Below are 69,589 nucleotides of genomic sequence, written 5' to 3'. Positions count from 1 at the left end.
AGCCAATCATGCTATGACACACAAACCTACAGCACTGCATCCTAATCTTCTTGTTTAGCATTGTAACTACTTTGATTTCTTCCTAGATCTTGAACTCGAAAACTCTAAACTTTCCTCCACTTCAACTTTTCTCCCCGTGTCGCTGCTATAAACTAGAAGTCCGCATTCTCACTTCTAGCACCTAAGTTTGGGAGCCCTTTCCTAGGTCTCAGATCAAATCCTGTGTTTAATTCTAAGCTTTGCTGACAAGACCAAAGGTCTGAGATTTCTCTGCATTTGGGTTTCCAACAACACTGATGCTGTTAGTTGCAGAGTGCCCAGGATGCGTCTTGCAAGTCAACTGTGGCAGGAACAAGGCGGCTGCTTGTGGCCTCTGACAGCCCATTGCCCGGGGCTTGCCAGCGCCCCAGCCCCTCAGGGTCTGCCCCAGCCCGGCCAAGCCGCCCGGCAGCAGCGCCGCAGCCCCACAGCAGCTCCAGAGCAGCCCTATCCAGAGGCACCTGGGAGCCCTCAGCAAGGCAGCCAGCAGCACATGGGCAGGAGGACACGGCTGGCGCTTCCTGCCTGGCACAGGGCTTGTGACCATCTCCAGGCACCGCTCTGGCAGGGATCCCCGCAGCTCCGGCCCCTGCCCAGCCGCTCTCTGGGCAGCACAAAGGCTTCAGCAGAACCACCAAAGGCCAAGGGGCTTCTGGCCATTTCACCTGGCCCACTGCACGCCTGGGCAGCTGGCTGAGCGCAAGCACCCATTTCCCCCTCCTCCCCTATGCCCTACGGCCACTGGGCAGCAAAAGAAAAATGCTGGGAGTCTGGTCTGTGTATGTTAACATAGTCTATATTTACATGGTAAAAGAAAAAAAAAAAAAAACCAATGAAAAAAAATTCTTGAAGAAAAACAAAATAAAACCTGACTCAGGTGGCCCCAGCAAAAAGAGCTTCTGGGATCAGCTCTCCACAGAGCTCTGGCAGGGCAGGCAGCCGAGCTGTGACAGACGGGGCCATGTCTTCCATGCCCTGCGCAGGTGATTTTGGAGCCACTGGAACCTGGAGATGGGAGCCCGCTCTCCTGACCTGAGGATGCACAGCGTTTGAATTGCCAGGCTTCCGACGGCGAGGCTGACGTCATTCGTTTTGTCTTCCAGGGCTGCGAGAGAGAGGAACAGAGGCACGGTCAGAAGCTGGAGCTGCAGGGAGCCGAGGAAGAGCCCCCTGCAAGTGCCATGCCAAGCCGGCTCTTGCCATGGCCAGGAGGGAGCAAAGGGAGCAAGGGGATCAGCCCGAAGCTGCTGGCCACGAATGGCCCACGTGGCCCTGAAATCTCCGTGCGCTCTGCCCACGGGAGCAGAGCCCTCCGCAGCCGGGGCAGGGCTTGCAGCTCCCCCCGGCAGCCCCCGCTGTCAGCCCGCTACCCTCACTCACCAGTGCAGATCCGCTGCAGCTCTTGCTGCTGCCCCCTCAGGTGCCGCCCGGCCATGCCTGTGAACACAGAGTCTGTCACGGCCCCAGCGGCACAGCTCCCTGCCAGCGGCGCTGCCGGCGCTGTGGCCACACGGGCTGCTGGCCCGGCAGCGCTCAGCTCAGCCCATGCAGCGCGCTGTCGCCCCAGGGCACGGCTGTCAGAGGGCGGCAGCAGCAATGCCCAGGCCAGGCGGGGCTCCACGGCGCCGGGCCCGGCTGCCGCTGCCGGGGCAACAGGCGGGGCTGGGGCCGAGCTGCGGCGGGCTGGGGAGGGAGCCCGGGCTCGTAACTCACCCATGAACCTGATGGCCGCCTTTCGCAGGGGCTCCTGTGGGCTCTCCAGGTAGCGCAGGGCCCGGCGCAGGTGCTCGGCCGCTCTGCTGCTATCCTCTGCCAGCTGGAGCGAGCGGCAGGAGGGAAGGGTTGGCGCGGGCTCAGCCCCTGGGCCGGGCGCTGCCTGCGCCCCGCCCCGGCCTCCCCTGCCCGCACAGCCCCGAGGCGCGGCCAGCAGCCGCTGGCGCCGGGCTCCCGAGGGGAGGGGGAGGGGGCCGGCTGCTGCCCGGGGAGCCGCGGTGCCGCCCCTGCCCTGCAGCCCCGCCGGGACGGGCTTTCATGGGCACCCGGCTCGGGCCCACGGGAGCCTGGAGAAGAGCCCGCGCGGCCTCTGGCTGCAGCAGCGCGCAGGAGCACAGCTGCCCGGCCCGCACACTGAGCACCGCCCTCAGGGGCCTTCTCCTGGCTGAGTTGGGGATTCCAGGCCGTCCTTACCAGGCACTTGCTGAACTTCCACAGTTTCTGCTCCTTCAGCAGCTTTTTCAGATCCCTCCTCTTCATGAACTTGACCGCATAAAGCAGCGTTTCCCGAGAAGCCTGGAGAGCAGCAGAGACGCGGAGATGGCCCCGCAGCCCAGGGCACGGGACCCGCCTCGCCCTGCCATGGCCTGCAGGAGGCTGCGGTCCAGCAGGCGCAGGGCAGGAGGCAGCCGAGCCCCCTGCCGGGCGGACAGCAGCAGCCCAGGAGTCCTCACCTCTGCCACATGCTGATTCTCATCATTGCAGTGGAAGAAGAGTGGAAGCAGGCTCTGTTGCACAGGGCTTTCCAAAGGTTTTTCTCTCTCTTCCAAATACTCCATCATGTCTCGGAAGAGTTTTATGGAGAGCAGCTGTACCTGGCTATTATCCTAGATGAAAAAAAAAAGAAAAAACACTTCAGCATTGGCTCCTCCAGGGCGCCCTGGGCACAGGGCTGGAAATGCACAGGGCACACAGTTTCCAGGCAGCAGCCAGTGGCTGTAGCTGGGGGCACGGAGCCTTACGTGCTCAAAGAGTGGCAGGAGTGCCTCAGCCAGCTGCATGGCAATGGGGGTTGACAGCAGAATGTGTTTGTGCAGGAGTATAAAGCTGAGTGTGATGAGTGTCATCCCAGCTATCTCTGCATCATTGTCCCCCAGTAGGTGCATGAGGCTTTTGGTCAAGCTCCACATTCTTTCGGCCTGTGTGGAACACAAGTCTGTGAAGTCCCACCCTACTGCCACAGGGCCCAGAGGCCAAAGGACTGTCCTGAAGCACTGGGGCAGCTGAAGCAGGAGGCAGGAGAGCTGGGAGCAGCTGCCCCAGTGGCCAAAGCCCAGGTCAGGCCAAGTGACTGCGTTCCCAGCGCAGCTTCAGCCACTGCCCCCTTCTCACCATTGAGGGATCATCAATGAGCTCGAGAAGGGCCCTGAGCGCCAGGCGACGCCTCTCCCTGCACTCGCTCTGCAGGTACCTTGAAGAGACCTTCACAACACTGTCGCCACATTCACTAGAATCCAGGCACACGAGGACCTGAAAGGCACAGGCCAGTGACGGGGGAGCCGGCCGGCAGGAGCCCACAGCCGCACAGGGCTGGGCCCAGGACGCAGCAGCAGCAGCAGCAGCACAGGGTGCGGGCACCGTCCCAGGCGGCTGCTGCCACGAGAGGGCAGAGAGCTGGGAGGCTGCTCAGCAAGGCAGCGCTGGACGCCCGGCTCACCTCCACAAGGAATGCCAGGGTGGGCAGATCCCAGTGTGGCTCCTGTGTGCTGAGCAGCCAGAGGAGGTGGAGTGCAATACTGGAACACAACCGATGACAAGCATGGCGCATCTCCCTAGGAGGGCAAAAAAGGGACCAGGAAGCTGAGCAAATCTCCCCAAGGACAGGCTTACAGAGCCTGGTGGTCTTTTACCACCACCCTGCAAGGGCACCTGGGCCCTTTAGGAGGTGTCTCCTCCTGTGCTCTCTCCCTTCCCAGCCTTTTCCAGTCTGCTTGGCCGTCCCTCAGTCTGTCGTTAGCCGTCCCTCAGTGTGTCCCAGGGCCTTGGGGAATGTGTGGGACAGCTCGGGCACAGAGCACAAATGGCAGGATCAATGGAGAGAAAGAGAGTCTCACCTGGCCAGTAGACCCACAGCATAGTGGCGGGTGTCAGCACAGAGCAGCGTGTCCCAGCCACGCTTGCGTTCCACTGACACCACCACATCCTTGTACTGCTTTTGGCAGAGCAGGGACTTCAGAGTCTGCACTGCAAACCTGTGTGCACAGCAAAGCCCGGGTCACACTGGCAGCACTGGCTCCTTTGCAGGCCACGTGTCAAGGACAGGAGGAGTGGGATGGAGCACCTGTTGGGGCTGGTGGCAAGACCGTGCTCTTCCAGGCAATCCTTCCAGAAGGTTTGGACTTCCTCTGGCATCTCTTCTGTGCTGGAGAACACTTGGAAGAGCAGATGAACAAAAAGGCGGGGGAAATATGGCCTCACTACACGTGGGACAGGGGACTCCTGGAGGATCTTCCACATCACCACGGTTGCCTGCAAAGGACAAAGCCCCCCGAGACAGCGCTCAGTGCCGAGGTGTCCGTGTGGCAGGGCCCGAACGTGGCAGGGAGAGGCCCGGAGAGAGGCAGGGGGAGCGCGGGGCCTGGTGGGCCTGAAGCTGCCCCTGGGCCAGGTTTCCGGCCAGGGCCTGAGGCAGGCAGATGCAGTGGGGGAAGGAGGATGGAGAGCTGCTGGAGAGGCGGCCTTGGGGCCAGCAAAGGCCAGTTGCGGAAACTCACAGCCAGGGCAAAGACAGCCGTTTTGTCCCCATCCGAGGTGCACGTGCTGTACTCTGGCCAGCTCCCTAGCACATCCAGGAGGATCAGCTGCACTGGCTCGGCAGTCCTGGACGAGCACATGATGGTCTTCCACATGGAGATGGCAGCTCTGCGGGGTTAGAGCTCTGTCTCATGGGGGGTCCCAGACACAGCATCGTGGCCTGGGCATCCCTAGGGGCCCGGGCTGACTGCCGGCTCTGCCTCTGCCCACTGGCCCTTGCTGGCAGCAGCCAGGCAGCCCAGCTCTGTGAGGACAGGCCCTGAGGGGCAGCAAGGCAGCAGGGCAGCAGGCTCAGGGGCTGACATGCCAGGGCTGAGAAAGGCAGCAGCCAGAGGGTTCTGGAACTCTCTGTTGCTCAGACACCTGGGCCAGGCGGTAGAGGGTGATGGGCTTGGGAGGCCTGAGGCCTCTGGGCAGGTGGGCCCCATACCTGTCACAGGACGGGGCAACACGCAGGAGCGTCACGACTGCGTCAGCTGGGTGTGCTTTGGTGAGTTTCAGCAGGGCCTTGTCCAGCCTGTGCTCGGCAGAATCGTTGGCCAGGAGCCATCGGTGAATGTACCTCACCATGGCAGGCACCTGCAGGAGGCACGGGGAGACTTGGAACGCTGCCAGAGAGAGCAATGTCCCCAGGCTCCCCAGAGAAATGCACTGCCATGGCCTCAAAGGCTCTGAGGGACCAGCAGGCGTGGCTGGGGAAGCCACGTAACTCATGGGGGAATTGAAGCCTGGCCCCAGGCTGCTTACTTGTTCTGGCCTGGCAACACCCTTCTCCAGGAGCAAATCCAGCAGGGCGGCACTGGTCTCATGCTTGAGGAGCTCGGAGTGAGCTCTGAGCCCAGTGCCCATGGTGCGGGTCTCCTCCTGCCGAATGCTCCGGATGAAGTTGCAAACGAGCTGTAGGAGAAGGGCAAGAAGCCGGGGATGTTGCATGGAGTGCTGCACACACGGTGCTGGGCTGAGCAGGGACAGCAGGCCCAGCCCAGGTGCAGGTGGCTGCAGGTACCTGCGCTGTTCTGTGGAAGCGGCCACGGCTGGATTCCTGCTCTTGTGTGCGCTCCGCAGCTTCATCTGGCAAAGATGGAGCACAGCCAGAGATGAGGGGCTGCGGGAGAGGCCGGAGAACACAGCCCAGGCCTGCGCTCCCCAGGCAGGCAGAGCCCTGGGATGCCCCAGGGGGATGGAGTGAGGCCGCTGTGGGGTGTTCTGCGCGGCCCCTCTTCCCGCCTGTCCGTGGGCATTTTCCCAGGGGATGGCATGGCATGGCATGGCATGGCATGGCATGGCATGGCATGGCATGGCATGGCATGGCATGGCATGGCATGGGGCCAAGTTGGCTGCAGGCTCCAGCCCTGCAGCCCAGCTGTGCCACTCACCCTGCTGTGGTGGATGGAAGGGCACCACCTCTTCAGTCTCCTGTGCTGGGGCTGCTCCAGGTCCTTCTTCCTCCTCCTCCTCCTCCACCCAGGCCATCTTGGGAACTCTCGGGGGTCTCTGCTCCATGTCTGTGACAGGAGCTACTTGCAGGAGAGACGCCTTGGGAAAGCTCTGGGGCACCAAGTGCCACGCTCTGCCCTTGAGGGCAGCTGCAGAATAGAAGCCTCGGAAGGCCACGGGCCACCGAGTCCTGTGCTCTGGCCTCGAGCTCAGCTGCAGGAACAAGGCTGCAGAAAAGCTCCTGGTCAGACGGCAACGAGTGCGCTGTGTGGGGGCTCCTGACAGCACTGCTCTGTCCCGTTGTGCCCCGTTGCCTGTTCCCAGCACCCGGGCAAGCTTCTATTTCCCACGTGTCACAAAGGGACCTTGGTGACCGGGTTCCGTTCCATGGCACGGTGACCGTGCTGCAGCGTGCCACCCAGGGGCCTTGCACACACTGCCTTCTGCCCTGGGGCTGGCCCCGGGCCAGCCAAAGTGGCCCAGCTTGGAAGGAATCCCTGGCCCCAGGTGTCTAAGACAGCCTGACAGGATCTTTAGGAAGGGCTCAGACCATAAGCAAAGGCCGCCCTGCTCTGCGGGCTCAGGCCTATCCCCATATCTTTCCCTGAGAGCATTTGAATTTCTAAATGAGAATCATTTGAAGGGAGGGCATTTACATTTTCCATTTCAGAGAAGACTTCTGCCTTCCTTAGCAGACACCTGTCTCTTCAAACCAAGACAATTGTTTGTCATCTTGCAGATGCGCAGTTGCTGGGCAGCCCCGTTTTACTCCAGGGACCTGGAGAACCATTCCCAACAACTGGGAAAATCCTCGGTGGTCCATCCACCCATAGATGAGGTCTCCAAATTTGCCCCAAAAGTGGGTCCAGCTTTTATAGGCCAAAAAGAGCAAGTCCAATTGACTGGATGATATTTTTAGCCCAGATAGCCCTTCAGCTGATGACACACTTCACAATCAGCAGGGGACACAGCTAGGCCAAAGCCCAGACCTCTGCTGGGAGGCTTTCCATTCAAACACCCTTCAAACAAGCCTCCATGCAAGTCAGTTGGGAAAGTTTCTTCAAATGATCCATTTCTGGCACCTAACTACACAGGGTTATGTGAAAGATTCTAAAGCAGCCGCTCTGGAGTCAAAGAGGCAGCCCTAAGAGTCCTTGTCATCTATTTGTAGCTAAATCACACTTTGGGGGATTGGAAGGGGTTTGGAACAAGCTGGAGAGTGGACCTCTGAGTTTTTTAGATGATGCCATTGCTTTTTTTTCTCTTCTACATAGGCAGGAAGGTTGAGTTGGGCTCACATCTCCACCGCATGGCTCACAGGGCCGCAAGACTTGTAGTTACAAGAGCTTTGAAGGATTTCTTGGCCAAGAAGACACGGCCAACAAGGATATTTATGTTTTGGACCCAATCTTCAAGATTTCATCTTACGGACTCATGCTCTCGGGCTCTCTAGCTGCTCAGAGTGACCCTGAGATAAGTTAAAAAGTCTCTTGTCCCAGCCCGGTGGTTGAAGAAGGAGTCAGAGCTCTTAATTTCTCAGTCTCAAGGTTGTTTATTGTATCTTATCTATAAAATTCTTTCTCCTGTCCTGCCAACGTCTGCTCAGCAAGACAGTCTAAGGCACTCTGCCTCCCCTGGGGTGGTGTTATCTTTTTATACTAAAAACTACCTGTACAATATTTACAATCACTTTCCAATCTCTACCATCTATGTTAGACAGTGAGCTTCTACTCTAGACAATTCTCAAAGTGCCAACATCAACCAGAAGATGGAGGCCAAGAAGAAGAAGGAGAAAGGCTGGACATGCCCAGATTCCTCCATCTTGCCCCCTGAAGCCCCATTCTAAAAACCCTCAAAATCTATTTTTCCACTCTGGGATAAATTCACTATCATTCTACTTCATTTTTTGTGGCTGGTCATTCTTCATACGAGGTTGGTGATTGTTTTTTCCAAGTGCTAAATCAAGGGCACGGGGGTCTTGGGCTCTGTGCCAAGGTCTCTGAGCCCTCTGACAGGCTCTCGAGTCCTGCAGGGCAGCCAGAGGAATTTCCTGGGTCCCCACATCATGCTAACAGTGTAAGCTTCCTTAGCCAATCATGCTATGACACACAAACCTACAGCACTGCATCCTAATCTTCTTGTTTAGCATTGTAGCTACTTTGATTTCTTCCTAGATCTTGAACTCAAAAACTCTAAACTTTCCTCCACTTCAACTTTTCTCCCCGTGTCGCTGCTATAAACTAGAAGTCCGCATTCTCACTTCTAGCACCTAAGTTTGGGAGCCCTTTCCTAGGTCTCAGATCAAATCCTGTGTTTAATTCTAAGCTTTGCTGACAAGACCAAAGGTCTGAGATTTCTCTGCATTTGGGTTTCCAACAACACTGATGCTGTTAGTTGCAGAGTGCCCAGGATGCGTCTTGCAAGTCAACTGTGGCAGGAACAAGGCGGCTGCTTGTGGCCTCTGACAGCCCATTGCCCGGGGCTTGCCAGCGCCCCAGCCCCTCAGGGGCTGCCCCAGCCCGGCCAAGGCGCCCGGCAGCAGCGCCGCAGCCCCACAGCAGCTCCAGAGCAGCCCCATCCAGAGGCACCTGGGAGCCCTCAGCAAGGCAGCCAGCAGCACATGGGCAGGAGGACACGGCTGGCGCTTCCTGCCTGGCACAGGGCTTGTGACCATCTCCAGGCACCGCTCTGGCAGGGATCCCCGCAGCTCCGGCCCCTGCCCAGCCGCTCTCTGGGCAGCACAAAGGCTTCAGCAGAACCACCAAAGGCCAAGGGGCTTCTGGCCATTTCACCTGGCCCACTGCACGCCTGGGCAGCTGGCTGAGCGCAAGCACCCATTTCCCCCTCCTCCCCTATGCCCTACGGACCCTGGGCAGCAAAAGAAAAATGCTGGGAGTCTGGTCTGTGTATGTTAACGTAGTCTATATTTACATGGTAAAAGAAAAAAAAAAAAAAAACAATGAAAAAAAATTCTTGAAGAAAAACAAAATAAAACCTGACTCAGGTGGCCCCAGCAAAAAGAGCTTCTGGGATCAGCTCTCCACAGAGCTCTGGCAGGGCAGGCAGCCGAGCTGTGACAGACGGGGCCATGTCTTCCATGCCCTGCGCAGGTGATTTTGGAGCCACTGGAACCTGGAGATGGGAGCCCGCTCTCCTGACCTGAGGATGCACAGCGTTTGAATTGCCAGGCTTCCGACGGCGAGGCTGACGTCATTCGTTTTGTCTTCCAGGGCTGCGAGAGAGAGGAACAGAGGCACGGTCAGAAGCTGGAGCTGCAGGGAGCCGAGGAAGAGCCCCCTGCAAGTGCCATGCCAAGCCGGCTCTTGCCATGGCCAGGAGGGAGCAAAGGGAGCAAGGGGATCAGCCCGAAGCTGCTGGCCACGAATGGCCCACGTGGCCCTGAAATCTCCGTGCGCTCTGCCCACGGGAGCAGAGCCCTCCGCAGCCGGGGCAGGGCTTGCAGCTCCCCCCGGCAGCCCCCGCTGTCAGCCCGCTGCCCTCACTCACCAGTGCAGATCCGCTGCAGCTCTTGCTGCTGCCCCCTCAGGTGCCGCCCGGCCATGCCTGTGAACACAGAGTCTGTCACGGCCCCAGCGGCACAGCTCCCTGCCAGCGGCGCTGCCGGCGCTGTGGCCACACGGGCTGCTGGCCCGGCAGCGCTCAGCTCAGCCCATGCAGCGCGCTGTCGCCCCAGGGCACGGCTGTCAGAGGGCGGCAGCAGCAATGCCCAGGCCAGGCGGGGCTCCACGGCGCCGGGCCCGGCTGCCGCTGCCGGGGCAACAGGCGGGGCTGGGGCCGAGCTGCGGCGGGCTGGGGAGGGAGCCCGGGCTCGTAACTCACCCATGAACCTGATGGCCGCCTCTCGCAGGGGCTCCTGTGGGCTCTCCAGGTAGCGCAGGGCCCGGCGCAGGTGCTCGGCCGCTCTGCTGCTGTCCTCTGCCAGCTGGAGCGAGCGGCAGGAGGGAAGGGTTGGCGCGGGCTCAGCCCCTGGGCCGGGCGCTGCCTGCGCCCCGCCCCGGCCTCCCCTGCCCGCACAGCCCCGAGGCACGGCCAGCAGCCGCTGGCGCCGGGCTCCCGAGGGGAGGGGGAGGGGGCCGGCTGCTGCCCGGGGAGCCGCGGTGCCGCCCCTGCCCCGCAGCCCCGCCGGGCCGGGCTTTCATGGGCACCCGGCTCAGGCCCACGGGAGCCTGGAGAAGAGCCCGCGCGGCCTCTGGCTGCAGCAGCGCGCAGGAGCACAGCTGCCCGGCCCGCACACTGAGCACCGCCCTCAGGGGCCTTCTCCTGGCTGAGTTGGGGATTCCAGGCCGTCCTTACCAGGCACTTGCTGAACTTCCACAGTTTCTGCTCCTTCAGCAGCTTTTTCAGATCCCTCCTCTTCATGAACTTGACCGCATAAAGCAGCGTTTCCCGAGAAGCCTGGAGAGCAGCAGAGACGCGGAGATGGCCCCGCAGCCCAGGGCACGGGACCCGCCTCGCCCTGCCATGGCCTGCAGGAGGCTGCGGTCCAGCAGGCGCAGGGCAGGAGGCAGCCGAGCCCCCTGCCGGGCGGACAGCAGCAGCCCAGGAGTCCTCACCTCTGCCACATGCTGATTCTCATCATTGCAGTGGAAGAAGAGTGGAAGCAGGCTCTGTTGCACAGGGCTTTCCAAAGGTTTTTCTCTCTCTTCCAAATACTCCATCATGTCTCGGAAGAGTTTTATGGAGAGCAGCTGTACCTGGCTATTATCCTAGATGAAAAAAAAAAGAAAAAACACTTCAGCATTGGCTCCTCCAGGGCGCCCTGGGCACAGGGCTGGAAATGCACAGGGCACACAGTTTCCAGGCAGCAGCCAGTGGCTGTAGCTGGGGGCACGGAGCCTTACGTGCTCAAAGAGTGGCAGGAGTGCCTCAGCCAGCTGCATGGCAATGGGGGTTGACAGCAGAATGTGTTTGTGCAGGAGTATAAAGCTGAGTGTGATGAGTGTCATCCCAGCTATCTCTGCATCATTGTCCCCCAGTAGGTGCATGAGGCTTTTGGTCAAGCTCCACATTCTTTCGGCCTGTGTGGAACACAAGTCTGTGAAGTCCCACCCTACTGCCACAGGGCCCAGAGGCCAAAGGACTGTCCTGAAGCACTGGGGCAGCTGAAGCAGGAGGCAGGAGAGCTGGGAGCAGCTGCCCCAGTGGCCAAAGCCCAGGTCAGGCCAAGTGACTGCGTTCCCAGCGCAGCTTCAGCCACTGCCCCCTTCTCACCATTGAGGGATCATCAATGAGCTCGAGAAGGGCCCTGAGCGCCAGGCGACGCCTCTCCCTGCACTCGCTCTGCAGGTACCTTGAAGAGACCTTCACAACACTGTCGCCACATTCACTAGAATCCAGGCACACGAGGACCTGAAAGGCACAGGCCAGTGACGGGGGAGCCGGCCGGCAGGAGCCCACAGCCGCACAGGGCTGGGCCCAGGACGCAGCAGCAGCAGCAGCAGCACAGGGTGCGGGCACCGTCCCAGGCGGCTGCTGCCACGAGAGGGCAGAGAGCTGGGAGGCTGCTCAGCAAGGCAGCGCTGGACACCCGGCTCACCTCCACAAGGAATGCCAGGGTGGGCAGATCCCAGTGTGGCTCCTGTGTGCTGAGCAGCCAGAGGAGGTGGAGTGCAATACTGGAACACAACCGATGACAAGCATGGCGCATCTCCCTAGGAGGGCAAAAAAGGGACCAGGAAGCTGAGCAAATCTCCCCAAGGACAGGCTTACAGAGCCTGGTGGTCTTTTACCACCACCCTGCAAGGGCACCTGGGCCCTTTAGGAGGTGTCTCCTCCTGTGCTCTCTCCCTTCCCAGCCTTTTCCAGTCTGCTTGGCCGTCCCTCAGTCTGTCGTTAGCCGTCCCTCAGTGTGTCCCAGGGCCTTGGGGAATGTGTGGGACAGCTCGGGCACAGAGCACAAATGGCAGGATCAATGGAGAGAAAGAGAGTCTCACCTGGCCAGTAGACCCACAGCATAGTGGCGGGTGTCAGCACAGAGCAGCGTGTCCCAGCCACGCTTGCGTTCCACTGACACCACCACATCCTTGTACTGCTTTTGGCAGAGCAGGGACTTCAGAGTCTGCACTGCAAACCTGTGTGCACAGCAAAGCCCGGGTCACACTGGCAGCACTGGCTCCTTTGCAGGCCACGTGTCAAGGACAGGAGGAGTGGGATGGAGCACCTGTTGGGGCTGGTGGCAAGACCGTGCTCTTCCAGGCAATCCTTCCAGAAGGTTTGGACTTCCTCTGGCATCTCTTCTGTGCTGGAGAACACTTGGAAGAGCAGATGAACAAAAAGGCGGGGGAAATATGGCCTCACTACACGTGGGACAGGGGACTCCTGGAGGATCTTCCACATCACCACGGTTGCCTGCAAAGGACAAAGCCCCCCGAGACAGCGCTCAGTGCCGAGGTGTCCGTGTGGCAGGGCCCGAACGTGGCAGGGAGAGGCCCGGAGAGAGGCAGGGGGAGCGCGGGGCCTGGTGGGCCTGAAGCTGCCCCTGGGCCAGGTTTCCGGCCAGGGCCTGAGGCAGGCAGATGCAGTGGGGGAAGGAGGATGGAGAGCTGCTGGAGAGGCGGCCTTGGGGCCAGCAAAGGCCAGTTGCGGAAACTCACAGCCAGGGCAAAGACAGCCGTTTTGTCCCCATCCGAGGTGCACGTGCTGTACTCTGGCCAGCTCCCTAGCACATCCAGGAGGATCAGCTGCACTGGCTCGGCAGTCCTGGACGAGCACATGATGGTCTTCCACATGGAGATGGCAGCTCTGCGGGGTTAGAGCTCTGTCTCATGGGGGGTCCCAGACACAGCATCGTGGCCTGGGCATCCCTAGGGGCCCGGGCTGACTGCCGGCTCTGCCTCTGCCCACTGGCCCTTGCTGGCAGCAGCCAGGCAGCCCAGCTCTGTGAGGACAGGCCCTGAGGGGCAGCAAGGCAGCAGGGCAGCAGGCTCAGGGGCTGACATGCCAGGGCTGAGAAAGGCAGCAGCCAGAGGGTTCTGGAACTCTCTGTTGCTCAGACACCTGGGCCAGGCGGTAGAGGGTGATGGGCTTGGGAGGCCTGAGGCCTCTGGGCAGGTGGGCCCCATACCTGTCACAGGACGGGGCAACACGCAGGAGCGTCACGACTGCGTCAGCTGGGTGTGCTTTGGTGAGTTTCAGCAGGGCCTTGTCCAGCCTGTGCTCGGCAGAATCGTTGGCCAGGAGCCATCGGTGAATGTACCTCACCATGGCAGGCACCTGCAGGAGGCACGGGGAGACTTGGAACGCTGCCAGAGAGAGCAATGTCCCCAGGCTCCCCAGAGAAATGCACTGCCATGGCCTCAAAGGCTCTGAGGGACCAGCAGGCGTGGCTGGGGAAGCCACGTAACTCATGGGGGAATTGAAGCCTGGCCCCAGGCTGCTTACTTGTTCTGGCCTGGCAACACCCTTCTCCAGGAGCAAATCCAGCAGGGCGGCACTGGTCTCATGCTTGAGGAGCTCGGAGTGAGCTCTGAGCCCAGTGCCCATGGTGCGGGTCTCCTCCTGCCGAATGCTCCGGATGAAGTTGCAAACGAGCTGTAGGAGAAGGGCAAGAAGCCGGGGATGTTGCATGGAGTGCTGCACACACGGTGCTGGGCTGAGCAGGGACAGCAGGCCCAGCCCAGGTGCAGGTGGCTGCAGGTACCTGCGCTGTTCTGTGGAAGCGGCCACGGCTGGATTCCTGCTCTTGTGTGCGCTCCGCAGCTTCATCTGGCAAAGAGGGAGCACAGCCAGAGATGAGGGGCTGCGGGAGAGGCCGGAGAACACAGCCCAGGCCTGCGCTCCCCAGGCAGGCAGAGCCCTGGGATGCCCCAGGGGGATGGAGTGAGGCCGCTGTGGGGTGTTCTGCGCGGCCCCTCTTCCCGCCTGTCCGTGGGCATTTTCCCAGGGGATGGCATGGCATGGCATGGCATGGCATGGCATGGCATGGCATGGCATGGCATGGCATGGCATGGGGCCAAGTTGGCTGCAGGCTCCAGCCCTGCAGCCCAGCTGTGCCACTCACCCTGCTGTGGTGGATGGAAGGGCACCACGTCTTCAGTCTCCTGTGCTGGGGCTGCTCCAGGTCCTTCTTCCTCCTCCTCCTCCTCCACCCAGGCCATCTTGGGAACTCTCGGGGGTCTCTGCTCCATGTCTGTGACAGGAGCTACTTGCAGGAGAGACGCCTTGGGAAAGCTCTGGGGCACCAAGTGCCACGCTCTGCCCTTGAGGGCAGCTGCAGAATAGAAGCCTCGGAAGGCCACGGGTCACCGAGTCCTGTGCTCTGGCCTCGAGCTCAGCTGCAGGAACAAGGCTGCAGAAAAGCTCCTGGTCAGACGGCAACGAGTGCGCTGTGTGGGGGCTCCTCACAGCACTGCTCTGTCCCGTTGTGCCCCGTTGCCTGTTCCCAGCACCCGGGCAAGCTTCTATTTCCCACGTGTCACAAAGGGACCTTGGTGACCGGGTTCCGTTCCATGGCACGGTGACCGTGCTGCAGCGTGCCACCCAGGGGCCTTGCACACACTGCCTTCTGCCCTGGGGCTGGCCCCGGGCCAGCCAAAGTGGCCCAGCTTGGAAGGAATCCCTGGCCCCAGGTGTCTAAGACAGCCTGACAGGATCTTTAGGAAGGGCTCAGACCATAAGCAAAGGCCGCCCTGCTCTGCGGGCTCAGGCCTATCCCCATATCTTTCCCTGAGAGCATTTGAATTTCTAAATGAGAATCATTTGAAGGGAGGGCATTTACATTTTCCATTTCAGAGAAGACTTCTGCCTTCCTTAGCAGACACCTGTCTCTTCAAACCAAGACAATTGTTTGTCATCTTGCAGATGCGCAGTTGCTGGGCAGCCCCGTTTTACTCCAGGGACCTGGAGAACCATTCCCAACAACTGGGAAAATCCTCGGTGGTCCATCCACCCATAGATGAGGTCTCCAAATTTGCCCCAAAAGTGGGTCCAGCTTTTATAGGCCAAAAAGAGCAAGTCCAATTGACTGGATGATATTTTTAGCCCAGATAGCCCTTCAGCTGATGACACACTTCACAATCAGCAGGGGACACAGCTAGGCCAAAGCCCAGACCTCTGCTGGGAGGCTTTCCATTCAAACACCCTTCAAACAAGCCTCCATGCAAGTCAGTTGGGAAAGTTTCTTCAAATGATCCATTTCTGGCACCTAACTACACAGGGTTATGTGAAAGATTCTAAAGCAGCCGCTCTGGAGTCAAAGAGGCAGCCCTAAGAGTCCTTGTCATCTATTTGTAGCTAAATCACACTTTGGGGGATTGGAAGGGGTTTGGAACAAGCTGGAGAGTGGACCTCTGAGTTTTTTAGATGATGCCATTGCTTTTTTTTCTCTTCTACATAGGCAGGAAGGTTGAGTTGGGCTCACATCTCCACCGCATGGCTCACAGGGCCGCAAGACTTGTAGTTACAAGAGCTTTGAAGGATTTCTTGGCCAAGAAGACACGGCCAACAAGGATATTTATGTTTTGGACCCAATCTTCAAGATTTCATCTTACGGACTCATGCTCTCGGGCTCTCTAGCTGGTCAGAGTGACCCTGAGATAAGTTAAAAAGTCTCTTGTCCCAGCCCGGTGGTTGAAGAAGGAGTCAGAGCTCTTAATTTCTCAGTCTCAAGGTTGTTTATTGTATCTTATCTATAAAATTCTTTCTCCTGTCCTGCCAACGTCTGCTCAGCAAGACAGTCTAAGGCACTCTGCCTCCCCTGGGGTGGTGTTATCTTTTTATACTAAAAACTACCTGTACAATATTTACAATCACTTTCCAATCTCTACCATCTATGTTAGACAGTGAGCTTCTACTCTAGACAATTCTCAAAGTGCCAACATCAACCAGAAGATGGAGGCCAAGAAGAAGAAGGAGAAAGGCTGGACATGCCCAGATTCCTCCATCTTGCCCCCTGAAGCCCCATTCTAAAAACCCTCAAAATCTATTTTTCCACTCTGGGATAAATTCACTATCATTCTACTTCATTTTTTGTGGCTGGTCATTCTTCATACAAGGTTGGTGATTGTTTTTTCCAAGTGCTAAATCAAGGGCACGGGGGTCTTGGGCTCTGTGCCAAGGTCTCTGAGCCCTCTGACAGGCTCTCGAGTCCTGCAGGGCAGCCAGAGGAATTTCCTGGGTCCCCACATCATGCTAACAGTGTAAGCTTCCTTAGCCAATCATGCTATGACACACAAACCTACAGCACTGCATCCTAATCTTCTTGTTTAGCATTGTAACTACTTTGATTTCTTCCTAGATCTTGAACTCGAAAACTCTAAACTTTCCTCCACTTCAACTTTTCTCCCCGTGTCGCTGCTATAAACTAGAAGTCCGCATTCTCACTTCTAGCACCTAAGTTTGGGAGCCCTTTCCTAGGTCTCAGATCAAATCCTGTGTTTAATTCTAAGCTTTGCTGACAAGACCAAAGGTCTGAGATTTCTCTGCATTTGGGTTTCCAACAACACTGATGCTGTTAGTTGCAGAGTGCCCAGGATGCGTCTTGCAAGTCAACTGTGGCAGGAACAAGGCGGCTGCTTGTGGCCTCTGACAGCCCATTGCCCGGGGCTTGCCAGCGCCCCAGCCCCTCAGGGGCTGCCCCAGCCCGGCCAAGCCGCCCGGCAGCAGCGCCGCAGCCCCACAGCAGCTCCAGAGCAGCCCCATCCAGAGGCACCTGGGAGCCCTCAGCAAGGCAGCCAGCAGCACATGGGCAGGAGGACACGGCTGGCGCTTCCTGCCTGGCACAGGGCTTGTGACCATCTCCAGGCACCGCTCTGGCAGGGATCCCCGCAGCTCCGGCCCCTGCCCAGCCGCTCTCTGGGCAGCACAAAGGCTTCAGCAGAACCACCAAAGGCCAAGGGGCTTCTGGCCATTTCACCTGGCCCACTGCACGCCTGGGCAGCTGGCTGAGCGCAAGCACCCATTTCCCCCTCCTCCCCTATGCCCTACGGACCCTGGGCAGCAAAAGAAAAATGCTGGCAGTCTGGTCTGTGTATGTTAACGTAGTCTATATTTACATGGTAAAAGAAAAAAAAAAAAAAACCAATGAAAAAAAATTCTTGAAGAAAAACAAAATAAAACCTGACTCAGGTGGCCCCAGCAAAAAGAGCTTCTGGGATCAGCTCTCCACAGAGCTCTGGCAGGGCAGGCAGCCGAGCTGTGACAGACGGGGCCATGTCTTCCATGCCCTGCGCAGGTGATTTTGGAGCCACTGGAACCTGGAGATGGGAGCCCGCTCTCCTGACCTGAGGATGCACAGCGTTTGAATTGCCAGGCTTCCGACGGCGAGGCTGACGTCATTCGTTTTGTCTTCCAGGGCTGCGAGAGAGAGGAACAGAGGCACGGTCAGAAGCTGGAGCTGCAGGGAGCCGAGGAAGAGCCCCCTGCAAGTGCCATGCCAAGCCGGCTCTTGCCATGGCCAGGAGGGAGCAAAGGGAGCAAGGGGATCAGCCCGAAGCTGCTGGCCACGAATGGCCCACGTGGCCCTGAAATCTCCGTGCGCTCTGCCCACGGGAGCAGAGCCCTCCGCAGCCGGGGCAGGGCTTGCAGCTCCCCCCGGCAGCCCCCGCTGTCAGCCCGCTACCCTCACTCACCAGTGCAGATCCGCTGCAGCTCTTGCTGCTGCCCCCTCAGGTGCCGCCCGGCCATGCCTGTGAACACAGAGTCTGTCACGGCCCCAGCGGCACAGCTCCCTGCCAGCGGCGCTGCCGGCGCTGTGGCCACACGGGCTGCTGGCCCGGCAGCGCTCAGCTCAGCCCATGCAGCGCGCTGTCGCCCCAGGGCACGGCTGTCAGAGGGCGGCAGCAGCAATGCCCAGGCCAGGCGGGGCTCCACGGCGCCGGGCCCGGCTGCCGCTGCCGGGGCAACAGGCGGGGCTGGGGCCGAGCTGCGGCGGGCTGGGGAGGGAGCCCGGGCTCGTAACTCACCCATGAACCTGATGGCCGCCTTTCGCAGGGGCTCCTGTCGGCTCTCCAGGTAGCGCAGGGCCCGGCGCAGGTGCTCGGCCGCTCTGCTGCTATCCTCTGCCAGCTGGAGCGAGCGGCAGGAGGGAAGGGTTGGCGCGGGCTCAGCCCCTGGGCCGGGCGCTGCCTGCGCCCCGCCCTGGCCTCCCCTGCCCGCACAGCCCCGAGGCGCGGCCAGCAGCCGCTGGCGCCGGGCTCCCGAGGGGAGGGGGAGGGGGCCGGCTGCTGCCCGGGGAGCCGCGGTGCCGCCCCTGCCCCGCAGCCCCGCCGGGCCGGGCTTTCATGGGCACCCGGCTCGGGCCCACGGGAGCCTGGAGAAGAGCCCGCGCGGCCTCTGGCTGCAGCAGCGCGCAGGAGCACAGCTGCCCGGCCCGCACACTGAGCACCGCCCTCAGGGGCCTTCTCCTGGCTGAGTTGGGGATTCCAGGCCGTCCTTACCAGGCACTTGCTGAACTTCCACAGTTTCTGCTCCTTCAGCAGCTTTTTCAGATCCCTCCTCTTCATGAACTTGACCGCATAAAGCAGCGTTTCCCGAGAAGCCTGGAGAGCAGCAGAGACGCGGAGATGGCCCCGCAGCCCAGGGCATGGGACCCGCCTCGCCCTGCCATGGCCTGCAGGAGGCTGCGGTCCAGCAGGCGCAGGGCAGGAGGCAGCCGAGCCCCCTGCCGGGCGGACAGCAGCAGCCCAGGAGTCCTCACCTCTGCCACATGCTGATTCTCATCATTGCAGTGGAAGAAGAGTGGAAGCAGGCTCTGTTGCACAGGGCTTTCCAAAGGTTTTTCTCTCTCTTCCAAATACTCCATCATGTCTCGGAAGAGTTTTATGGAGAGCAGCTGTACCTGGCTATTATCCTAGATGAAAAAAAAAAGAAAAAACACTTCAGCATTGGCTCCTCCAGGGCGCCCTGGGCACAGGGCTGGAAATGCACAGGGCACACAGTTTCCAGGCAGCAGCCAGTGGCTGTAGCTGGGGGCACGGAGCCTTACGTGCTCAAAGAGTGGCAGGAGTGCCTCAGCCAGCTGCATGGCAATGGGGGTTGACAGCAGAATGTGTTTGTGCAGGAGTATAAAGCTGAGTGTGATGAGTGTCATCCCAGCTATCTCTGCATCATTGTCCCCCAGTAGGTGCATGAGGCTTTTGGTCAAGCTCCACATTCTTTCGGCCTGTGTGGAACACAAGTCTGTGAAGTCCCACCCTACTGCCACAGGGCCCAGAGGCCAAAGGACTGTCCTGAAGCACTGGGGCAGCTGAAGCAGGAGGCAGGAGAGCTGGGAGCAGCTGCCCCAGTGGCCAAAGCCCAGGTCAGGCCAAGTGACTGCGTTCCCAGCGCAGCTTCAGCCACTGCCCCCTTCTCACCATTGAGGGATCATCAATGAGCTCGAGAAGGGCCCTGAGCGCCAGGCGACGCCTCTCCCTGCACTCGCTCTGCAGGTACCTTGAAGAGACCTTCACAACACTGTCGCCACATTCACTAGAATCCAGGCACACGAGGACCTGAAAGGCACAGGCCAGTGACGGGGGAGCCGGCCGGCAGGAGCCCACAGCCGCACAGGGCTGGGCCCAGGACGCAGCAGCAGCAGCAGCAGCACAGGGTGCGGGCACCGTCCCAGGCGGCTGCTGCCACGAGAGGGCAGAGAGCTGGGAGGCTGCTCAGCAAGGCAGCGCTGGACACCCGGCTCACCTCCACAAGGAATGCCAGGGTGGGCAGATCCCAGTGTGGCTCCTGTGTGCTGAGCAGCCAGAGGAGGTGGAGTGCAATACTGGAACACAACCGATGACAAGCATGGCGCATCTCCCTAGGAGGGCAAAAAAGGGACCAGGAAGCTGAGCAAATCTCCCCAAGGACAGGCTTACAGAGCCTGGTGGTCTTTTACCACCACCCTGCAAGGGCACCTGGGCCCTTTAGGAGGTGTCTCCTCCTGTGCTCTCTCCCTTCCCAGCCTTTTCCAGTCTGCTTGGCCGTCCCTCAGTCTGTCGTTAGCCGTCCCTCAGTGTGTCCCAGGGCCTTGGGGAATGTGTGGGACAGCTCGGGCACAGAGCACAAATGGCAGGATCAATGGAGAGAAAGAGAGTCTCACCTGGCCAGTAGACCCACAGCATAGTGGCGGGTGTCAGCACAGAGCAGCGTGTCCCAGCCACGCTTGCGTTCCACTGACACCACCACATCCTTGTACTGCTTTTGGCAGAGCAGGGACTTCAGAGTCTGCACTGCAAACCTGTGTGCACAGCAAAGCCCGGGTCACACTGGCAGCACTGGCTCCTTTGCAGGCCACGTGTCAAGGACAGGAGGAGTGGGATGGAGCACCTGTTGGGGCTGGTGGCAAGACCGTGCTCTTCCAGGCAATCCTTCCAGAAGGTTTGGACTTCCTCTGGCATCTCTTCTGTGCTGGAGAACACTTGGAAGAGCAGATGAACAAAAAGGCGGGGGAAATATGGCCTCACTACACGTGGGACAGGGACTCCTGGAGGATCTTCCACATCACCACGGTTGCCTGCAAAGGACAAAGCCCCCCGAGACAGCGCTCAGTGCCGAGGTGTCCGTGTGGCAGGGCCCGAACGTGGCAGGGAGAGGCCCGGAGAGAGGCAGGGGGAGCGCGGGGCCTGGTGGGCCTGAAGCTGCCCCTGGGCCAGGTTTCCGGACAGGGCCTGAGGCAGGCAGAGGCAGTGGGGGAAGGAGGATGGAGAGCTGCTGGAGAGGCGGCCTTGGGGCCAGCAAAGGCCAGTTGCGGAAACTCACAGCCAGGGCAAAGACAGCCGTTTTGTCCCCATCCGAGGTGCACGTGCTGTACTCTGGCCAGCTCCCTAGCACATCCAGGAGGATCAGCTGCACTGGCTCGGCAGTCCTGGACGAGCACATGATGGTCTTCCACATGGAGATGGCAGCTCTGCGGGGTTAGAGCTCTGTCTCATGGGGGGTCCCAGACACAGCATCGTGGCCTGGGCATCCCTAGGGGCCCGGGCTGACTGCCGGCTCTGCCTCTGCCCACTGGCCCTTGCTGGCAGCAGCCAGGCAGCCCAGCTCTGTGAGGACAGGCCCTGAGGGGCAGCAAGGCAGCAAGGCAGCAGGCTCAGGGGCTGACATGCCAGGGCTGAGAAAGGCAGCAGCCAGAGGGTTCTGGAACTCTCTGTTGCTCAGACACCTGGGCCAGGCAGTAGAGGGTGATGGGCTTGGGAGGCCTGAGGCCTCTGGGCAGGTGGGCCCCATACCTGTCACAGGACGGGGCAACACGCAGGAGCGTCACGACTGCGTCAGCTGGGTGTGCTTTGATGAGTTTCAGCAGGGCCTTGTCCAGCCTGTGCTCGGCAGAATCGTTGGCCAGGAGCCATCGGTGAATGTACCTCACCATGGCAGGCACCTGCAGGAGGCACGGGGAGACTTGGAACGCTGCCAGAGAGAGCAATGTCCCCAGGCTCCCCAGAGAAATGCACTGCCATGGCCTCAAAGGCTCTGAGGGACCAGCAGGCGTGGCTGGGGAAGCCACGTAACTCATGGGGGAATTGAAGCCTGGCCCCAGGCTGCTTACTTGTTCTGGCCTGGCAACACCCTTCTCCAGGAGCAAATCCAGCAGGGCGGCACTGGTCTCATGCTTGAGGAGCTCGGAGTGAGCTCTGAGCCCAGTGCCCATGGTGCGGGTCTCCTCCTGCCGAATGCTCCGGATGAAGTTGCAAACGAGCTGTAGGAGAAGGGCAAGAAGCCGGGGATGTTGCATGGAGTGCTGCACACACGGTGCTGGGCTGAGCAGGGACAGCAGGCCCAGCCCAGGTGCAGGTGGCTGCAGGTACCTGCGCTGTTCTGTGGAAGCGGCCACGGCTGGATTCCTGCTCTTGTGTGCGCTCCGCAGCTTCATCTGGCAAAGATGGAGCACAGCCAGAGATGAGGGGCTGCGGGAGAGGCCGGAGAACACAGCCCAGGCCTGCGCTCCCCAGGCAGGCAGAGCCCTGGGATGCCCCAGGGGGATGGAGTGAGGCCGCTGTGGGGTGTTCTGCGCGGCCCCTCTTCCCGCCTGTCCGTGGGCATTTTCCCAGGGGATGGCATGGCATGGCATGGCATGGCATGGCATGGCATGGCATGGCATGGCATGGCATGGCATGGCATGGCATGGGGCCAAGTTGGCTGCAGGCTCCAGCCCTGCAGCCCAGCTGTGCCACTCACCCTGCTGTGGTGGATGGAAGGGCACCACGTCTTCAGTCTCCTGTGCTGGGGCTGCTCCAGGTCCTTCTTCCTCCTCCTCCTCCTCCACCCAGGCCATCTTGGGAACTCTCGGGGGTCTCTGCTCCATGTCTGTGACAGGAGCTACTTGCAGGAGAGACGCCTTGGGAAAGCTCTGGGGCACCAAGTGCCACGCTCTGCCCTTGAGGGCAGCTGCAGAATAGAAGCCTCGGAAGGCCACGGGTCACCGAGTCCTGTGCTCTGGCCTCGAGCTCAGCTGCAGGAACAAGGCTGCAGAAAAGCTCCTGGTCAGACGGCAACGAGTGCGCTGTGTGGGGGCTCCTCACAGCACTGCTCTGTCCCGTTGTGCCCCGTTGCCTGTTCCCAGCACCCGGGCAAGCTTCTATTTCCCACGTGTCACAAAGGGACCTTGGTGACCGGGTTCCGTTCCATGGCACGGTGACCGTGCTGCAGCGTGCCACCCAGGGGCCTTGCACACACTGCCTTCTGCCCTGGGGCTGGCCCCGGGCCAGCCAAAGTGGCCCAGCTTGGAAGGAATCCCTGGCCCCAGGTGTCTAAGACAGCCTGACAGGATCTTTAGGAAGGGCTCAGACCATAAGCAAAGGCCGCCCTGCTCTGCGGGCTCAGGCCTATCCCCATATCTTTCCCTGAGAGCATTTGAATTTCTAAATGAGAATCATTTGAAGGGAGGGCATTTACATTTTCCATTTCAGAGAAGACTTCTGCCTTCCTTAGCAGACACCTGTCTCTTCAAACCAAGACAATTGTTTGTCATCTTGCAGATGCGCAGTTGCTGGGCAGCCCCGTTTTACTCCAGGGACCTGGAGAACCATTCCCAACAACTGGGAAAATCCTCGGTGGTCCATCCACCCATAGATGAGGTCTCCAAATTTGCCCCAAAAGTGGGTCCAGCTTTTATAGGCCAAAAAGAGCAAGTCCAATTGACTGGATGATATTTTTAGCCCAGATAGCCCTTCAGCTGATGACACACTTCACAATCAGCAGGGGACACAGCTAGGCCAAAGCCCAGACCTCTGCTGGGAGGCTTTCCATTCAAACACCCTTCAAACAAGCCTCCATGCAAGTCAGTTGGGAAAGTTTCTTCAAATGATCCATTTCTGGCACCTAACTACACAGGGTTATGTGAAAGATTCTAAAGCAGCCGCTCTGGAGTCAAAGAGGCAGCCCTAAGAGTCCTTGTCATCTATTTGTAGCTAAATCACACTTTGGGGGATTGGAAGGGGTTTGGAACAAGCTGGAGAGTGGACCTCTGAGTTTTTTAGATGATGCCATTGCTTTTTTTTCTCTTCTACATAGGCAGGAAGGTTGAGTTGGGCTCACATCTCCACCGCATGGCTCACAGGGCCGCAAGACTTGTAGTTACAAGAGCTTTGAAGGATTTCTTGGCCAAGAAGACACGGCCAACAAGGATATTTATGTTTTGGACCCAATCTTCAAGATTTCATCTTACGGACTCATGCTCTCGGGCTCTCTAGCTGGTCAGAGTGACCCTGAGATAAGTTAAAAAGTCTCTTGTCCCAGCCCGGTGGTTGAAGAAGGAGTCAGAGCTCTTAATTTCTCAGTCTCAAGGTTGTTTATTGTATCTTATCTATAAAATTCTTTCTCCTGTCCTGCCAACGTCTGCTCAGCAAGACAGTCTAAGGCACTCTGCCTCCCCTGGGGTGGTGTTATCTTTTTATACTAAAAACTACCTGTACAATATTTACAATCACTTTCCAATCTCTACCATCTATGTTAGACAGTGAGCTTCTACTCTAGACAATTCTCAAAGTGCCAACATCAACCAGAAGATGGAGGCCAAGAAGAAGAAGGAGAAAGGCTGGACATGCCCAGATTCCTCCATCTTGCCCCCTGAAGCCCCATTCTAAAAACCCTCAAAATCTATTTTTCCACTCTGGGATAAATTCACTATCATTCTACTTCATTTTTTGTGGCTGGTCATTCTTCATACAAGGTTGGTGATTGTTTTTTCCAAGTGCTAAATCAAGGGCACGGGGGTCTTGGGCTCTGTGCCAAGGTCTCTGAGCCCTCTGACAGGCTCTCGAGTCCTGCAGGGCAGCCAGAGGAATTTCCTGGGTCCCCACATCATGCTAACAGTGTAAGCTTCCTTAGCCAATCATGCTATGACACACAAACCTACAGCACTGCATCCTAATCTTCTTGTTTAGCATTGTAACTACTTTGATTTCTTCCTAGATCTTGAACTCGAAAACTCTAAACTTTCCTCCACTTCAACTTTTCTCCCCGTGTCGCTGCTATAAACTAGAAGTCCGCATTCTCACTTCTAGCACCTAAGTTTGGGAGCCCTTTCCTAGGTCTCAGATCAAATCCTGTGTTTAATTCTAAGCTTTGCTGACAAGACCAAAGGTCTGAGATTTCTCTGCATTTGGGTTTCCAACAACACTGATGCTGTTAGTTGCAGAGTGCCCAGGATGCGTCTTGCAAGTCAACTGTGGCAGGAACAAGGCGGCTGCTTGTGGCCTCTGACAGCCCATTGCCCGGGGCTTGCCAGCGCCCCAGCCCCTCAGGGGCTGCCCCAGCCCGGCCAAGCCGCCCGGCAGCAGCGCCGCAGCCCCACAGCAGCTCCAGAGCAGCCCCATCCAGAGGCACCTGGGAGCCCTCAGCAAGGCAGCCAGCAGCACATGGGCAGGAGGACACGGCTGGCGCTTCCTGCCTGGCACAGGGCTTGTGACCATCTCCAGGCACCGCTCTGGCAGGGATCCCCGCAGCTCCGGCCCCTGCCCAGCCGCTCTCTGGGCAGCACAAAGGCTTCAGCAGAACCACCAAAGGCCAAGGGGCTTCTGGCCATTTCACCTGGCCCACTGCACGCCTGGGCAGCTGGCTGAGCGCAAGCACCCATTTCCCCCTCCTCCCCTATGCCCTACGGACCCTGGGCAGCAAAAGAAAAATGCTGGGAGTCTGGTCTGTGTATGTTAACATAGTCTATATTTACATGGTAAAAGAAAAAAAAAAAAAACCAATGAAAAAAAATTCTTGAAGAAAAACAAAATAAAACCTGACTCAGGTGGCCCCAGCAAAAAGAGCTTCTGGGATCAGCTCTCCACAGAGCTCTGGCAGGGCAGGCAGCCGAGCTGTGACAGACGGGGCCATGTCTTCCATGCCCTGCGCAGGTGATTTTGGAGCCACTGGAACCTGGAGATGGGAGCCCGCTCTCCTGACCTGAGGATGCACAGCGTTTGAATTGCCAGGCTTCCGACGGCGAGGCTGACGTCATTCGTTTTGTCTTCCAGGGCTGCGAGAGAGAGGAACAGAGGCACGGTCAGAAGCTGGAGCTGCAGGGAGCCGAGGAAGAGCCCCCTGCAAGTGCCATGCCAAGCCGGCTCTTGCCATGGCCAGGAGGGAGCAAAGGGAGCAAGGGGATCAGCCCGAAGCTGCTGGCCACGAATGGCCCACGTGGCCCTGAAATCTCCGTGCGCTCTGCCCACGGGAGCAGAGCCCTCCGCAGCCGGGGCAGGGCTTGCAGCTCCCCCCGGCAGCCCCCGCTGTCAGCCCGCTGCCCTCACTCACCAGTGCAGATCCGCTGCAGCTCTTGCTGCTGCCCCCTCAGGTGCCGCCCGGCCATGCCTGTGAACACAGAGTCTGTCACGGCCCCAGCGGCACAGCTCCCTGCCAGCGGCGCTGCCGGCGCTGTGGCCACACGGGCTGCTGGCCCGGCAGCGCTCAGCTCAGCCCATGCAGCGCGCTGTCGCCCCAGGGCACGGCTGTCAGAGGGCGGCAGCAGCAATGCCCAGGCCAGGCGGGGCTCCACGGCGCCGGGCCCGGCTGCCGCTGCCGGGGCAACAGGCGGGGCTGGGGCCGAGCTGCGGCGGGCTGGGGAGGGAGCCCGGGCTCGTAACTCACCCATGAACCTGATGGCCGCCTCTCGCAGGGGCTCCTGTGGGCTCTCCAGGTAGCGCAGGGCCCGGCGCAGGTGCTCGGCCGCTCTGCTGCTGTCCTCTGCCAGCTGGAGCGAGCGGCAGGAGGGAAGGGTTGGCGCGGGCTCAGCCACTGGGCCGGGTGCTGCCTCCGCCCCGTCCCGGCCTCCCCTGCCCGCACAGCCCCGAGGCGCGGCCAGCAGCCACTGACACCGGGCTCCCGAGGGGAGGGGGAGGGGGCCGGCTGCTGCCCGGGGAGCCGCGGTGCCGCCCCTGCCCCGCAGCCCCGCCGGGCCGGGCTTTCATGGGCACCCGGCTCGGGCCCACGGGAGCCTGGAGAAGAGCCCGCGAGGCCTCTGGCTTCAGCAGCGCGCAGGGGCACAGCTGCCCAGCCCGCACACTGAGCACCGCCCTCAGGGGCCTTCTCCTGGCTGAGTTGGGGATTCCAGGCCGTCCTTACCAGGCACTTGCTGAACTTCCACAGTTTCTGCTCCTTCAGCAGCTTTTTCAGATCCCTCCTCTTCATGAACTTGACCGCATAAAGCAGCGTTTCCCGAGAAGCCTGGAGAGCAGCAGAGACGCGGAGATGGCCCCGCAGCCCAGGGCACGGGACCCGCCTCGCCCTGCCATGGCCTGCAGGAGGCTGAGGTCCAGCAGGCGCAGGGCAGGAGGCAGCCGAGCCCCCTGCCGGGCGGACAGCAGCAGCCCAGGAGTCCTCACCTCTGCCACATGCTGATTCTCATCATTGCAGTGGAAGAAGAGTGGAAGCAGGCTCTGTTGCACAGGGCTTTCCAAAGGTTTTTCTCTCTCTTCCAAATACTCCATCATGTCTCGGAAGAGTTTTATGGAGAGCAGCTGTACCTGGCTATTATCCTAGATGAAAAAAAAAAAGAAAAAACACTTCAGCATTGGCTCCTCCAGGGCGCCCTGGGCACAGGGCTGGAAATGCACAGGGCACACAGTTTCCAGGCAGCAGCCAGTGGCTGTAGCTGGGGGCACGGAGCCTTACGTGGTCAAAGAGTGGCAGGAGTGCCTCAGCCAGCTGCATGGCAATGGGGGTTGACAGCAGAATGTGTTTGTGCAGGAGTATAAAGCTGAGTGTGATGAGTGTCATCCCAGCTATCTCTGCATCATTGTCCCCCAGTAGGTGCATGAGGCTTTTGGTCAAGCTCCACATTCTTTCGGCCTGTGTGGAACACAAGTCTGTGAAGTCCCACCCTACTGCCACAGGGCCCAGAGGCCAAAGGACTGTCCTGAAGCACTGGGGCAGCTGAAGCAGGAGGCAGGAGAGCTGGGAGCAGCTGCCCCAGTGGCCAAAGCCCAGGTCAGGCCAAGTGACTGCGTTCCCAGCGCAGCTTCAGCCACTGCCCCCTTCTCACCATTGAGGGATCATCAATGAGCTCGAGAAGGGCCCTGAGCGCCAGGCGACGCCTCTCCCTGCACTCGCTCTGCAGGTACCTTGAAGAGACCTTCACAACACTGTCGCCACATTCACTAGAATCCAGGCACACGAGGACCTGAAAGGCACAGGCCAGTGACGGGGGAGCCGGCCGGCAGGAGCCCACAGCCGCACAGGGCTGGGCCCAGGACGCAGCAGCAGCAGCAGCAGCACAGGGTGCGGGCACCGTCCCAGGCGGCTGCTGCCACGAGAGGGCAGAGAGCTGGGAGGCTGCTCAGCAAGGCAGCGCTGGACACCCGGCTCACCTCCACAAGGAATGCCAGGGTGGGCAGATCCCAGTGTGGCTCCTGTGTGCTGAGCAGCCAGAGGAGGTGGAGTGCAATACTGGAACACAACCGATGACAAGCATGGCGCATCTCCCTAGGAGGGCAAAAAAGGGACCAGGAAGCTGAGCAAATCTCCCCAAGGACAGGCTTACAGAGCCTGGTGGTCTTTTACCACCACCCTGCAAGGGCACCTGGGCCCTTTAGGAGGTGTCTCCTCCTGTGCTCTCTCCCTTCCCAGCCTTTTCCAGTCTGCTTGGCCGTCCCTCAGTCTGTCGTTAGCCGTCCCTCAGTGTGTCCCAGGGCCTTGGGGAATGTGTGGGACAGCTCGGGCACAGAGCACAAATGGCAGGATCAATGGAGAGAAAGAGAGTCTCACCTGGCCAGTAGACCCACAGCATAGTGGCGGGTGTCAGCACAGAGCAGCGTGTCCCAGCCACGCTTGCGTTCCACTGACACCACCACATCCTTGTACTGCTTTTGGCAGAGCAGGGACTTCAGAGTCTGCACTGCAAACCTGTGTGCACAGCAAAGCCCGGGTCACACTGGCAGCACTGGCTCCTTTGCAGGCCACGTGTCAAGGACAGGAGGAGTGGGATGGAGCACCTGTTGGGGCTGGTGGCAAGACCGTGCTCTTCCAGGCAATCCTTCCAGAAGGTTTGGACTTCCTCTGGCATCTCTTCTGTGCTGGAGAACACTTGGAAGAGCAGATGAACAAAAAGGCGGGGGAAATATGGCCTCACTACACGTGGGACAGGGGACTCCTGGAGGATCTTCCACATCACCACGGTTGCCTGCAAAGGACAAAGCCCCCCGAGACAGCGCTCAGTGCCGAGGTGTCCGTGTGGCAGGGCCCGAACGTGGCAGGGAGAGGCCCGGAGAGAGGCAGGGGGAGCGCGGGGCCTGGTGGGCCTGAAGCTGCCCCTGGGCCAGGTTTCCGGCCAGGGCCTGAGGCAGGCAGAGGCAGTGGGGGAAGGAGGATGGAGAGCTGCTGGAGAGGCGGCCTTGGGGCCAGCAAAGGCCAGTTGCGGAAACTCACAGCCAGGGCAAAGACAGCCGTTTTGTCCCCATCCGAGGTGCACGTGCTGTACTCTGGCCAGCTCCCTAGCACATCCAGGAGGATCAGCTGCACTGGCTCGGCAGTCCTGGACGAGCACATGATGGTCTTCCACATGGAGATGGCAGCTCTGCGGGGTTAGAGCTCTGTCTCATGGGGGGTCCCAGACACAGCATCGTGGCCTGGGCATCCCTAGGGGCCCGGGCTGACTGCCGGCTCTGCCTCTGCCCACTGGCCCTTGCTGGCAGCAGCCAGGCAGCCCAGCTCTGTGAGGACAGGCCCTGAGGGGCAGCAAGGCAGCAGGGCAGCAGGCTCAGGGGCTGACATGCCAGGGCTGAGAAAGGCAGCAGCCAGAGGGTTCTGGAACTCTCTGTTGCTCAGACACCTGGGCCAGGCGGTAGAGGGTGATGGGCTTGGGAGGCCTGAGGCCTCTGGGCAGGTGGGCCCCATACCTGTCACAGGACGGGGCAACACGCAGGAGCGTCACGACTGCGTCAGCTGGGTGTGCTTTGGTGAGTTTCAGCAGGGCCTTGTCCAGCCTGTGCTCGGCAGAATCGTTGGCCAGGAGCCATCGGTGAATGTACCTCACCATGGCAGGCACCTGCAGGAGGCACGGGGAGACTTGGAACGCTGCCAGAGAGAGCAATGTCCCCAGGCTCCCCAGAGAAATGCACTGCCATGGCCTCAAAGGCTCTGAGGGACCAGCAGGCGTGGCTGGGGAAGCCACGTAACTCATGGGGGAATTGAAGCCTGGCCCCAGGCTGCTTACTTGTTCTGGCCTGGCAACACCCTTCTCCAGGAGCAAATCCAGCAGGGCGGCACTGGTCTCATGCTTGAGGAGCTCGGAGTGAGCTCTGAGCCCAGTGCCCATGGTGCGGGTCTCCTCCTGCCGAATGCTCCGGATGAAGTTGCAAACGAGCTGTAGGAGAAGGGCAAGAAGCCGGGGATGTTGCATGGAGTGCTGCACACACGGTGCTGGGCTGAGCAGGGACAGCAGGCCCAGCCCAGGTGCAGGTGGCTGCAGGTACCTGCGCTGTTCTGTGGAAGCGGCCACGGCTGGATTCCTGCTCTTGTGTGCGCTCCGCAGCTTCATCTGGCAAAGATGGAGCACAGCCAGAGATGAGGGGCTGCGGGAGAGGCCGGAGAACACAGCCCAGGCCTGCGCTCCCCAGGCAGGCAGAGCCCTGGGATGCCCCAGGGGGATGGAGTGAGGCCGCTGTGGGGTGTTCTGCGCGGCCCCTCTTCCCGCCTGTCCGTGGGCATTTTCCCAGGGGATGGCATGGCATGGCATGGCATGGCATGGCATGGCATGGCATGGCATGGCATGGCATGGCATGGCATGGGGCCAAGTTGGCTGCAGGCTCGAGCCCTGCAGCCCAGCTGTGCCACTCACCCTGCTGTGGTGGATGGAAGGGCACCACCTCTTCAGTCTCCTGTGCTGGGGCTGCTCCAGGTCCTTCTTCCTCCTCCTCCTCCTCCACCCAGGCCATCTTGGGAACTCTCGGGGGTCTCTGCTCCATGTCTGTGACAGGAGCTACTTGCAGGAGAGACGCCTTGGGAAAGCTCTGGGGCACCAAGTGCCACGCTCTGCCCTTGAGGGCAGCTGCAGAATAGAAGCCTCGGAAGGCCACGGGCCACCGAGTCCTGTGCTCTGGCCTCGAGCTCAGCTGCAGGAACAAGGCTGCAGAAAAGCTCCTGGTCAGACGGCAACGAGTGCGCTGTGTGGGGGCTCCTGACAGCACTGCTCTGTCCCGTTGTGCCCCGTTGCCTGTTCCCAGCACCCGGGCAAGCTTCTATTTCCCACGTGTCACAAAGGGACCTTGGTGACCGGGTTCCGTTCCATGGCACGGTGACCGTGCTGCAGCGTGCCACCCAGGGGCCTTGCACACACTGCCTCCTGCCCTGGGGCTGGCCCCGGGCCAGCCAAAGTGGCCCAGCTTGGAAGGAATCCCTGGCCCCAGGTGTCTAAGACAGCCTGACAGGATCTTTAGGAAGGGCTCAGACCATAAGCAAAGGCCGCCCTGCTCTGCGGGCTCAGGCCTATCCCCATATCTTTCCCTGAGAGCATTTGAATTTCTAAATGAGAATCATTTGAAGGGAGGGCATTTACATTTTCCATTTCAGAGAAGACTTCTGCCTTCCTTAGCAGACACCTGTCTCTTCAAACCAAGACAATTGTTTGTCATCTTGCAGATGCGCAGTTGCTGGGCAGCCCCGTTTTACTCCAGGGACCTGGAGAACCATTCCCAACAACTGGGAAAATCCTCGGTGGTCCATCCACCCATAGATGAGGTCTCCAAATTTGCCCCAAAAGTGGGTCCAGCTTTTATAGGCCAAAAAGAGCAAGTCCAATTGACTGGATGATATTTTTAGCCCAGATAGCCCTTCAGCTGATGACACACTTCACAATCAGCAGGGGACACAGCTAGGCCAAAGCCCAGACCTCTGCTGGGAGGCTTTCCATTCAAACACCCTTCAAACAAGCCTCCATGCAAGTCAGTTGGGAAAGTTTCTTCAAATGATCCATTTCTGGCACCTAACTACACAGGGTTATGTGAAAGATTCTAAAGCAGCCGCTCTGGAGTCAAAGAGGCAGCCCTAAGAGTCCTTGTCATCTATTTGTAGCTAAATCACACTTTGGGGGATTGGAAGGGGTTTGGAACAAGCTGGAGAGTGGACCTCTGAGTTTTTTAGATGATGCCATTGCTTTTTTTTCTCTTCTACATAGGCAGGAAGGTTGAGTTGGGCTCACATCTCCACCGCATGGCTCACAGGGCCGCAAGACTTGTAGTTACAAGAGCTTTGAAGGATTTCTTGGCCAAGAAGACACGGCCAACAAGGATATTTATGTTTTGGACCCAATCTTCAAGATTTCATCTTACGGACTCATGCTCTCGGGCTCTCTAGCTGGTCAGAGTGACCCTGAGATAAGTTAAAAAGTCTCTTGTCCCAGCCCGGTGGTTGAAGAAGGAGTCAGAGCTCTTAATTTCTCAGTCTCAAGGTTGTTTATTGTATCTTATCTATAAAATTCTTTCTCCTGTCCTGCCAACGTCTGCTCAGCAAGACAGTCTAAGGCACTCTGCCTCCCCTGGGGTGGTGTTATCTTTTTATACTAAAAACTACCTGTACAATATTTACAATCACTTTCCAATCTCTACCATCTATGTTAGACAGTGAGCTTCTACTCTAGACAATTCTCAAAGTGCCAACATCAACCAGAAGATGGAGGCCAAGAAGAAGAAGGAGAAAGGCTGGACATGCCCAGATTCCTCCATCTTGCCCCCTGAAGCCCCATTCTAAAAACCCTCAAAATCTATTTTTCCACTCTGGGATAAATTCACTATCATTCTACTTCATTTTTTGTGGCTGGTCATTCTTCATACGAGGTTGGTGATTGTTTTTTCCAAGTGCTAAATCAAGGGCACGGGGGTCTTGGGCTCTGTGCCAAGGTCTCTGAGCCCTCTGACAGGCTCTCGAGTCCTGCAGGGCAGCCAGAGGAATTTCCTGGGTCCCCACATCATGCTAACAGTGTAAGCTTCCTTAGCCAATCATGCTATGACACACAAACCTACAGCACTGCATCCTAATCTTCTTGTTTAGCATTGTAACTACTTTGATTTCTTCCTAGATCTTGAACTCGAAAACTCTAAACTTTCCTCCACTTCAACTTTTCTCCCCGTGTCGCTGCTATAAACTAGAAGTCCGCATTCTCACTTCTAGCACCTAAGTTTGGGAGCCCTTTCCTAGGTCTCAGATCAAATCCTGTGTTTAATTCTAAGCTTTGCTGACAAGACCAAAGGTCTGAGATTTCTCTGCATTTGGGTTTCCAACAACACTGATGCTGTTAGTTGCAGAGTGCCCAGGATGCGTCTTGCAAGTCAACTGTGGCAGGAACAAGGCGGCTGCTTGTGGCCTCTGACAGCCCATTGCCCGGGGCTTGCCAGCGCCCCAGCCCCTCAGGGGCTGCCCCAGCCCGGCCAAGCCGCCCGGCAGCAGCGCCGCAGCCCCACAGCAGCTCCAGAGCAGCCCCATCCAGAGGCACCTGGGAGCCCTCAGCAAGGCAGCCAGCAGCACATGGGCAGGAGGACACGGCTGGCGCTTCCTGCCTGGCACAGGGCTTGTGACCATCTCCAGGCACCGCTCTGGCAGGGATCCCCGCAGCTCCGGCCCCTGCCCAGCCGCTCTCTGGGCAGCACAAAGGCTTCAGCAGAACCACCAAAGGCCAAGGGGCTTCTGGCCATTTCACCTGGCCCACTGCACGCCTGGGCAGCTGGCTGAGCGCAAGCACCCATTTCCCCCTCCTCCCCTATGCCCTACGGACCCTGGGCAGCAAAAGAAAAATGCTGGGAGTCTGGTCTGTGTATGTTAACATAGTCTATATTTACATGGTAAAAAAAAAAAAAAAAAAACCAATGAAAAAAAATTCTTGAAGAAAAACAAAATAAAACCTGACTCAGGTGGCCCCAGCAAAAAGAGCTTCTGGGATCAGCTCTCCACAGAGCTCTGGCAGGGCAGGCAGCCGAGCTGTGACAGACGGGGCCATGTCTTCCATGCCCTGCGCAGGTGATTTTGGAGCCACTGGAACCTGGAGATGGGAGCCCGCTCTCCTGACCTGAGGATGCACAGCGTTTGAATTGCCAGGCTTCCGACGGCGAGGCTGACGTCATTCGTTTTGTCTTCCAGGGCTGCGAGAGACAGGAACAGAGGCACGGTCAGAAGCTGGAGCTGCAGGGAGCCGAGGAAGAGCCCCCTGCAAGTGCCATGCCAAGCCGGCTCTTGCCATGGCCAGGAGGGAGCAAAGGGAGCAAGGGGATCAGCCCGAAGCTGCTGGCCACGAATGGCCCACGTGGCCCTGAAATCTCCGTGCGCTCTGCCCACGGGAGCAGAGCCCTCCGCAGCCGGGGCAGGGCTTGCAGCTCCCCCCGGCAGCCCCCGCTGTCAGCCCGCTGCCCTCACTCACCAGTGCAGATCCGCTGCAGCTCTTGCTGCTGCCCCCTCAGGTGCCGCCCGGCCATGCCTGTGAACACAGAGTCTGTCACGGCCCCAGCGGCACAGCTCCCTGCCAGCGGCGCTGCCGGCGCTGTGGCCACACGGGCTGCTGGCCCGGCAGCGCTCAGCTCAGCCCATGCAGCGCGCTGTCGCCCCAGGGCACGGCTGTCAGAGGGCGGCAGCAGCAATGCCCAGGCCAGGCGGGGCTCCACGGCGCCGGGCCCGGCTGCCGCTGCCGGGGCAACAGGCGGGGCTGGGGCCGAGCTGCGGCGGGCTGGGGAGGGAGCCCGGGCTCGTAACTCACCCATGAACCTGATGGCCGCCTCTCGCAGGGGCTCCTGTGGGCTCTCCAGGTAGCGCAGGGCCCGGCGCAGGTGCTCGGCCGCTCTGCTGCTGTCCTCTGCCAGCTGGAGCGAGCGGCAGGAGGGAAGGGTTGGCGCGGGCTCAGCCCCTGGGCCGGGCGCTGCCTGCGCCCCGCCCCGGCCTCCCCTGCCCGCACAGCCCCGAGGCGCGGCCAGCAGCCGCTGGCGCCGGGCTCCCGAGGGGAGGGGGAGGGGGCCGGCTGCTGCCCGGGGAGCCGCGGTGCCGCCCCTGCCCCGCAGCCCCGCCGGGCCGGGCTTTCATGGGCACCCGGCTCAGGCCCACGGGAGCCTGGAGAAGAGCCCGCGCGGCCTCTGGCTGCAGCAGCGCGCAGGAGCACAGCTGCCCGGCCCGCACACTGAGCACCGCCCTCAGGGGCCTTCTCCTGGCTGAGTTGGGGATTCCAGGCCGTCCTTACCAGGCACTTGCTGAACTTCCACAGTTTCTGCTCCTTCAGCAGCTTTTTCAGATCCCTCCTCTTCATGAACTTGACCGCATAAAGCAGCGTTTCCCGAGAAGCCTGGAGAGCAGCAGAGACGCGGAGATGGCCCCGCAGCCCAGGGCACGGGACCCGCCTCGCCCTGCCATGGCCTGCAGGAGGCTGCGGTCCAGCAGGCACAGGGCAGGAGGCAGCCGAGCCCCCTGCCGGGCGGACAGCAGCAGCCCAGGAGTCCTCACCTCTGCCACATGCTGATTCTCATCATTGCAGTGGAAGAAGAGTGGAAGCAGGCTCTGTTGCACAGGGCTTTCCAAAGGTTTTTCTCTCTCTTCCAAATACTCCATCATGTCTCGGAAGAGTTTTATGGAGAGCAGCTGTACCTGGCTATTATCCTAGATGAAAAAAAAAAGAAAAAACACTTCAGCATTGGCTCCTCCAGGGCGCCCTGGGCACAGGGCTGGAAATGCACAGGGCACACAGTTTCCAGGCAGCAGCCAGTGGCTGTAGCTGGGGGCACGGAGCCTTACGTGGTCAAAGAGTGGCAGGAGTGCCTCAGCCAGCTGCATGGCAATGGGGGTTGACAGCAGAATGTGTTTGTGCAGGAGTATAAAGCTGAGTGTGATGAGTGTCATCCCAGCTATCTCTGCATCATTGTCCCCCAGTAGGTGCATGAGGCTTTTGGTCAAGCTCCACATTCTTTCGGCCTGTGTGGAACACAAGTCTGTGAAGTCCCACCCTACTGCCACAGGGCCCAGAGGCCAAAGGACTGTCCTGAAGCACTGGGGCAGCTGAAGCAGGAGGCAGGAGAGCTGGGAGCAGCTGCCCCAGTGGCCAAAGCCCAGGTCAGGCCAAGTGACTGCGTTCCCAGCGCAGCTTCAGCCACTGCCCCCTTCTCACCATTGAGGGATCATCAATGAGCTCGAGAAGGGCCCTGAGCGCCAGGCGACGCCTCTCCCTGCACTCGCTCTGCAGGTACCTTGAAGAGACCTTCACAACACTGTCGCCACATTCACTAGAATCCAGGCACACGAGGACCTGAAAGGCACAGGCCAGTGACGGGGGAGCCGGCCGGCAGGAGCCCACAGCCGCACAGGGCTGGGCCCAGGACGCAGCAGCAGCAGCAGCAGCACAGGGTGCGGGCACCGTCCCAGGCGGCTGCTGCCACGAGAGGGCAGAGAGCTGGGAGGCTGCTCAGCAAGGCAGCGCTGGACACCCGGCTCACCTCCACAAGGAATGCCAGGGTGGGCAGATCCCAGTGTGGCTCCTGTGTGCTGAGCAGCCAGAGGAGGTGGAGTGCAATACTGGAACACAACCGATGACAAGCATGGCGCATCTCCCTAGGAGGGCAAAAAAGGGACCAGGAAGCTGAGCAAATCTCCCCAAGGACAGGCTTACAGAGCCTGGTGGTCTTTTACCACCACCCTGCAAGGGCACCTGGGCCCTTTAGGAGGTGTCTCCTCCTGTGCTCTCTCCCTTCCCAGCCTTTTCCAGTCTGCTTGGCCGTCCCTCAGTCTGTCGTTAGCCGTCCCTCAGTGTGTCCCAGGGCCTTGGGGAATGTGTGGGACAGCTCGGGCACAGAGCACAAATGGCAGGATCAATGGAGAGAAAGAGAGTCTCACCTGGCCAGTAGACCCACAGCATAGTGGCGGGTGTCAGCACAGAGCAGCGTGTCCCAGCCACGCTTGCGTTCCACTGACACCACCACATCCTTGTACTGCTTTTGGCAGAGCAGGGACTTCAGAGTCTGCACTGCAAACCTGTGTGCACAGCAAAGCCCGGGTCACACTGGCAGCACTGGCTCCTTTGCAGGCCACGTGTCAAGGACAGGAGGAGTGGGATGGAGCACCTGTTGGGGCTGGTGGCAAGACCGTGCTCTTCCAGGCAATCCTTCCAGAAGGTTTGGACTTCCTCTGGCATCTCTTCTGTGCTGGAGAACACTTGGAAGAGCAGATGAACAAAAAGGCGGGGGAAATATGGCCTCACTACACGTGGGACAGGGGACTCCTGGAGGATCTTCCACATCACCACGGTAGCCTGCAAAGGACAAAGCCCCCCGAGACAGCGCTCAGTGCCGAGGTGTCCGTGTGGCAGGGCCCGAACGTGGCAGGGAGAGGCCCGGAGAGAGGCAGGGGGAGCGCGGGGCCTGGTGGGCCTGAAGCTGCCCCTGGGCCAGGTTTCCGGCCAGGGCCTGAGGCAGGCAGATGCAGTGGGGGAAGGAGGATGGAGAGCTGCTGGAGAGGCGGCCTTGGGGCCAGCAAAGGCCAGTTGCGGAAACTCACAGCCAGGGCAAAGACAGCCGTTTTGTCCCCATCCGAGGTGCACGTGCTGTACTCTGGCCAGCTCCCTAGCACATCCAGGAGGATCAGCTGCACTGGCTCGGCAGTCCTGGACGAGCACATGATGGTCTTCCACATGGAGATGGCAGCTCTGCGGGGTTAGAGCTCTGTCTCATGGGGGGTCCCAGACACAGCATCGTGGCCTGGGCATCCCTAGGGGCCCGGGCTGACTGCCGGCTCTGCCTCTGCCCACTGGCCCTTGCTGGCAGCAGCCAGGCAGCCCAGCTCTGTGAGGACAGGCCCTGAGGGGCAGCAAGGCAGCAGGGCAGCAGGCTCAGGGGCTGACATGCCAGGGCTGAGAAAGGCAGCAGCCAGAGGGTTCTGGAACTCTCTGTTGCTCAGACACCTGGGCCAGGCGGTAGAGGGTGATGGGCTTGGGAGGCCTGAGGCCTCTGGGCAGGTGGGCCCCATACCTGTCACAGGACGGGGCAACACGCAGGAGCGTCACGACTGCGTCAGCTGGGTGTGCTTTGGTGAGTTTCAGCAGGGCCTTGTCCAGCCTGTGCTCGGCAGAATCGTTGGCCAGGAGCCATCGGTGAATGTACCTCACCATGGCAGGCACCTGCAGGAGGCACGGGGAGACTTGGAACGCTGCCAGAGAGAGCAATGTCCCCAGGCTCCCCAGAGAAATGCACTGCCATGGCCTCAAAGGCTCTGAGGGACCAGCAGGCGTGGCTGGGGAAGCCACGTAACTCATGGGGGAATTGAAGCCTGGCCCCAGGCTGCTTACTTGTTCTGGCCTGGCAACACCCTTCTCCAGGAGCAAATCCAGCAGGGCGGCACTGGTCTCATGCTTGAGGAGCTCGGAGTGAGCTCTGAGCCCAGTGCCCATGGTGCGGGTCTCCTCCTGCCGAATGCTCCGGATGAAGTTGCAAACGAGCTGTAGGAGAAGGGCAAGAAGCCGGGGATGTTGCATGGAGTGCTGCACACACGGTGCTGGGCTGAGCAGGGACAGCAGGCCCAGCCCAGGTGCAGGTGGCTGCAGGTACCTGCGCTGTTCTGTGGAAGCGGCCACGGCTGGATTCCTGCTCTTGTGTGCGCTCCGCAGCTTCATCTGGCAAAGATGGAGCACAGCCAGAGATGAGGGGCTGCGGGAGAGGCCGGAGAACACAGCCCAGGCCTGCGCTCCCCAGGCAGGCAGAGCCCTGGGATGCCCCAGGGGGATGGAGTGAGGCCGCTGTGGGGTGTTCTGCGCGGCCCCTCTTCCCGCCTGTCCGTGGGCATTTTCCCAGGGGATGGCATGCCATGGCATGGCATGGCATGGCATGGCATGGCATGGCATGGCATGGGGCCAAGTTGGCTGCAGGCTCCAGCCCTGCAGCCCAGCTGTGCCACTCACCCTGCTGTGGTGGATGGAAGGGCACCACCTCTTCAGTCTCCTGTGCTGGGGCTGCTCCAGGTCCTTCTTCCTCCTCCTCCTCCTCCACCCAGGCCATCTTGGGAACTCTCGGGGGTCTCTGCTCCATGTCTGTGACAGGAGCTACTTGCAGGAGAGACGCCTTGGGAAAGCTCTGGGGCACCAAGTGCCACGCTCTGCCCTTGAGGGCAGCTGCAGAATAGAAGCCTCGGAAGGCCACGGGTCACCGAGTCCTGTGCTCTGGCCTCGAGCTCAGCTGCAGGAACAAGGCTGCAGAAAAGCTCCTGGTCAGACGGCAACGAGTGCGCTGTGTGGGGGCTCCTGACAGCACTGCTCTGTCCCGTTGTGCCCCGTTGCCTGTTCCCAGCACCCGGGCAAGCTTCTATTTCCCACGTGTCACAAAGGGACCTTGGTGACCGGGTTCCGTTCCATGGCACGGTGACCGTGCTGCAGCGTGCCACCCAGGGGCCTTGCACACACTGCCTCCTGCCCTGGGGCTGGCCCCGGGCCAGCCAAAGTGGCCCAGCTTGGAAGGAATCCCTGGCCCCAGGTGTCTAAGACAGCCTGACAGGATCTTTAGGAAGGGCTCAGACCATAAGCAAAGGCCGCCCTGCTCTGCGGGCTCAGGCCTATCCCCATATCTTTCCCTGAGAGCATTTGAATTTCTAAATGAGAATCATTTGAAGGGAGGGCATTTACATTTTCCATTTCAGAGAAGACTTCTGCCTTCCTTAGCAGACACCTGTCTCTTCAAACCAAGACAATTGTTTGTCATCTTGCAGATGCGCAGTTGCTGGGCAGCCCCGTTTTACTCCAGGGACCTGGAGAACCATTCCCAACAACTGGGAAAATCCTAGGTGGTCCATCCACCCATAGATGAGGTCTCCAAATTTGCCCCAAAAGTGGGTCCAGCTTTTATAGGCCAAAAAGAGCAAGTCCAATTGACTGGATGATATTTTTAGCCCAGATAGCCCTTCAGCTGATGACACACTTCACAATCAGCAGGGGACACAGCTAGGCCAAAGCCCAGACCTCTGCTGGGAGGCTTTCCATTCAAACACCCTTCAAACAAGCCTCCATGCAAGTCAGTTGGGAAAGTTTCTTCAAATGATCCATTTCTGGCACCTAACTACACAGGGTTATGTGAAAGATTCTAAAGCAGCCGCTCTGGAGTCAAAGAGGCAGCCCTAAGAGTCCTTGTCATCTATTTGTAGCTAAATCACACTTTGGGGGATTGGAAGGGGTTTGGAACAAGCTGGAGAGTGGACCTCTGAGTTTTTTAGATGATGCCATTGCTTTTTTTTCTCTTCTACATAGGCAGGAAGGTTGAGTTGGGCTCACATCTCCACCGCATGGCTCACAGGGCCGCAAGACTTGTAGTTACAAGAGCTTTGAAGGATTTCTTGGCCAAGAAGACACGGCCAACAAGGATATTTATGTTTTGGACCCAATCTTCAAGATTTCATCTTACGGACTCATGCTCTCGGGCTCTCTAGCTGCTCAGAGTGACCCTGAGATAAGTTAAAAAGTCTCTTGTCCCAGCCCGGTGGTTGAAGAAGGAGTCAGAGCTCTTAATTTCTCAGTCTCAAGGTTGTTTATTGTATCTTATCTATAAAATTCTTTCTCCTGTCCTGCCAACGTCTGCTCAGCAAGACAGTCTAAGGCACTCTGCCTCCCCTGGGGTGGTGTTATCTTTTTATACTAAAAACTACCTGTACAATATTTACAATCACTTTCCAATCTCTACCATCTATGTTAGACAGTGAGCTTCTACTCTAGACAATTCTCAAAGTGCCAACATCAACCAGAAGATGGAGGCCAAGAAGAAGAAGGAGAAAGGCTGGACATGCCCAGATTCCTCCATCTTGCCCCCTGAAGCCCCATTCTAAAAACCCTCAAAATCTATTTTTCCACTCTGGGATAAATTCACTATCATTCTACTTCATTTTTTGTGGCTGGTCATTCTTCATACAAGGTTGGTGATTGTTTTTTCCAAGTGCTAAATCAAGGGCACGGGGGTCTTGGGCTCTGTGCCAAGGTCTCTGAGCCCTCTGACAGGCTCTCGAGTCCTGCAGGGCAGCCAGAGGAATTTCCTGGGTCCCCACATCATGCTAACAGTGTAAGCTTCCTTAGCCAATCATGCTATGACACACAAACCTACAGCACTGCATCCTAATCTTCTTGTTTAGCATTGTAACTACTTTGATTTCTTCCTAGATCTTGAACTCGAAAACTCTAAACTTTCCTCCACTTCAACTTTTCTCCCCGTGTCGCTGCTATAAACTAGAAGTCCGCATTCTCACTTCTAGCACCTAAGTTTGGGAGCCCTTTCCTAGGTCTCAGATCAAATCCTGTGTTTAATTCTAAGCTTTGCTGACAAGACCAAAGGTCTGAGATTTCTCTGCATTTGGGTTTCCAACAACACTGATGCTGTTAGTTGCAGAGTGCCCAGGATGCGTCTTGCAAGTCAACTGTGGCAGGAACAAGGCGGCTGCTTGTGGCCTCTGACAGCCCATTGCCCGGGGCTTGCCAGCGCCCCAGCCCCTCAGGGGCTGCCCCAGCCCGGCCAAGCCGCCCGGCAGCAGCGCCGCAGCCCCACAGCAGCTCCAGAGCAGCCCCATCCAGAGGCACCTGGGAGCCCTCAGCAAGGCAGCCAGCAGCACATGGGCAGGAGGACACGGCTGGCGCTTCCTGCCTGGCACAGGGCTTGTGACCATCTCCAGGCACCGCTCTGGCAGGGATCCCCGCAGCTCCGGCCCCTGCCCAGCCGCTCTCTGGGCAGCACAAAGGCTTCAGCAGAACCACCAAAGGCCAAGGGGCTTCTGGCCATTTCACCTGGCCCACTGCACGCCTGGGCAGCTGGCTGAGCGCAAGCACCCATTTCCCCCTCCTCCCCTATGCCCTACGGACCCTGGGCAGCAAAAGAAAAATGCTGGGAGTCTGGTCTGTGTATGTTAACGTAGTCTATATTTACATGGTAAAAGAAAAAAAAAAAAAACCAATGAAAAAAAATTCTTGAAGAAAAACAAAATAAAACCTGACTCAGGTGGCCCCAGCAAAAAGAGCTTCTGGGATCAGCTCTCCACAGAGCTCTGGCAGGGCAGGCAGCCGAGCTGTGACAGACGGGGCCATGTCTTCCATGCCCTGCGCAGGTGATTTTGGAGCCACTGGAACCTGGAGATGGGAGCCCGCTCTCCTGACCTGAGGATGCACAGCGTTTGAATTGCCAGGCTTCCGACGGCGAGGCTGACGTCATTCGTTTTGTCTTCCAGGGCTGCGAGAGAGAGGAACAGAGGCACGGTCAGAAGCTGGAGCTGCAGGGAGCCGAGGAAGAGCCCCCTGCAAGTGCCATGCCAAGCCGGCTCTTGCCATGGCCAGGAGGGAGCAAAGGGAGCAAGGGGATCAGCCCGAAGCTGCTGGCCACGAATGGCCCACGTGGCCCTGAAATCTCCGTGCGCTCTGCCCACGGGAGCAGAGCCCTCCGCAGCCGGGGCAGGGCTTGCAGCTCCCCCCGGCAGCCCCCGCTGTCAGCCCGCTGCCCTCACTCACCAGTGCAGATCCGCTGCAGCTCTTGCTGCTGCCCCCTCAGGTGCCGCCCGGCCATGCCTGTGAACACAGAGTCTGTCACGGCCCCAGCGGCACAGCTCCCTGCCAGCGGCGCTGCCGGCGCTGTGGCCACACGGGCTGCTGGCCCGGCAGCGCTCAGCTCAGCCCATGCAGCGCGCTGTCGCCCCAGGGCACGGCTGTCAGAGGGCGGCAGCAGCAATGCCCAGGCCAGGCGGGGCTCCACGGCGCCGGGCCCGGCTGCCGCTGCCGGGGCAACAGGCGGGGCTGGGGCCGAGCTGCGGCGGGCTGGGGAGGGAGCCCGGGCTCGTAACTCACCCATGAACCTGATGGCCGCCTCTCGCAGGGGCTCCTGTGGGCTCTCCAGGTAGCGCAGGGCCCGGCGCAGGTGCTCGGCCGCTCTGCTGCTGTCCTCTGCCAGCTGGAGCGAGCGGCAGGAGGGAAGGGTTGGCGCGGGCTCAGCCCCTGGGCCGGGCGCTGCCTGCGCCCCGCCCCGGCCTCCCCTGCCCGCACAGCCCCGAGGCGCGGCCAGCAGCCGCTGGCGCCGGGCTCCCGAGGGGAGGGGGAGGGGGCCGGCTGCTGCCCGGGGAGCCGCGGTGCCGCCCCTTTCCCGCAGCCCCGCCGGGCCGGGCTTTCATGGGCACCCGGCTCAGGCCCACGGGAGCCTGGAGAAGAGCCCGCGCGGCCTCTGGCTGCAGCAGCGCGCAGGAGCACAGCTGCCCGGCCCGCACACTGAGCACCGCCCTCAGGGGCCTTCTCCTGGCTGAGTTGGGGATTCCAGGCCGTCCTTACCAGGCACTTGCTGAACTTCCACAGTTTCTGCTCCTTCAGCAGCTTTTTCAGATCCCTTCTCTTCATGAACTTGACCGCATAAAGCAGCGTTTCCCGAGAAGCCTGGAGAGCAGCAGAGACGCGGAGATGGCCCCGCAGCCCAGGGCACGGGACCCGCCTCGCCCTGCCATGGCCTGCAGGAGGCTGCGGTCCAGCAGGCGCAGGGCAGGAGGCAGCCGAGCCCCCTGCCGGGCGGACAGCAGCAGCCCAGGAGTCCTCACCTCTGCCACATGCTGATTCTCATCATTGCAGTGGAAGAAGAGTGGAAGCAGGCTCTGTTGCACAGGGCTTTCCAAAGGTTTTTCTCTCTCTTCCAAATACTCCATCATGTCTCGGAAGAGTTTTATGGAGAGCAGCTGTACCTGGCTATTATCCTAGATGAAAAAAAAAAGAAAAAACACTTCAGCATTGGCTCCTCCAGGGCGCCCTGGGCACAGGGCTGGAAATGCACAGGGCACACAGTTTCCAGGCAGCAGCCAGTGGCTGTAGCTGGGGGCACGGAGCCTTACGTGCTCAAAGAGTGGCAGGAGTGCCTCAGCCAGCTGCATGGCAATGGGGGTTGACAGCAGAATGTGTTTGTGCAGGAGTATAAAGCTGAGTGTGATGAGTGTCATCCCAGCTATCTCTGCATCATTGTCCCCCAGTAGGTGCATGAGGCTTTTGGTCAAGCTCCACATTCTTTCGGCCTGTGTGGAACACAAGTCTGTGAAGTCCCACCCTACTGCCACAGGGCCCAGAGGCCAAAGGACTGTCCTGAAGCACTGGGGCAGCTGAAGCAGGAGGCAGGAGAGCTGGGAGCAGCTGCCCCAGTGGCCAAAGCCCAGGTCAGGCCAAGTGACTGCGTTCCCAGCGCAGCTTCAGCCACTGCCCCCTTCTCACCATTGAGGGATCATCAATGAGCTCGAGAAGGGCCCTGAGTGCCAGGCGACGCCTCTCCCTGCACTCGCTCTGCAGGTACCTTGAAGAGACCTTCACAACACTGTCGCCACATTCACTAGAATCCAGGCACACGAGGACCTGAAAGGCACAGGCCAGTGACGGGGGAGCCGGCCGGCAGGAGCCCACAGCCGCACAGGGCTGGGCCCAGGACGCAGCAGCAGCAGCAGCAGCACAGGGTGCGGGCACCGTCCCAGGCGGCTGCTGCCACGAGAGGGCAGAGAGCTGGGAGGCTGCTCAGCAAGGCAGCGCTGGACACCCGGCTCACCTCCACAAGGAATGCCAGGGTGGGCAGATCCCAGTGTGGCTCCTGTGTGCTGAGCAGCCAGAGGAGGTGGAGTGCAATACTGGAACACAACCGATGACAAGCATGGCGCATCTCCCTAGGAGGGCAAAAAAGGGACCAGGAAGCTGAGCAAATCTCCCCAAGGACAGGCTTACAGAGCCTGGTGGTCTTTTACCACCACCCTGCAAGGGCACCTGGGCCCTTTAGGAGGTGTCTCCTCCTGTGCTCTCTCCCTTCCCAGCCTTTTCCAGTCTGCTTGGCCGTCCCTCAGTCTGTCGTTAGCCGTCCCTCAGTGTGTCCCAGGGCCTTGGGGAATGTGTGGGACAGCTCGGGCACAGAGCACAAATGGCAGGATCAATGGAGAGAAAGAGAGTCTCACCTGGCCAGTAGACCCACAGCATAGTGGCGGGTGTCAGCACAGAGCAGCGTGTCCCAGCCACGCTTGCGTTCCACTGACACCACCACATCCTTGTACTGCTTTTGGCAGAGCAGGGACTTCAGAGTCTGCACTGCAAACCTGTGTGCACAGCAAAGCCCGGGTCACACTGGCAGCACTGGCTCCTTTGCAGGCCACGTGTCAAGGACAGGAGGAGTGGGATGGAGCACCTGTTGGGGCTGGTGGCAAGACCGTGCTCTTCCAGGCAATCCTTCCAGAAGGTTTGGACTTCCTCTGGCATCTCTTCTGTGCTGGAGAACACTTGGAAGAGCAGATGAACAAAAAGGCGGGGGAAATATGGCCTCACTACACGTGGGACAGGGGACTCCTGGAGGATCTTCCACATCACCACGGTTGCCTGCAAAGGACAAAGCCCCCCGAGACAGCGCTCAGTGCCGAGGTGTCCGTGTGGCAGGGCCCGAACATGGCAGGGAGAGGCCCGGAGAGAGGCAGGGGGAGCGCGGGGCCTGGTGGGCCTGAAGCTGCCCCTGGGCCAGGTTTCCGGCCAGGGCCTGAGGCAGGCAGATGCAGTGGGGGAAGGAGGATGGAGAGCTGCTGGAGAGGCGGCCTTGGGGCCAGCAAAGGCCAGTTGCGGAAACTCACAGCCAGGGCAAAGACAGCCGTTTTGTCCCCATCCGAGGTGCACGTGCTGTACTCTGGCCAGCTCCCTAGCACATCCAGGAGGATCAGCTGCACTGGCTCGGCAGTCCTGGACGAGCACATGATGGTCTTCCACATGGAGATGGCAGCTCTGCGGGGTTAGAGCTCTGTCTCATGGGGGGTCCCAGACACAGCATCGTGGCCTGGGCATCCCTAGGGGCCCGGGCTGACTGCCGGCTCTGCCTCTGCCCACTGGCCCTTGCTGGCAGCAGCCAGGCAGCCCAGCTCTTTGAGGACAGGCCCTGAGGGGCAGCAAGGCAGCAGGGCAGCAGGCTCAGGGGCTGACATGCCAGGGCTGAGAAAGGCAGCAGCCAGAGGGTTCTGGAACTCTCTGTTGCTCAGACACCTGGGCCAGGCGGTAGAGGGTGATGGGCTTGGGAGGCCTGAGGCCTCTGGGCAGGTGGGCCCCATACCTGTCACAGGACGGGGCAACACGCAGGAGCGTCACGACTGCGTCAGCTGGGTGTGCTTTGGTGAGTTTCAGCAGGGCCTTGTCCAGCCTGTGCTCGGCAGAATCGTTGGCCAGGAGCCATCGGTGAATGTACCTCACCATGGCAGGCACCTGCAGGAGGCACGGGGAGACTTGGAACGCTGCCAGAGAGAGCAATGTCCCCAGGCTCCCCAGAGAAATGCACTGCCATGGCCTCAAAGGCTCTGAGGGACCAGCAGGCGTGGCTGGGGAAGCCACGTAACTCATGGGGGAATTGAAGCCTGGCCCCAGGCTGCTTACTTGTTCTGGCCTGGCAACACCCTTCTCCAGGAGCAAATCCAGCAGGGCGGCACTGGTCTCATGCTTGAGGAGCTCGGAGTGAGCTCTGAGCCCAGTGCCCATGGTGCGGGTCTCCTCCTGCCGAATGCTCCGGATGAAGTTGCAAACGAGCTGTAGGAGAAGGGCAAGAAGCCGGGGATGTTGCATGGAGTGCTGCACACACGGTGCTGGGCTGAGCAGGGACAGCAGGCCCAGCCCAGGTGCAGGTGGCTGCAGGTACCTGCGCTGTTCTGTGGAAGCGGCCACGGCTGGATTCCTGCTCTTGTGTGCGCTCCGCAGCTTCATCTGGCAAAGATGGAGCACAGCCAGAGATGAGGGGCTGCGGGAGAGGCCGGAGAACACAGCCCAGGCCTGCGCTCCCCAGGCAGGCAGAGCCCTGGGATGCCCCAGGGGGATGGAGTGAGGCCGCTGTGGGGTGTTCTGCGCGGCCCCTCTTCCCGCCTGTCCGTGGGCATTTTCCCAGGGGATGGCATGGCATGGCATGGCATGGCATGGCATGGCATGGCATGGCATGGCATGGCATGGCATGGCATGGGGCCAAGTTGGCTGCAGGCTCCAGCCCTGCAGCCCAGCTGTGCCACTCACCCTGCTGTGGTGGATGGAAGGGCACCACCTCTTCAGTCTCCTGTGCTGGGGCTGCTCCAGGTCCTTCTTCCTCCTCCTCCTCCTCCACCCAGGCCATCTTGGGAACTCTCGGGGGTCTCTGCTCCATGTCTGTGACAGGAGCTACTTGCAGGAGAGACGCCTTGGGAAAGCTCTGGGGCACCAAGTGCCACGCTCTGCCCTTGAGGGCAGCTGCAGAATAGAAGCCTCGGAAGGCCACGGGTCACCGAGTCCTGTGCTCTGGCCTCGAGCTCAGCTGCAGGAACAAGGCTGCAGAAAAGCTCCTGGTCAGACGGCAACGAGTGCGCTGTGTGGGGGCTCCTGACAGCACTGCTCTGTCCCGTTGTGCCCCGTTGCCTGTTCCCAGCACCCGGGCAAGCTTCTATTTCCCACGTGTCACAAAGGGACCTTGGTGACCGGGTTCCGTTCCATGGCACGGTGACCGTGCTGCAGCGTGCCACCCAGGGGCCTTGCACACACTGCCTCCTGCCCTGGGGCTGGCCCCGGGCCAGCCAAAGTGGCCCAGCTTGGAAGGAATCCCTGGCCCCAGGTGTCTAAGACAGCCTGACAGGATCTTTAGGAAGGGCTCAGACCATAAGCAAAGGCCGCCCTGCTCTGCGGGCTCAGGCCTATCCCCATATCTTTCCCTGAGAGCATTTGAATTTCTAAATGAGAATCATTTGAAGGGAGGGCATTTACATTTTCCATTTCAGAGAAGACTTCTGCCTTCCTTAGCAGACACCTGTCTCTTCAAACCAAGACAATTGTTTGTCATCTTGCAGATGCGCAGTTGCTGGGCAGCCCCGTTTTACTCCAGGGACCTGGAGAACCATTCCCAACAACTGGGAAAATCCTAGGTGGTCCATCCACCCATAGATGAGGTCTCCAAATTTGCCCCAAAAGTGGGTCCAGCTTTTATAGGCCAAAAAGAGCAAGTCCAATTGACTGGATGATATTTTTAGCCCAGATAGCCCTTCAGCTGATGACACACTTCACAATCAGCAGGGGACACAGCTAGGCCAAAGCCCAGACCTCTGCTGGGAGGCTTTCCATTCAAACACCCTTCAAACAAGCCTCCATGCAAGTCAGTTGGGAAAGTTTCTTCAAATGATCCATTTCTGGCACCTAACTACACAGGGTTATGTGAAAGATTCTAAAGCAGCCGCTCTGGAGTCAAAGAGGCAGCCCTAAGAGTCCTTGTCATCTATTTGTAGCTAAATCACACTTTGGGGGATTGGAAGGGGTTTGGAACAAGCTGGAGAGTGGACCTCTGAGTTTTTTAGATGATGCCATTGCTTTTTTTTCTCTTCTACATAGGCAGGAAGGTTGAGTTGGGCTCACATCTCCACCGCATGGCTCACAGGGCCGCAAGACTTGTAGTTACAAGAGCTTTGAAGGATTTCTTGGCCAAGAAGACACGGCCAACAAGGATATTTATGTTTTGGACCCAATCTTCAAGATTTCATCTTACGGACTCATGCTCTCGGGCTCTCTAGCTGGTCAGAGTGACCCTGAGATAAGTTAAAAAGTCTCTTGTCCCAGCCCGGTGGTTGAAGAAGGAGTCAGAGCTCTTAATTTCTCAGTCTCAAGGTTGTTTATTGTATCTTATCTATAAAATTCTTTCTCCTGTCCTGCCAACGTCTGCTCAGCAAGACAGTCTAAGGCACTCTGCCTCCCCTGGGGTGGTGTTATCTTTTTATACTAAAAACTACCTGTACAATATTTACAATCACTTTCCAATCTCTACCATCTATGTTAGACAGTGAGCTTCTACTCTAGACAATTCTCAAAGTGCCAACATCAACCAGAAGATGGAGGCCAAGAAGAAGAAGGAGAAAGGCTGGACATGCCCAGATTCCTCCATCTTGCCCCCTGAAGCCCCATTCTAAAAACCCTCAAAATCTATTTTTCCACTCTGGGATAAATTCACTATCATTCTACTTCATTTTTTGTGGCTGGTCATTCTTCATACAAGGTTGGTGATTGTTTTTTCCAAGTGCTAAATCAAGGGCACGGGGGTCTTGGGCTCTGTGCCAAGGTCTCTGAGCCCTCTGACAGGCTCTCGAGTCCTGCAGGGCAGCCAGAGGAATTTCCTGGGTCCCCACATCATGCTAACAGTGTAAGCTTCCTTAGCCAATCATGCTATGACACACAAACCTACAGCACTGCATCCTAATCTTCTTGTTTAGCATTGTAACTACTTTGATTTCTTCCTAGATCTTGAACTCGAAAACTCTAAACTTTCCTCCACTTCAACTTTTCTCCCCGTGTCGCTGCTATAAACTAGAAGTCCGCATTCTCACTTCTAGCACCTAAGTTTGGGAGCCCTTTCCTAGGTCTCAGATCAAATCCTGTGTTTAATTCTAAGCTTTGCTGACAAGACCAAAGGTCTGAGATTTCTCTGCATTTGGGTTTCCAACAACACTGATGCTGTTAGTTGCAGAGTGCCCAGGATGCGTCTTGCAAGTCAACTGTGGCAGGAACAAGGCGGCTGCTTGTGGCCTCTGACAGCCCATTGCCCGGGGCTTGCCAGCGCCCCAGCCCCTCAGGGGCTGCCCCAGCCCGGCCAAGCCGCCCGGCAGCAGCGCCGCAGCCCCACAGCAGCTCCAGAGCAGCCCCATCCAGAGGCACCTGGGAGCCCTCAGCAAGGCAGCCAGCAGCACATGGGCAGGAGGACACGGCTGGCGCTTCCTGCCTGGCACAGGGCTTGTGACCATCTCCAGGCACCGCTCTGGCAGGGATCCCCGCAGCTCCGGCCCCTGCCCAGCCGCTCTCTGGGCAGCACAAAGGCTTCAGCAGAACCACCAAAGGCCAAGGGGCTTCTGGCCATTTCACCTGGCCCACTGCACGCCTGGGCAGCTGGCTGAGCGCAAGCACCCATTTCCCCCTCCTCCCCTATGCCCTACGGACCCTGGGCAGCAAAAGAAAAATGCTGGGAGTCTGGTCTGTGTATGTTAACGTAGTCTATATTTACATGGTAAAAGAAAAAAAAAAAAAAACCAATGAAAAAAAATTCTTGAAGAAAAACAAAATAAAACCTGACTCAGGTGGCCCCAGCAAAAAGAGCTTCTGGGATCAGCTCTCCACAGAGCTCTGGCAGGGCAGGCAGCCGAGCTGTGACAGACGGGGCCATGTCTTCCATGCCCTGCGCAGGTGATTTTGGAGCCACTGGAACCTGGAGATGGGAGCCCGCTCTCCTGACCTGAGGATGCACAGCGTTTGAATTGCCAGGCTTCCGACGGCGAGGCTGACGTCATTCGTTTTGTCTTCCAGGGCTGCGAGAGAGAGGAACAGAGGCACGGTCAGAAGCTGGAGCTGCAGGGAGCCGAGGAAGAGCCCCCTGCAAGTGCCATGCCAAGCCGGCTCTTGCCATGGCCAGGAGGGAGCAAAGGGAGCAAGGGGATCAGCCCGAAGCTGCTGGCCACGAATGGCCCACGTGGCCCTGAAATCTCCGTGCGCTCTGCCCATGGGAGCAGAGCCCTCCGCAGCCGGGGCAGGGCTTGCAGCTCCCCCCGGCAGCCCCCGCTGTCAGCCCGCTGCCCTCACTCACCAGTGCAGATCCGCTGCAGCTCTTGCTGCTGCCCCCTCAGGTGCCGCCCGGCCATGCCTGTGAACACAGAGTCTGTCACGGCCCCAGCGGCACAGCTCCCTGCCAGCGGCGCTGCCGGCGCTGTGGCCACACGGGCTGCTGGCCCGGCAGCGCTCAGCTCAGCCCATGCAGCGCGCTGTCGCCCCAGGGCACGGCTGTCAGAGGGCGGCAGCAGCAATGCCCAGGCCAGGCGGGGCTCCACGGCGCCGGGCCCGGCTGCCGCTGCCGGGGCAACAGGCGGGGCTGGGGCCGAACTGCGGCGGGCTGGGGAGGGAGCCCGGGCTCGTAACTCACCCATGAACCTGATGGCCGCCTCTCGCAGGGGCTCCTGTGGGCTGTCCAGGTAGCGCAGGGCCCGGCGCAGGTGCTCGGCCGCTCTGCTGCTGTCCTCTGCCAGCTGGAGCGAGCGGCAGGAGGGAAGGGTTGGCGCGGGCTCAGCCCCTGGGCCGGGCGCTGCCTGCGCCCCGCCCCGGCCTCCCCTGCCCGCACAGCCCCGAGGCGCGGCCAGCAGCCGCTGGCGCCGGGCTCCCGAGGGGAGGGGGAGGGGGCCGGCTGCTGCCCGGGGAGCCGCGGTGCCGCCCCTGCCCCGCAGCCCCGCCGGGCCGGGCTTTCATGGGCACCCGGCTCAGGCCCACGGGAGCCTGGAGAAGAGCCCGCGCGGCCTCTGGCTGCAGCAGCGCGCAGGAGCACAGCTGCCCGGCCCGCACACTGAGCACCGCCCTCAGGGGCCTTCTCCTGGCTGAGTTGGGGATTCCAGGCCGTCCTTACCAGGCACTTGCTGAACTTCCACAGTTTCTGCTCCTTCAGCAGCTTTTTCAGATCCCTTCTCTTCATGAACTTGACCGCATAAAGCAGCGTTTCCCAAGAAGCCTGGAGAGCAGCAGAGACGCGGAGATGGCCCCGCAGCCCAGGGCACGGGACCCGCCTCGCCCTGCCATGGCCTGCAGGAGGCTGCGGTCCAGCAGGCACAGGGCAGGAGGCAGCCGAGCCCCCTGCCGGGCGGACAGCAGCAGCCCAGGAGTCCTCACCTCTGCCACATGCTGATTCTCATCATTGCAGTGGAAGAAGAGTGGAAGCAGGCTCTGTTGCACAGGGCTTTCCAAAGGTTTTTCTCTCTCTTCCAAATACTCCATCATGTCTCGGAAGAGTTTTATGGAGAGCAGCTGTACCTGGCTATTATCCTAGATGAAAAAAAAAAGAAAAAACACTTCAGCATTGGCTCCTCCAGGGCGCCCTGGGCACAGGGCTGGAAATGCACAAGGCACACAGTTTCCAGGCAGCAGCCAGTGGCTGTAGCTGGGGGCACGGAGCCTTACGTGGTCAAAGAGTGGCAGGAGTGCCTCAGCCAGCTGCATGGCAATGGGGGTTGACAGCAGAATGTGTTTGTGCAGGAGTATAAAGCTGAGTGTGATGAGTGTCATCCCAGCTATCTCTGCATCATTGTCCCCCAGTAGGTGCATGAGGCTTTTGGTCAAGCTCCACATTCTTTCGGCCTGTGTGGAACACAAGTCTGTGAAGTCCCACCCTACTGCCACAGGGCCCAGAGGCCAAAGGACTGTCCTGAAGCACTGGGGCAGCTGAAGCAGGAGGCAGGAGAGCTGGGAGCAGCTGCCCCAGTGGCCAAAGCCCAGGTCAGGCCAAGTGACTGCGTTCCCAGCGCAGCTTCAGCCACTGCCCCCTTCTCACCATTGAGGGATCATCAATGAGCTCGAGAAGGGCCCTGAGCGCCAGGCGACGCCTCTCCCTGCACTCGCTCTGCAGGTACCTTGAAGAGACCTTCACAACACTGTCGCCACATTCACTAGAATCCAGGCACACGAGGACCTGAAAGGCACAGGCCAGTGACGGGGGAGCCGGCCGGCAGGAGCCCACAGCCGCACAGGGCTGGGCCCAGGACGCAGCAGCAGCAGCAGCAGCACAGGGTGCGGGCACCGTCCCAGGCGGCTGCTGCCACGAGAGGGCAGAGAGCTGGGAGGCTGCTCAGCAAGGCAGCGCTGGACACCCGGCTCACCTCCACAAGGAATGCCAGGGTGGGCAGATCCCAGTGTGGCTCCTGTGTGCTGAGCAGCCAGAGGAGGTGGAGTGCAATACTGGAACACAACCGATGACAAGCATGGCGCATCTCCCTAGGAGGGCAAAAAAGGGACCAGGAAGCTGAGCAAATCTCCCCAAGGACAGGCTTACAGAGCCTGGTGGTCTTTTACCACCACCCTGCAAGGGCACCTGGGCCCTTTAGGAGGTGTCTCCTCCTGTGCTCTCTCCCTTCCCAGCCTTTTCCAGTCTGCTTGGCCGTCCCTCAGTCTGTCGTTAGCCGTCCCTCAGTGTGTCCCAGGGCCTTGGGGAATGTGTGGGACAGCTCGGGCACAGAGCACAAATGGCAGGATCAATGGAGAGAAAGAGAGTCTCACCTGGCCAGTAGACCCACAGCATAGTGGCGGGTGTCAGCACAGAGCAGCGTGTCCCAGCCACGCTTGCGTTCCACTGACACCACCACATCCTTGTACTGCTTTTGGCAGAGCAGGGACTTCAGAGTCTGCACTGCAAACCTGTGTGCACAGCAAAGCCCGGGTCACACTGGCAGCACTGGCTCCTTTGCAGGCCACGTGTCAAGGACAGGAGGAGTGGGATGGAGCACCTGTTGGGGCTGGTGGCAAGACCGTGCTCTTCCAGGCAATCCTTCCAGAAGGTTTGGACTTCCTCTGGCATCTCTTCTGTGCTGGAGAACACTTGGAAGAGCAGATGAACAAAAAGGCGGGGGAAATATGGCCTCACTACACGTGGGACAGGGACTCCTGGAGGATCTTCCACATCACCACGGTTGCCTGCAAAGGACAAAGCCCCCCGAGACAGCGCTCAGTGCCGAGGTGTCCGTGTGGCAGGGCCCGAACGTGGCAGGGAGAGGCCCGGAGAGAGGCAGGGGGAGCGCGGGGCCTGGTGGGCCTGAAGCTGCCCCTGGGCCAGGTTTCCGGACAGGGCCTGAGGCAGGCAGAGGCAGTGGGGGAAGGAGGATGGAGAGCTGCTGGAGAGGCGGCCTTGGGGCCAGCAAAGGCCAGTTGCGGAAACTCACAGCCAGGGCAAAGACAGCCGTTTTGTCCCCATCCGAGGTGCACGTGCTGTACTCTGGCCAGCTCCCTAGCACATCCAGGAGGATCAGCTGCACTGGCTCGGCAGTCCTGGACGAGCACATGATGGTCTTCCACATGGAGATGGCAGCTCTGCGGGGTTAGAGCTCTGTCTCATGGGGGGTCCCAGACACAGCATCGTGGCCTGGGCATCCCTAGGGGCCCGGGCTGACTGCCGGCTCTGCCTCTGCCCACTGGCCCTTGCTGGCAGCAGCCAGGCAGCCCAGCTCTGTGAGGACAGGCCCTGAGGGGCAGCAAGGCAGCAAGGCAGCAGGCTCAGGGGCTGACATGCCAGGGCTGAGAAAGGCAGCAGCCAGAGGGTTCTGGAACTCTCTGTTGCTCAGACACCTGGGCCAGGCAGTAGAGGGTGATGGGCTTGGGAGGCCTGAGGCCTCTGGGCAGGTGGGCCCCATACCTGTCACAGGACGGGGCAACACGCAGGAGCGTCACGACTGCGTCAGCTGGGTGTGCTTTGGTGAGTTTCAGCAGGGCCTTGTCCAGCCTGTGCTCGGCAGAATCGTTGGCCAGGAGCCATCGGTGAATGTACCTCACCATGGCAGGCACCTGCAGGAGGCACGGGGAGACTTGGAACGCTGCCAGAGAGAGCAATGTCCCCAGGCTCCCCAGAGAAATGCACTGCCATGGCCTCAAAGGCTCTGAGGGACCAGCAGGCGTGGCTGGGGAAGCCACGTAACTCATGGGGGAATTGAAGCCTGGCCCCAGGCTGCTTACTTGTTCTGGCCTGGCAACACCCTTCTCCAGGAGCAAATCCAGCAGGGCGGCACTGGTCTCATGCTTGAGGAGCTCGGAGTGAGCTCTGAGCCCAGTGCCCATGGTGCGGGTCTCCTCCTGCCGAATGCTCCGGATGAAGTTGCAAACGAGCTGTAGGAGAAGGGCAAGAAGCCGGGGATGTTGCATGGAGTGCTGCACACACGGTGCTGGGCTGAGCAGGGACAGCAGGCCCAGCCCAGGTGCAGGTGGCTGCAGGTACCTGCGCTGTTCTGTGGAAGCGGCCACGGCTGGATTCCTGCTCTTGTGTGCGCTCCGCAGCTTCATCTGGCAAAGATGGAGCACAGCCAGAGATGAGGGGCTGCGGGAGAGGCCGGAGAACACAGCCCAGGCCTGCGCTCCCCAGGCAGGCAGAGCCCTGGGATGCCCCAGGGGGATGGAGTGAGGCCGCTGTGGGGTGTTCTGCGCGGCCCCTCTTCCCGCCTGTCCGTGGGCATTTTCCCAGGGGATGGCATGGCATGGCATGGCATGGCATGGCATGGCATGGCATGGCATGGGGCCAAGTTGGCTGCAGGCTCCAGCCCTGCAGCCCAGCTGTGCCACTCACCCTGCTGTGGTGGATGGAAGGGCACCACGTCTTCAGTCTCCTGTGCTGGGGCTGCTCCAGGTCCTTCTTCCTCCTCCTCCTCCTCCACCCAGGCCATCTTGGGAACTCTCGGGGGTCTCTGCTCCATGTCTGTGACAGGAGCTACTTGCAGGAGAGACGCCTTGGGAAAGCTCTGGGGCACCAAGTGCCACGCTCTGCCCTTGAGGGCAGCTGCAGAATAGAAGCCTCGGAAGGCCACGGGTCACCGAGTCCTGTGCTCTGGCCTCGAGCTCAGCTGCAGGAACAAGGCTGCAGAAAAGCTCCTGGTCAGACGGCAACGAGTGCGCTGTGTGGGGGCTCCTCACAGCACTGCTCTGTCCCGTTGTGCCCCGTTGCCTGTTCCCAGCACCCGGGCAAGCTTCTATTTCCCACGTGTCACAAAGGGACCTTGGTGACCGGGTTCCGTTCCATGGCACGGTGACCGTGCTGCAGCGTGCCACCCAGGGGCCTTGCACACACTGCCTCCTGCCCTGGGGCTGGCCCCGGGCCAGCCAAAGTGGCCCAGCTTGGAAGGAATCCCTGGCCCCAGGTGTCTAAGACAGCCTGACAGGATCTTTAGGAAGGGCTCAGACCATAAGCAAAGGCCGCCCTGCTCTGCGGGCTCAGGCCTATCCCCATATCTTTCCCTGAGAGCATTTGAATTTCTAAATGAGAATCATTTGAAGGGAGGGCATTTACATTTTCCATTTCAGAGAAGACTTCTGCCTTCCTTAGCAGACACCTGTCTCTTCAAACCAAGACAATTGTTTGTCATCTTGCAGATGCGCAGTTGCTGGGCAGCCCCGTTTTACTCCAGGGACCTGGAGAACCATTCCCAACAACTGGGAAAATCCTAGGTGGTCCATCCACCCATAGATGAGGTCTCCAAATTTGCCCCAAAAGTGGGTCCAGCTTTTATAGGCCAAAAAGAGCAAGTCCAATTGACTGGATGATATTTTTAGCCCAGATAGCCCTTCAGCTGATGACACACTTCACAATCAGCAGGGGACACAGCTAGGCCAAAGCCCAGACCTCTGCTGGGAGGCTTTCCATTCAAACACCCTTCAAACAAGCCTCCATGCAAGTCAGTTGGGAAAGTTTCTTCAAATGATCCATTTCTGGCACCTAACTACACAGGGTTATGTGAAAGATTCTAAAGCAGCCGCTCTGGAGTCAAAGAGGCAGCCCTAAGAGTCCTTGTCATCTATTTGTAGCTAAATCACACTTTGGGGGATTGGAAGGGGTTTGGAACAAGCTGGAGAGTGGACCTCTGAGTTTTTTAGATGATGCCATTGCTTTTTTTTCTCTTCTACATAGGCAGGAAGGTTGAGTTGGGCTCACATCTCCACCGCATGGCTCACAGGGCCGCAAGACTTGTAGTTACAAGAGCTTTGAAGGATTTCTTGGCCAAGAAGACACGGCCAACAAGGATATTTATGTTTTGGACCCAATCTTCAAGATTTCATCTTACGGACTCATGCTCTCGGGCTCTCTAGCTGGTCAGAGTGACCCTGAGATAAGTTAAAAAGTCTCTTGTCCCAGCCCGGTGGTTGAAGAAGGAGTCAGAGCTCTTAATTTCTCAGTCTCAAGGTTGTTTATTGTATCTTATCTATAAAATTCTTTCTCCTGTCCTGCCAACGTCTGCTCAGCAAGACAGTCTAAGGCACTCTGCCTCCCCTGGGGTGGTGTTATCTTTTTATACTAAAAACTACCTGTACAATATTTACAATCACTTTCCAATCTCTACCATCTATGTTAGACAGTGAGCTTCTACTCTAGACAATTCTCAAAGTGCCAACATCAACCAGAAGATGGAGGCCAAGAAGAAGAAGGAGAAAGGCTGGACATGCCCAGATTCCTCCATCTTGCCCCCTGAAGCCCCATTCTAAAAACCCTCAAAATCTATTTTTCCACTCTGGGATAAATTCACTATCATTCTACTTCATTTTTTGTGGCTGGTCATTCTTCATACAAGGTTGGTGATTGTTTTTTCCAAGTGCTAAATCAAGGGCACGGGGGTCTTGGGCTCTGTGCCAAGGTCTCTGAGCCCTCTGACAGGCTCTCGAGTCCTGCAGGGCAGCCAGAGGAATTTCCTGGGTCCCCACATCATGCTAACAGTGTAAGCTTCCTTAGCCAATCATGCTATGACACACAAACCTACAGCACTGCATCCTAATCTTCTTGTTTAGCATTGTAACTACTTTGATTTCTTCCTAGATCTTGAACTCGAAAACTCTAAACTTTCCTCCACTTCAACTTTTCTCCCCGTGTCGCTGCTATAAACTAGAAGTCCGCATTCTCACTTCTAGCACCTAAGTTTGGGAGCCCTTTCCTAGGTCTCAGATCAAATCCTGTGTTTAATTCTAAGCTTTGCTGACAAGACCAAAGGTCTGAGATTTCTCTGCATTTGGGTTTCCAACAACACTGATGCTGTTAGTTGCAGAGTGCCCAGGATGCGTCTTGCAAGTCAACTGTGGCAGGAACAAGGCGGCTGCTTGTGGCCTCTGACAGCCCATTGCCCGGGGCTTGCCAGCGCCCCAGCCCCTCAGGGGCTGCCCCAGCCCGGCCAAGCCGCCCGGCAGCAGCGCCGCAGCCCCACAGCAGCTCCAGAGCAGCCCCATCCAGAGGCACCTGGGAGCCCTCAGCAAGGCAGCCAGCAGCACATGGGCAGGAGGACACGGCTGGCGCTTCCTGCCTGGCACAGGGCTTGTGACCATCTCCAGGCACCGCTCTGGCAGGGATCCCCGCAGCTCCGGCCCCTGCCCAGCCGCTCTCTGGGCAGCACAAAGGCTTCAGCAGAACCACCAAAGGCCAAGGGGCTTCTGGCCATTTCACCTGGCCCACTGCACGCCTGGGCAGCTGGCTGAGCGCAAGCACCCATTTCCCCCTCCTCCCCTATGCCCTACGGACCCTGGGCAGCAAAAGAAAAATGCTGGGAGTCTGGTCTGTGTATGTTAACGTAGTCTATATTTACATGGTAAAAGAAAAAAAAAAAAAAACCAATGAAAAAAAATTCTTGAAGAAAAACAAAATAAAACCTGACTCAGGTGGCCCCAGCAAAAAGAGCTTCTGGGATCAGCTCTCCACAGAGCTCTGGCAGGGCAGGCAGCCGAGCTGTGACAGACGGGGCCATGTCTTCCATGCCCTGCGCAGGTGATTTTGGAGCCACTGGAACCTGGAGATGGGAGCCCGCTCTCCTGACCTGAGGATGCACAGCGTTTGAATTGCCAGGCTTCCGACGGCGAGGCTGACGTCATTCGTTTTGTCTTCCAGGGCTGCGAGAGAGAGGAACAGAGGCACGGTCAGAAGCTGGAGCTGCAGGGAGCCGAGGAAGAGCCCCCTGCAAGTGCCATGCCAAGCCGGCTCTTGCCATGGCCAGGAGGGAGCAAAGGGAGCAAGGGGATCAGCCCGAAGCTGCTGGCCACGAATGGCCCACGTGGCCCTGAAATCTCCGTGCGCTCTGCCCACGGGAGCAGAGCCCTCCGCAGCCGGGGCAGGGCTTGCAGCTCCCCCCGGCAGCCCCCGCTGTCAGCCCGCTGCCCTCACTCACCAGTGCAGATCCGCTGCAGCTCTTGCTGCTGCCCCCTCAGGTGCCGCCCGGCCATGCCTGTGAACACAGAGTCTGTCACGGCCCCAGCGGCACAGCTCCCTGCCAGCGGCGCTGCCGGCGCTGTGGCCACACGGGCTGCTGGCCCGGCAGCGCTCAGCTCAGCCCATGCAGCGCGCTGTCGCCCCAGGGCACGGCTGTCAGAGGGCGGCAGCAGCAATGCCCAGGCCAGGCGGGGCTCCACGGCGCCGGGCCCGGCTGCCGCTGCCGGGGCAACAGGCGGGGCTGGGGCCGAGCTGCGGCGGGCTGGGGAGGGAGCCCGGGCTCGTAACTCACCCATGAACCTGATGGCCGCCTCTCGCAGGGGCTCCTGTGGGCTCTCCAGGTAGCGCAGGGCCCGGCGCAGGTGCTCGGCCGCTCTGCTGCTGTCCTCTGCCAGCTGGAGCGAGCGGCAGGAGGGAAGGGTTGGCGCGGGCTCAGCCCCTGGGCCGGGCGCTGCCTGCGCCCCGCCCCGGCCTCCCCTGCCCGCACAGCCCCGAGGCGCGGCCAGCAGCCGCTGGCGCCGGGCTCCCGAGGGGAGGGGGAGGGGGCCGGCTGCTGCCCGGGGAGCCGCGGTGCCGCCCCTGCCCCGCAGCCCCGCCGGGCCGGGCTTTCATGGGCACCCGGCTCAGGCCCACGGGAGCCTGGAGAAGAGCCCGCGCGGCCTCTGGCTGCAGCAGCGCGCAGGAGCACAGCTGCCCGGCCCGCACACTGAGCACCGCCCTCAGGGGCCTTCTCCTGGCTGAGTTGGGGATTCCAGGCCGTCCTTACCAGGCACTTGCTGAACTTCCACAGTTTCTGCTCCTTCAGCAGCTTTTTCAGATCCCTCCTCTTCATGAACTTGACCGCATAAAGCAGCGTTTCCCGAGAAGCCTGGAGAGCAGCAGAGACGCGGAGATGGCCCCGCAGCCCAGGGCACGGGACCCGCCTCGCCCTGCCATGGCCTGCAGGAGGCTGCGGTCCAGCAGGCGCAGGGCAGGAGGCAGCCGAGCCCCCTGCCGGGCGGACAGCAGCAGCCCAGGAGTCCTCACCTCTGCCACATGCTGATTCTCATCATTGCAGTGGAAGAAGAGTGGAAGCAGGCTCTGTTGCACAGGGCTTTCCAAAGGTTTTTCTCTCTCTTCCAAATACTCCATCATGTCTCGGAAGAGTTTTATGGAGAGCAGCTGTACCTGGCTATTATCCTAGATGAAAAAAAAAAGAAAAAACACTTCAGCATTGGCTCCTCCAGGGCGCCCTGGGCACAGGGCTGGAAATGCACAGGGCACACAGTTTCCAGGCAGCAGCCAGTGGCTGTAGCTGGGGGCACGGAGCCTTACGTGCTCAAAGAGTGGCAGGAGTGCCTCAGCCAGCTGCATGGCAATGGGGGTTGACAGCAGAATGTGTTTGTGCAGGAGTATAAAGCTGAGTGTGATGAGTGTCATCCCAGCTATCTCTGCATCATTGTCCCCCAGTAGGTGCATGAGGCTTTTGGTCAAGCTCCACATTCTTTCGGCCTGTGTGGAACACAAGTCTGTGAAGTCCCACCCTACTGCCACAGGGCCCAGAGGCCAAAGGACTGTCCTGAAGCACTGGGGCAGCTGAAGCAGGAGGCAGGAGAGCTGGGAGCAGCTGCCCCAGTGGCCAAAGCCCAGGTCAGGCCAAGTGACTGCGTTCCCAGCGCAGCTTCAGCCACTGCCCCCTTCTCACCATTGAGGGATCATCAATGAGCTCGAGAAGGGCCCTGAGCGCCAGGCGACGCCTCTCCCTGCACTCGCTCTGCAGGTACCTTGAAGAGACCTTCACAACACTGTCGCCACATTCACTAGAATCCAGGCACACGAGGACCTGAAAGGCACAGGCCAGTGACGGGGGAGCCGGCCGGCAGGAGCCCACAGCCGCACAGGGCTGGGCCCAGGACGCAGCAGCAGCAGCAGCAGCACAGGGTGCGGGCACCGTCCCAGGCGGCTGCTGCCACGAGAGGGCAGAGAGCTGGGAGGCTGCTCAGCAAGGCAGCGCTGGACACCCGGCTCACCTCCACAAGGAATGCCAGGGTGGGCAGATCCCAGTGTGGCTCCTGTGTGCTGAGCAGCCAGAGGAGGTGGAGTGCAATACTGGAACACAACCGATGACAAGCATGGCGCATCTCCCTAGGAGGGCAAAAAAGGGACCAGGAAGCTGAGCAAATCTCCCCAAGGACAGGCTTACAGAGCCTGGTGGTCTTTTACCACCACCCTGCAAGGGCACCTGGGCCCTTTAGGAGGTGTCTCCTCCTGTGCTCTCTCCCTTCCCAGCCTTTTCCAGTCTGCTTGGCCGTCCCTCAGTCTGTCGTTAGCCGTCCCTCAGTGTGTCCCAGGGCCTTGGGGAATGTGTGGGACAGCTCGGGCACAGAGCACAAATGGCAGGATCAATGGAGAGAAAGAGAGTCTCACCTGGCCAGTAGACCCACAGCATAGTGGCGGGTGTCAGCACAGAGCAGCGTGTCCCAGCCACGCTTGCGTTCCACTGACACCACCACATCCTTGTACTGCTTTTGGCAGAGCAGGGACTTCAGAGTCTGCACTGCAAACCTGTGTGCACAGCAAAGCCCGGGTCACACTGGCAGCACTGGCTCCTTTGCAGGCCACGTGTCAAGGACAGGAGGAGTGGGATGGAGCACCTGTTGGGGCTGGTGGCAAGACCGTGCTCTTCCAGGCAATCCTTCCAGAAGGTTTGGACTTCCTCTGGCATCTCTTCTGTGCTGGAGAACACTTGGAAGAGCAGATGAACAAAAAGGCGGGGGAAATATGGCCTCACTACACGTGGGACAGGGACTCCTGGAGGATCTTCCACATCACCACGGTTGCCTGCAAAGGACAAAGCCCCCCGAGACAGCGCTCAGTGCCGAGGTGTCCGTGTGGCAGGGCCCGAACGTGGCAGGGAGAGGCCCGGAGAGAGGCAGGGGGAGCGCGGGGCCTGGTGGGCCTGAAGCTGCCCCTGGGCCAGGTTTCCGGCCAGGGCCTGAGGCAGGCAGAGGCAGTGGGGGAAGGAGGATGGAGAGCTGCTGGAGAGGCGGCCTTGGGGCCAGCAAAGGCCAGTTGCGGAAACTCACAGCCAGGGCAAAGACAGCCGTTTTGTCCCCATCCGAGGTGCACGTGCTGTACTCTGGCCAGCTCCCTAGCACATCCAGGAGGATCAGCTGCACTGGCTCGGCAGTCCTGGACGAGCACATGATGGTCTTCCACATGGAGATGGCAGCTCTGCGGGGTTAGAGCTCTGTCTCATGGGGGGTCCCAGACACAGCATCGTGGCCTGGGCATCCCTAGGGGCCCGGGCTGACTGCCGGCTCTGCCTCTGCCCACTGGCCCTTGCTGGCAGCAGCCAGGCAGCCCAGCTCTGTGAGGACAGGCCCTGAGGGGCAGCAAGGCAGCAAGGCAGCAGGCTCAGGGGCTGACATGCCAGGGCTGAGAAAGGCAGCAGCCAGAGGGTTCTGGAACTCTCTGTTGCTCAGACACCTGGGCCAGGCAGTAGAGGGTGATGGGCTTGGGAGGCCTGAGGCCTCTGGGCAGGTGGGCCCCATACCTGTCACAGGACGGGGCAACACGCAGGAGCGTCACGACTGCGTCAGCTGGGTGTGCTTTGGTGAGTTTCAGCAGGGCCTTGTCCAGCCTGTGCTCGGCAGAATCGTTGGCCAGGAGCCATCGGTGAATGTACCTCACCATGGCAGGCACCTGCAGGAGGCACGGGGAGACTTGGAACGCTGCCAGAGAGAGCAATGTCCCCAGGCTCCCCAGAGAAATGCACTGCCATGGCCTCAAAGGCTCTGAGGGACCAGCAGGCGTGGCTGGGGAAGCCACGTAACTCATGGGGGAATTGAAGCCTGGCCCCAGGCTGCTTACTTGTTCTGGCCTGGCAACACCCTTCTCCAGGAGCAAATCCAGCAGGGCGGCACTGGTCTCATGCTTGAGGAGCTCGGAGTGAGCTCTGAGCCCAGTGCCCATGGTGCGGGTCTCCTCCTGCCGAATGCTCCGGATGAAGTTGCAAACGAGCTGTAGGAGAAGGGCAAGAAGCCGGGGATGTTGCATGGAGTGCTGCACACACGGTGCTGGGCTGAGCAGGGACAGCAGGCCCAGCCCAGGTGCAGGTGGCTGCAGGTACCTGCGCTGTTCTGTGGAAGCGGCCACGGCTGGATTCCTGCTCTTGTGTGCGCTCCGCAGCTTCATCTGGCAAAGATGGAGCACAGCCAGAGATGAGGGGCTGCGGGAGAGGCCGGAGAACACAGCCCAGGCCTGCGCTCCCCAGGCAGGCAGAGCCCTGGGATGCCCCAGGGGGATGGAGTGAGGCCGCTGTGGGGTGTTCTGCGCGGCCCCTCTTCCCGCCTGTCCGTGGGCATTTTCCCAGGGGATGGCATGGCATGGCATGGCATGGCATGGCATGGCATGGCATGGCATGGCATGGCATGGGGCCAAGTTGGCTGCAGGCTCCAGCCCTGCAGCCCAGCTGTGCCACTCACCCTGCTGTGGTGGATGGAAGGGCACCACCTCTTCAGTCTCCTGTGCTGGGGCTGCTCCAGGTCCTTCTTCCTCCTCCTCCTCCTCCACCCAGGCCATCTTGGGAACTCTCGGGGGTCTCTGCTCCATGTCTGTGACAGGAGCTACTTGCAGGAGAGACGCCTTGGGAAAGCTCTGGGGCACCAAGTGCCACGCTCTGCCCTTGAGGGCAGCTGCAGAATAGAAGCCTCGGAAGGCCACGGGTCACCGAGTCCTGTGCTCTGGCCTCGAGCTCAGCTGCAGGAACAAGGCTGCAGAAAAGCTCCTGGTCAGACGGCAACGAGTGCGCTGTGTGGGGGCTCCTGACAGCACTGCTCTGTCCCGTTGTGCCCCGTTGCCTGTTCCCAGCACCCGGGCAAGCTTCTATTTCCCACGTGTCACAAAGGGACCTTGGTGACCGGGTTCCGTTCCATGGCACGGTGACCGTGCTGCAGCGTGCCACCCAGGGGCCTTGCACACACTGCCTCCTGCCCTGGGGCTGGCCCCGGGCCAGCCAAAGTGGCCCAGCTTGGAAGGAATCCCTGGCCCCAGGTGTCTAAGACAGCCTGACAGGATCTTTAGGAAGGGCTCAGACCATAAGCAAAGGCCGCCCTGCTCTGCGGGCTCAGGCCTATCCCCATATCTTTCCCTGAGAGCATTTGAATTTCTAAATGAGAATCATTTGAAGGGAGGGCATTTACATTTTCCATTTCAGAGAAGACTTCTGCCTTCCTTAGCAGACACCTGTCTCTTCAAACCAAGACAATTGTTTGTCATCTTGCAGATGCGCAGTTGCTGGGCAGCCCCGTTTTACTCCAGGGACCTGGAGAACCATTCCCAACAACTGGGAAAATCCTAGGTGGTCCATCCACCCATAGATGAGGTCTCCAAATTTGCCCCAAAAGTGGGTCCAGCTTTTATAGGCCAAAAAGAGCAAGTCCAATTGACTGGATGATATTTTTAGCCCAGATAGCCCTTCAGCTGATGACACACTTCACAATCAGCAGGGGACACAGCTAGGCCAAAGCCCAGACCTCTGCTGGGAGGCTTTCCATTCAAACACCCTTCAAACAAGCCTCCATGCAAGTCAGTTGGGAAAGTTTCTTCAAATGATCCATTTCTGGCACCTAACTACACAGGGTTATGTGAAAGATTCTAAAGCAGCCGCTCTGGAGTCAAAGAGGCAGCCCTAAGAGTCCTTGTCATCTATTTGTAGCTAAATCACACTTTGGGGGATTGGAAGGGGTTTGGAACAAGCTGGAGAGTGGACCTCTGAGTTTTTTAGATGATGCCATTGCTTTTTTTTCTCTTCTACATAGGCAGGAAGGTTGAGTTGGGCTCACATCTCCACCGCATGGCTCACAGGGCCGCAAGACTTGTAGTTACAAGAGCTTTGAAGGATTTCTTGGCCAAGAAGACACGGCCAACAAGGATATTTATGTTTTGGACCCAATCTTCAAGATTTCATCTTACGGACTCATGCTCTCGGGCTCTCTAGCTGGTCAGAGTGACCCTGAGATAAGTTAAAAAGTCTCTTGTCCCAGCCCGGTGGTTGAAGAAGGAGTCAGAGCTCTTAATTTCTCAGTCTCAAGGTTGTTTATTGTATCTTATCTATAAAATTCTTTCTCCTGTCCTGCCAACGTCTGCTCAGCAAGACAGTCTAAGGCACTCTGCCTCCCCTGGGGTGGTGTTATCTTTTTATACTAAAAACTACCTGTACAATATTTACAATCACTTTCCAATCTCTACCATCTATGTTAGACAGTGAGCTTCTACTCTAGACAATTCTCAAAGTGCCAACATCAACCAGAAGATGGAGGCCAAGAAGAAGAAGGAGAAAGGCTGGACATGCCCAGATTCCTCCATCTTGCCCCCTGAAGCCCCATTCTAAAAACCCTCAAAATCTATTTTTCCACTCTGGGATAAATTCACTATCATTCTACTTCATTTTTTGTGGCTGGTCATTCTTCATACAAGGTTGGTGATTGTTTTTTCCAAGTGCTAAATCAAGGGCACGGGGGTCTTGGGCTCTGTGCCAAGGTCTCTGAGCCCTCTGACAGGCTCTCGAGTCCTGCAGGGCAGCCAGAGGAATTTCCTGGGTCCCCACATCATGCTAACAGTGTAAGCTTCCTTAGCCAATCATGCTATGACACACAAACCTACAGCACTGCATCCTAATCTTCTTGTTTAGCATTGTAACTACTTTGATTTCTTCCTAGATCTTGAACTCGAAAACTCTAAACTTTCCTCCACTTCAACTTTTCTCCCCGTGTCGCTGCTATAAACTAGAAGTCCGCATTCTCACTTCTAGCACCTAAGTTTGGGAGCCCTTTCCTAGGTCTCAGATCAAATCCTGTGTTTAATTCTAAGCTTTGCTGACAAGACCAAAGGTCTGAGATTTCTCTGCATTTGGGTTTCCAACAACACTGATGCTGTTAGTTGCAGAGTGCCCAGGATGCGTCTTGCAAGTCAACTGTGGCAGGAACAAGGCGGCTGCTTGTGGCCTCTGACAGCCCATTGCCCGGGGCTTGCCAGCGCCCCAGCCCCTCAGGGGCTGCCCCAGCCCGGCCAAGCCGCCCGGCAGCAGCGCCGCAGCCCCACAGCAGCTCCAGAGCAGCCCCATCCAGAGGCACCTGGGAGCCCTCAGCAAGGCAGCCAGCAGCACATGGGCAGGAGGACACGGCTGGCGCTTCCTGCCTGGCACAGGGCTTGTGACCATCTCCAGGCACCGCTCTGGCAGGGATCCCCGCAGCTCCGGCCCCTGCCCAGCCGCTCTCTGGGCAGCACAAAGGCTTCAGCAGAACCACCAAAGGCCAAGGGGCTTCTGGCCATTTCACCTGGCCCACTGCACGCCTGGGCAGCTGGCTGAGCGCAAGCACCCATTTCCCCCTCCTCCCCTATGCCCTACGGACCCTGGGCAGCAAAAGAAAAATGCTGGGAGTCTGGTCTGTGTATGTTAACGTAGTCTATATTTACATGGTAAAAGAAAAAAAAAAAAAAACCAATGAAAAAAAATTCTTGAAGATAAACAAAATAAAACCTGACTCAGGTGGCCCCAGCAAAAAGAGCTTCTGGGATCAGCTCTCCACAGAGCTCTGGCAGGGCAGGCAGCCGAGCTGTGACAGACGGGGCCATGTCTTCCATGCCCTGCGCAGGTGATTTTGGAGCCACTGGAACCTGGAGATGGGAGCCCGCTCTCCTGACCTGAGGATGCACAGCGTTTGAATTGCCAGGCTTCCGACGGCGAGGCTGACGTCATTCGTTTTGTCTTCCAGGGCTGCGAGAGAGAGGAACAGAGGCACGGTCAGAAGCTGGAGCTGCAGGGAGCCGAGGAAGAGCCCCCTGCAAGTGCCATGCCAAGCCGGCTCTTGCCATGGCTAGGAGGGAGCAAAGGGAGCAAGGGGATCAGCCCGAAGCTGCTGGCCACGAATGGCCCACGTGGCCCTGAAATCTCCGTGCGCTCTGCCCACGGGAGCAGAGCCCTCCGCAGCCGGGGCAGGGCTTGCAGCTCCCCCCGGCAGCCCCCGCTGTCAGCCCGCTGCCCTCACTCACCAGTGCAGATCCGCTGCAGCTCTTGCTGCTGCCCCCTCAGGTGCCGCCCGGCCATGCCTGTGAACACAGAGTCTGTCACGGCCCCAGCGGCACAGCTCCCTGCCAGCGGCGCTGCCGGCGCTGTGGCCACACGGGCTTCTGGCCCGGCAGCGCTCAGCTCAGCCCATGCAGCGCGCTGTCGCCCCAGGGCACGGCTGTCAGAGGGCGGCAGCAGCAATGCCCAGGCCAGGCGGGGCTCCACGGCGCCGGGCCCGGCTGCCGCTGCCGGGGCAACAGGCGGGGCTGGGGCCGAACTGCGGCGGGCTGGGGAGGGAGCCCGGGCTCGTAACTCACCCATGAACCTGATGGCCGCCTCTCGCAGGGGCTCCTGTGGGCTCTCCAGGTAGCGCAGGGCCCGGCGCAGGTGCTCGGCCGCTCTGCTGCTGTCCTCTGCCAGCTGGAGCGAGCGGCAGGAGGGAAGGGTTGGCGCGGGCTCAGCCCCTGGGCCGGGCGCTGCCTGCGCCCCGCCCCGGCCTCCCCTGCCCGCACAGCCCCGAGGCGCGGCCAGCAGCCGCTGGCGCCGGGCTCCCGAGGGGAGGGGGAGGGGGCCGGCTGCTGCCCGGGGAGCCGCGGTGCCGCCCCTGCCCCGCAGCCCCGCCGGGCCGGGCTTTCATGGGCACCCGGCTCAGGCCCACGGGAGCCTGGAGAAGAGCCCGCGCGGCCTCTGGCTGCAGCAGCGCGCAGGAGCACAGCTGCCCGGCCCGCACACTGAGCACCGCCCTCAGGGGCCTTCTCCTGGCTGAGTTGGGGATTCCAGGCCGTCCTTACCAGGCACTTGCTGAACTTCCACAGTTTCTGCTCCTTCAGCAGCTTTTTCAGATCCCTCCTCTTCATGAACTTGACCGCATAAAGCAGCGTTTCCCGAGAAGCCTGGAGAGCAGCAGAGACGCGGAGATGGCCCCGCAGCCCAGGGCACGGGACCCGCCTCGCCCTGCCATGGCCTGCAGGAGGCTGCGGTCCAGCAGGCGCAGGGCAGGAGGCAGCCGAGCCCCCTGCCGGGCGGACAGCAGCAGCCCAGGAGTCCTCACCTCTGCCACATGCTGATTCTCATCATTGCAGTGGAAGAAGAGTGGAAGCAGGCTCTGTTGCACAGGGCTTTCCAAAGGTTTTTCTCTCTCTTCCAAATACTCCATCATGTCTCGGAAGAGTTTTATGGAGAGCAGCTGTACCTGGCTATTATCCTAGATGAAAAAAAAAAGAAAAAACACTTCAGCATTGGCTCCTCCAGGGCGCCCTGGGCACAGGGCTGGAAATGCACAGGGCACACAGTTTCCAGGCAGCAGCCAGTGGCTGTAGCTGGGGGCACGGAGCCTTACGTGCTCAAAGAGTGGCAGGAGTGCCTCAGCCAGCTGCATGGCAATGGGGGTTGACAGCAGAATGTGTTTGTGCAGGAGTATAAAGCTGAGTGTGATGAGTGTCATCCCAGCTATCTCTGCATCATTGTCCTCCAGTAGGTGCATGAGGCTTTTGGTCAAGCTCCACATTCTTTCGGCCTGTGTGGAACACAAGTCTGTGAAGTCCCACCCTACTGCCACAGGGCCCAGAGGCCAAAGGACTGTCCTGAAGCACTGGGGCAGCTGAAGCAGGAGGCAGGAGAGCTGGGAGCAGCTGCCCCAGTGGCCAAAGCCCAGGTCAGGCCAAGTGACTGCGTTCCCAGCGCAGCTTCAGCCACTGCCCCCTTCTCACCATTGAGGGATCATCAATGAGCTCGAGAAGGGCCCTGAGCGCCAGGTGACGCCTCTCCCTGCACTCGCTCTGCAGGTACCTTGAAGAGACCTTCACAACACTGTCGCCACATTCACTAGAATCCAGGCACACGAGGACCTGAAAGGCACAGGCCAGTGACGGGGGAGCCGGCCGGCAGGAGCCCACAGCCGCACAGGGCTGGGCCCAGGACGCAGCAGCAGCAGCAGCAGCACAGGGTGCGGGCACCGTCCCAGGCGGCTGCTGCCACGAGAGGGCAGAGAGCTGGGAGGCTGCTCAGCAAGGCAGCGCTGGACACCCGGCTCACCTCCACAAGGAATGCCAGGGTGGGCAGATCCCAGTGTGGCTCCTGTGTGCTGAGCAGCCAGAGGAGGTGGAGTGCAATACTGGAACACAACCGATGACAAGCATGGCGCATCTCCCTAGGAGGGCAAAAAAGGGACCAGGAAGCTGAGCAAATCTCCCCAAGGACAGGCTTACAGAGCCTGGTGGTCTTTTACCACCACCCTGCAAGGGCACCTGGGCCCTTTAGGAGGTGTCTCCTCCTGTGCTCTCTCCCTTCCCAGCCTTTTCCAGTCTGCTTGGCCGTCCCTCAGTCTGTCGTTAGCCGTCCCTCAGTGTGTCCCAGGGCCTTGGGGAATGTGTGGGACAGCTCGGGCACAGAGCACAAATGGCAGGATCAATGGAGAGAAAGAGAGTCTCACCTGGCCAGTAGACCCACAGCATAGTGGCGGGTGTCAGCACAGAGCAGCGTGTCCCAGCCACGCTTGCGTTCCACTGACACCACCACATCCTTGTACTGCTTTTGGCAGAGCAGGGACTTCAGAGTCTGCACTGCAAACCTGTGTGCACAGCAAAGCCCGGGTCACACTGGCAGCACTGGCTCCTTTGCAGGCCACGTGTCAAGGACAGGAGGAGTGGGATGGAGCACCTGTTGGGGCTGGTGGCAAGACCGTGCTCTTCCAGGCAATCCTTCCAGAAGGTTTGGACTTCCTCTGGCATCTCTTCTGTGCTGGAGAACACTTGGAAGAGCAGATGAACAAAAAGGCGGGGGAAATATGGCCTCACTACACGTGGGACAGGGACTCCTGGAGGATCTTCCACATCACCACGGTTGCCTGCAAAGGACAAAGCCCCCCGAGACAGCGCTCAGTGCCGAGGTGTCCGTGTGGCAGGGCCCGAACGTGGCAGGGAGAGGCCCGGAGAGAGGCAGGGGGAGCGCGGGGCCTGGTAGGCCTGAAGCTGCCCCTGGGCCAGGTTTCCGGCCAGGGCCTGAGGCAGGCAGAGGCAGTGGGGGAAGGAGGATGGAGAGCTGCTGGAGAGGCGGCCTTGGGGCCAGCAAAGGCCAGTTGCGGAAACTCACAGCCAGGGCAAAGACAGCCGTTTTGTCCCCATCCGAGGTGCACGTGCTGTACTCTGGCCAGCTCCCTAGCACATCCAGGAGGATCAGCTGCACTGGCTCGGCAGTCCTGGACGAGCACATGATGGTCTTCCACATGGAGATGGCAGCTCTGCGGGGTTAGAGCTCTGTCTCATGGGGGGTCCCAGACACAGCATCGTGGCCTGGGCATCCCTAGGGGCCCGGGCTGACTGCCGGCTCTGCCTCTGCCCACTGGCCCTTGCTGGCAGCAGCCAGGCAGCCCAGCTCTGTGAGGACAGGCCCTGAGGGGCAGCAAGGCAGCAAGGCAGCAGGCTCAGGGGCTGACATGCCAGGGCTGAGAAAGGCAGCAGCCAGAGGGTTCTGGAACTCTCTGTTGCTCAGACACCTGGGCCAGGCAGTAGAG

The sequence above is a fragment of the Ammospiza nelsoni genome, unplaced genomic scaffold (assembly GCF_027579445.1).
Source record: "Ammospiza nelsoni isolate bAmmNel1 unplaced genomic scaffold, bAmmNel1.pri scaffold_55, whole genome shotgun sequence".
Classification (NCBI taxonomy): domain Eukaryota; kingdom Metazoa; phylum Chordata; class Aves; order Passeriformes; family Passerellidae; genus Ammospiza; species Ammospiza nelsoni.
The sequence above is the reverse complement of the archived record's forward strand: the minus strand, read 5'-3'. Positions refer to the sequence as shown.